This window comes from Rosa rugosa, chromosome 2 (genome assembly GCF_958449725.1).
Source record: "Rosa rugosa chromosome 2, drRosRugo1.1, whole genome shotgun sequence".
Classification (NCBI taxonomy): Eukaryota; Viridiplantae; Streptophyta; class Magnoliopsida; order Rosales; family Rosaceae; genus Rosa; species Rosa rugosa.
In genome coordinates this window covers 23,846,009-23,918,097 of record NC_084821.1, presented here as the reverse complement: position 1 = coordinate 23,918,097, position 72,089 = coordinate 23,846,009, and the positions used below count along the sequence as shown (strand labels likewise).

At 38.4% G+C, this 72,089-nt stretch overlaps 4 protein-coding genes across 4 annotated transcripts; 1 reads left to right on the top strand and 3 right to left on the bottom strand.

The window, feature by feature from the left end:
* Positions 1 to 3,096: 3,096 nt before the first annotated feature.
* LOC133730565 (uncharacterized) lies at positions 3,097 to 3,552 on the bottom strand. The gene has a single exon (XM_062158130.1). The coding sequence runs from the start codon at positions 3,550 to 3,552 to the stop codon at positions 3,097 to 3,099; it is 456 nt and encodes a 151-aa protein (XP_062014114.1).
* An 84-nt stretch (positions 3,553 to 3,636) lies between these two features.
* LOC133730564 (uncharacterized) lies at positions 3,637 to 5,383 on the bottom strand. Its single transcript, XM_062158129.1, has 3 exons — positions 4,520 to 5,383; positions 4,318 to 4,453; positions 3,637 to 4,082 (listed from the first exon to the last, which is right to left on the bottom strand). The coding sequence occupies exons 1-3, from the start codon at positions 5,381 to 5,383 to the stop codon at positions 3,637 to 3,639; spliced, it is 1,446 nt and encodes a 481-aa protein (XP_062014113.1).
* A 20,186-nt stretch (positions 5,384 to 25,569) lies between these two features.
* Positions 25,570 to 27,972, top strand: LOC133731849 (scarecrow-like protein 3). Its single transcript, XM_062159280.1, has 2 exons — positions 25,570 to 25,795; positions 26,326 to 27,972. Exon 2 carries the CDS (start codon positions 26,398 to 26,400, stop codon positions 27,748 to 27,750), a length of 1,353 nt encoding a protein of 450 aa, XP_062015264.1. The 5' UTR covers positions 25,570 to 25,795; positions 26,326 to 26,397; the 3' UTR covers positions 27,751 to 27,972.
* A 16,839-nt stretch (positions 27,973 to 44,811) lies between these two features.
* LOC133734187 (wax ester synthase/diacylglycerol acyltransferase 11-like) lies at positions 44,812 to 63,399 on the bottom strand. The gene is made up of 5 exons (XM_062161820.1): positions 63,150 to 63,399; positions 61,321 to 61,899; positions 60,740 to 61,087; positions 52,929 to 53,066; positions 44,812 to 45,093 (listed from the first exon to the last, which is right to left on the bottom strand). The coding sequence occupies exons 1-5, from the start codon at positions 63,336 to 63,338 to the stop codon at positions 44,941 to 44,943; spliced, it is 1,407 nt and encodes a 468-aa protein (XP_062017804.1). The 5' UTR covers positions 63,339 to 63,399; the 3' UTR covers positions 44,812 to 44,940.
* Between the last annotated feature and the right edge of the window lie 8,690 nt (positions 63,400 to 72,089).

Here is a 72,089-nt window from a genome sequence, read left to right as displayed (position 1 = left end):
GTAAAAAATAATCTCATCAGGGCTTTGTACATCAGGCTTGGAAGGGAAAAGGGAGAGGTTCCCCCACCACACAGACAGCTTCAGCTAGTTCCTTTTACGCCCAAAGTGCCCCCCCGCCCCATGATGAAGTTGAGCATGAAAATCTAAACTTTGGACCAAGCGTCGGAAAGGAAACACATTATGCAGCAAGTGCGGGACATTCGACAGAGACGGTGACGTCAACATTTCCTATCGTAATGGAACTACCTGAACAATAGGAAGAAAGCCGAGAACAACTAGAACAGCCAGAAGGTGGGAATCAAGAAGAGGAAGAACATCTGGATAACATAATAAGGATGATTGCTGAGAAAGAAGTGATGACAGAAGTTGGAAAGGAAAAAGAGAAAGAAGGGGCCAAAACCGAACAGCAGAAACAAAAGATAACTACCGAGATACATTCTATAGAGAAGAATGTGAAGACATACAGGAGGGGTGCCAAGAAGGCTAGAGAAGAGGAATGGGAGTACGACACTCCCGAAGAAGCAAAAATGAGGAAGAGGGCTGCACCTAAGAAAGCTAGAAACGTGTCGCAGACCCAGAAAAAAGTGGAGAACAAGATCAAGATCAAGGGTGTCAACTGCGAGAAACCAACTTGGAGGACACTGAACCCCACAATGGCAAGGCACTATCAAGACTTCTTCAACATTGCTGAGAAAGACACGTAAGTACACAGCCTGGCATGGTTTCATATTGTACAACAATTCAATTTCTGTATTTCATATGGTTTACAAACAAATTGAAATCAAATGTTTCTGTTTGAACAGAACCAAGTACTGGATCAGCATCGATCTTCTACGCCGAATCACTAAGCACGACCTCAGAGTAATCATCCAAGAGGGGGATGTCGAAACGGATGTAAGTCTTTCAAAGAAGGGGTCCATTTAATGTATTATTGGGGGGCAATAGACAGATTATTGCTCGCCAGTAATGTTTTTATTTAGGGAAATTTACTTTAATCTTGTTCACTTATACAGTTCTGATGGAAAATCAAATGATATTATTGCAGGTGATCAGCATTTATATTGACTTGTTGAAGTCTGATGCCGCAAAGCAAAATGCGCAAGTGGGGATTCTCACTGTAGACGCAACAGTAAGTAACCTAAACCAAGCACATTGAGTTTTGTGTTTATTAAAGAGCAGTAGTGTGTAATTGGGTGAAAATGGAGGGCTTTAGGTTGGTCTACTGGGGGTAATAGACAGATTATTGCTCCCAATAATGAATTGACTTTATGTTATTATTCGTTGAAATTATGTCTTTGATAGTTGTTCGGTTTGTTTGTGTTTATTAAGTGGAAATGAAGTGTTATATGTTGGTCTATTGGGGGGTAGTAGACATATTATTGCCCCCCCCCCCCAATAATGTGATTTTTTGGAGTCGGTAATGGCTTATTACCCCACAGTTTTCAGTTTCAACATGAATTAACTTGGTTATGTTGTCTATACAGTACTATGCTATAAAGTATGAACTGAACAAAGAAAAAGATGAGGATACTAGACCTTTTGAGTGTGGTGTCGAGACAATGTTGTATGAACCTCTGTGGTCAATCTTCCGTTTGAAAAAGGTGATAGTACCAATTCACCACAGTACAAGCATGCACTACACTTTGCTGGTAATCGACAATGAAAAAAGGAGCTTCCCTCATATGAATTCATTGAGGCCAGCAATCGATGAATTCACCAATGAGGAGAAGTACCACCTGAATGCAGCAAGAGTGGTATGTAATCAGTTCACAATGCTTGTTTATGTTTGTCATATTGTTTAGCTTGCTTTTGAAGAACTAAACTTTTATATCTGCCAAAAAACAGGTAAAGCACATCAGGAAGTTCATACATGCTGTGAACTTGACTAAGATGAGAATCCCGGGTGACAGCCAAGACCCAGAGGCCAGTTGAGAAAAATGCAAAGGCGAAGATGACAAATAAAACCTAATTATTGTTGAAGAAGAAATGACCGAGGAGGAAAAACAAACCAGGAACTGGATCTTGCAGAACAACATTGTGGAGACAGACTGTGAACTCTATGAAGACTTTGACTGCCCGCAACAGACCCCATCATCATAAGTACATTACACGACACTATTTGGCGTTATAGTTGTGAAACATGTTGTTGTTGACTACATTCCTAAATGATGCAAAACAATCTCTCTGATTATTACCCCCCAATAAGGTTAACATAAATTCATTTACTTCTTTGCAGTGGTGATTGCGGACCCTTTATGCTGCATTTCATGGAGAGCATAGTAAAAGGCGAAGAACCAACCAAGGAAGGCGGGCACAACATGAGGAAAAGAATGCTTGAGAGGATCATGCACCTTCAATTGGGGAGAAAGTGAAGATCGAAATTACGGATACCATATGTAGGAATTTAGATTTAGCATTCGAAAAGTAGGGATTGTAAAGTTCTCGTACTAAACTTATTTTCAAATTATGGTGAAATGAAATGCAGTATTGGATGATACAATATACTTTTGCTGACTTCAATTTATAACAGCTTCCTTACACAAATTATGGTGAACTTACATGCAGTATTCGATTCATGCTACAAAATAGTCAAGTTTATTGCCCCCCAATAATCTTCTTAATGTTGTACAGAAGAGTATAAAGGCCCCAATAATGTTTTAAGAAGATGGCCAGAAGTATCTCAGTTGTTATATATTTAAATTTGTTGGCAACAGTTCAATTGGGTTTCAAATTCACATGAAGGTCTAATGTCCTTGAATAGTCAGACATTATTAGGGGGCAATAATATTTCTATTGCCCCCCAAGAAACCACCTGTAAGTAATCATTGGAACTCAAACCTGTTCAAAATTTAACTTCATTTATCTAAAAGCAATTGAAACCAAACCAGAAGTGAAAATCTGTCATCTTGTAAAGAATAATGGTTGTTTGAGCATGAATATAAACAATTATTGCCCCCCAATAAACCTATTACTGCCCCCCAATAGAAAATCTAAACATATCAATCCTTTACAGAAATATATACTACTGCTGAACAAGAGGTTCTGTGCAGGTCAACTTGTTATGAGTGCCCATTTTGCCGCAACGGCCACAACGAATCAGCTTCTTTTCAACCTTCCAACCGACTTGAACTGCTTCACCCTAGGCCTCCCCGGTGGCCTCTTCGTAAGGGGAGGTAATATACAGTCAGTAGCAGATTCAGAAGAAGACATATCAACATTGGTTATCGGCCGAATAGGAAAACTGTAGCTCTTCTTGAACATATCAACACGAAAGTACTTATCAATATAATCATAGACATTTTCAGAGGCAGCTTGTATTGTAGCAAGGCCGTGAGGACAAGGAAAACAATTGATCTGCCATTTCACACATGAACATGAATGGTCGGAGATGTTAACTACATAAGAAAAGTCAGATCGAACCTCGTAAACACTAGGGCTAGAATAATGGACACTGAAACGATGAGATTTCTCCATCTGCACCTTCAACCTTTCCTCCATTTTGGGAGTTAGTTCTGTGGTCCAACGTTGTACCTCATCCCTCCTCTCACCCATCTGCTCTATTTGTTTTATTCTAGTCTGATCCAACATACAATAGAACGACATCAAACGCTCAATTGCAATCCAAGAGTTAAATGATTAAGCAATCCCATTAGCCATAATTCCATATCGGCAGCTAGTATAAAATGCACGGCACCAATTTTCCACAGGGATTTCAGCAAGAAAAGGGTCAATAATCTCGGCACCACCAACTTCTCTAAGTTTATGCAAATTGAAACGGTATTCCTTCTCAGTAGAGGAATATGCAACCTTAAAAAACTTCTGCTTAACATCTTCTATCAAGACAGAATTACCTTTACCCCTATATTTACCGGCAAGGTTAGCCACCAAATGCTTGTAACAAAACAGGTGAGGATGACCAGCAAATACCTTATCGAAAGCACTCAACAGTCCAGTATCCCGATCACTAATAAATGTGATGACTCTTCCTTGAGGTTCAAGCAAACTCTTCAAATGCTTAAAAAAGAATGTCCAATTTGTATATGTTTCAGAATCGCAAAAACATATGGCTAGAGGGTAGAAACCTGCATAAACCATAACACACAAAAAATCAGTCTACTGGGGGCCAATAATGTTTTTATTGCATGGCAGTAACCTATTGCAGCGTGCCGCTGCACCTTAAAAACGATATCAATAACAATAAAAGAAACTATCACAAGAAATATAAAACACATAATTGAAGAAACTAAAACAAATATTACTGGGGGCCAATAATAACATTATTGGGGGGGGGGGGGGGGCAATAAAGTATACAGCTACCTTGATTCCCATTCCTTCCAGTTGCAGAAAGAATATGACCCTTGTAAATGCTTTTACCAAACGTTCCATCAACATACAACACAGACAAACACAGTTGGAAGCCTTCAACACAACCTCCGTAAGCTACGAAAAGCCTCTGAAAACGATTAGTAGATGGGTCAACTTCCAACACAAAAGAAGAGCCCGGGTTACTCTACAAAACAGCTTCCTTATACCAAGATAACTTGCTAAACGAATCTGCATCGGAACCATAAATCGCTTCCTTAGCCCTATGCTTTGCTTTCAAGGCAACCTTGTAGGAAATATCAAACCCATATGTTGATTTGAACTTACTCATAATCTCCCTTGGCTTCAATGAAAGATTATAGCTAACATCGGCAGCAATGCAAGTCTTGACAACCTTGGATCCCAACAGCTTGTGCTTTTGAGTCCTAACTACACCCTTGCAAGTGTGAATATAATTCAACTCTGTTATATAAAGGCAACCATTGGCAGATGATGAAAGAGCGCGAAGATGCCAATCACAACCTTCGGTTCCAACATTTGTACAGACTGCATGAATACGGTCCAAATCATTTCTCAAAAATACAAACTCGAAACCAACTGCAATTGCATACTTCCTGAGCTTCTCACGGAGGTCAGCTGCACCATGAAACTTCTCCCCGACGTGATGAATATAAGAACTCCAATCATCAGACAAATACGTCTTGTGAACTTCAGTCCTAAATGCCTCCCCCAAATAATCGTCTTCATCAATAACTGCCGAACGACTATCCAGTGAACAAGTTCTGCTGCAACTTCCACCAATGTTTAAAACGAAAATCTCAACACAATCTAACTTATGTATTCTAGCAGCGCAGAATATCATCTGGAAATCACGATCGTTACGAAGAAAACAAACTTCACAACCAGGAACTGAATACTGAAGCTCAATAACATCACTTGGCAAAAACTGGAATGTACGGAAAATGTCTTCATACAAGTCAGAATAGCTCATACATTGATTCAAAGGAATCATATAACCTTTGCCAGAGTAAAGGCACCTAGCAACCAGAGGATCAGCCATAATCCTGGGAAAAAAAAAAGAGAACGAATCTATTATTGACCCCAAATACTCATATTATTGACCCCCAATAAACAGATTATTGCCCTCCAATGATTTCATCAAAACTACCAAAACACATCAGAAGCAGTACCAAATTACTTTTAAAATCACGAAAAGGATAACTAGACAACAATTACAGCGACTTAATAACACCTAATAAACATTACTGCCCCCCAATACACAGATTATTGGGCCCCAATAATATAGTCAAAACTACAACAACACTTCGGAAAATGCATTAAATTGCTATTCACACAAATAAAAAGATCATTAACCAACAATTATAGAGTCGAAATAACAATTAAAACACATTATTGGCCCCCAATAGAAAGATTATTGCCTCCCAATAATATAATCAGAACTACAAAAACACTTCAGAACCAGCTCAAAACCAACACGAAGCATGAATTCACCAAAAACAGCACGAAGTTAACACAAAAATTCAAAACTAACACAATTCACTCAAAAAGACCTGGAAATTCAAATCAGAACTGCAAAAACAATTCAAAACCAGATCAAACATAACACGAAGCTCTGATTAAGCAAAATCAGTTCGAAGTTAACACAACAATTCGTGCACAAAAAAACCTAAACTCAAACAGATTAAATCGAGCTAAAGTCAAAGAGATTAAATCGAGCTAAAGAAACGAAGCAAACCGCAATGGAGGAACACAAAGAGGATCTCCATCTCGCTTCATGTGAAAATCGTAGCAGATCTTCTCTCTCTAGGAGTCGCAGATCTTCTATCACTAGCTCTAACTACAAATCGCAGAGCTTCACACACTGAAATCGCCGCAGAGCTTCACACACAGAAATCGCACGGCTCCTCTCTCCTATCTCTAGAAATCACACAGCTCCTCTCTCTCTCTCTAAAATGGCAAAGCTCCACTCTCAAAAACCAGGGAGCTTCTCTCTCTACAAATCCAGCCGATCCTCTCTCTCTCTAAAATCGGAGAGCTTCTCTCCCTAAATCTTGTTTCTGTTACAATTTGAAAGCGTTTCTGTTATAGAAGGGCAAAACGGTCAGAAAATTTGGATAAAACAGGAACGTTTTGAAACTGTTGGGTAATTAGGGTTTAAAAATGAAAACTGTTGTTTAATTGGGCAAACTCATAGAGTGTTTGGGTGAGTGGGGTTAATTAATCCCAAAAAATGGGTAAATGATCATTTTTCCTTAATTTAATGCAAAAATATTGATGTATTTATCATAGTGATACTTACGTTTTTTATTAGAAAAGGGTTTGTGTTTAAGGAAATTGAATGCAAGAGAAGATTGTAGAGAGAATTGTTGTTCTCTATTCATTGATAATAGGAGCCCTATATATAGGGATTACAAAGTATAATTTATTGGAGTACAAAGATTCCTATTCTAACTTGAATTGAGAATTCTCTCCTATTACAACTATAGAACTAATCCTAGTTTGACAAGGCACACTAAAAGTCAATATTCTTCAACACTCCCCCTTATGCGGCTCAAACTTGATGATGACGCTTCAATCGTTGCCTCGTTAAAAACCTTGCTCAAGTAATAAAAACCCTGTGGTACAAAAACAACCTCGAGGAGGAGAAAAAGAGTACAACACGTCCTTCACTCTTCGAGAACTAACATGTAGACATCATACCTCCCCCTGATGTCGACATCTCCCCCCGATTGCTATATTAATCATGGGAGTTCGGATAACTTTCTCAATCTGATGCTCTTCACATGTTTCTCGAAGGTGGATTTAGGTAACGACTTAGTGAATAAGTCTGCTACATTATCCTCTGATCGGATTTGATTCACTTCAATCTTTAGAAGTGCTTGTTGTTGCTGATTATAAAAGAACTTAGGCGATATATGCTTGGTGTTGTCGCTCTTGATGAATCCTAACTTCATTTGCTCAATACAAGCTGCATTATCTTCATCAATGCATATAGGTTCATCTGTGGTAGACTCCAAACCACAAGTTCCTCGAATATGTCTAATTACGGACCTTAGCCATATGCATTCACGCACAGCTACATGTAGAGCAATAATCTCTGCATGATTCAAGGAAGTAACAACAAGGGTCTTTTTTGTAGACCTCCAAGATATCGCAGCGCTTCCCATGGTCAAGACATAACCGGTTTGAGAGCGACCTTTGCGAGAGTCAGAGAGGTACCCTGCATCAGCAAAACTCATCAAAACATCACCATCGTTTTGATGGAGGGAGGGAGGACGCCGGCAACCTATACGGCGGTGGCGGTAGTGACGATGGCTTTTGGGCCAATGGAGTCTGATTCCATTCTTTTCTCTCTGTAAGGATAGAACATGCCTATATCTATCATACCTTTTAAGTATCGAAAGATTGTCTTTACACCAATCCAATGGCGGCTTGTTGGCGCAGAGCTATGTCTAGCTAATAAGTTTACAACAAATGAGGTGTTCGGTCTTGTATTGTGTAAAGTACAATACTGCGCTTATTGTACTTGGGTCGGGTACTTCTACAACTAAAGCGTCTTCATCATCATCCCTAGGATGAAGCGGATCCCTCTTAGAGTCAAGACTACGGACGACCATGAGAGTGCTTACAGGCTTGACTTTATCAAAATGCCTAACCATTCATTGAAACGGTATACAAGTCTAAACCTAGACAAACCCGTGTTCTCCCATGGTCCTTCATCTCAAACTCGGATTTCAGGTGTTTAGCGGTTTCCCTTCACTCATCAAGGGTTCCAATTATGTTCATCAACATAAACCGCGACAATTGCAAATCCAGAACTTGTCATTGACATGAGTGGGTATAGTTCATCATAGCCCTTCCCAATCAAGTAGTCACTTTAGTGAGCGTTGCATCCTTATTGCAAAAGCGCTCCGTGGTCTATAGCCACTTGATTTGGGTAAATGAAGTCCATCAGGGACCTTCATATATATTCCGTATCTAGATTCCCATGAGGATACGTATTGACCACATTCATAAGCTGCAAGTTCAGTTATTTGGAAAATACCAAACTGAAAAAGTAGTGGAGTGCAATAACATCCATTACGGAAGGATATTCTCCTCGTAGTGGATTCCAGGGCGTTATGAGAAGCCTTGCGCCATAAGGCGAGTCTATAATCTCTTTTTCTCATCACCCTTTCTAATGAAGACCTATTTATGTTAACAGGTTTTATGTTAGGAAATGTCGGCATCTCAGGCCCGAAATCCTTCATCTTCGTTAGTGAATCTAATTCAACCTGCATCGCATCTTTCCATTTAGGCCAATCCGCTCTTCGTTGATATTCTTCAACAGAGCAAGGTTCGATATCACTTGTCTCAATAATCCCACGTCCTCATGTACACTAGTGTAGTTTATAGAGATCTCTATATTCTTAGGAATTGGTCTTAACATTGGGGCGTCTCCCAATTTGTCTCTTGGATATAACCACAATTCAGAATATTCTCATGGGACGGATTTTGAGTATCAATGATCAATGGATCAAGTTGTGCCAAACTTGCTCTCTTCCTAGGGCGAGAATCCATCGAACCTATGGGTCTCTTATGCTCTCTAGCGAAACCCACGGCCTGTGACGCCATTATGGCACTTTGTGGCGTCAATATGTCACCATCCATGGTGGTGGTGCCGTGCCCATCTCCTCTGCATGGCGCCATGTCCTCTTGTGGGGACATCAATCCTTGCAGGCATGTTTGCAGCAGGTAATGTGATCTCGTCACTTTTAGGGGATCGAGATGAGACATAGTGGGGACAGATCCCGACAATTCATGTCGTTCATGCTGAACATTGACGTTCTAATCTCCCCCTAACGACTAGAAAACTGTCTCATCAAAGTGACAATCCGCAAATCTAGCGGAAAAGGGATCGCCTGTCAAGGGTTCTACATAGTGGACTTATAGTTGGAGATTTATATGCAACACAAATATGTATGCATTCGTTGCTAATGACCCATTTTGATGCGATGTGGCGGCACGATTGGCACTTAAACCGTACACTCAAATATGCGTAAGTACGAGATATTAGACTTATACCCAATCACTAGCTGTAACTCAAAAGGTTGAGTGGCGATGGGTCGTAGACGAATTAGCATAGCTGCATGCGATATTGCATAACCCCAAGCGGAAATATTGGTGCACATTACCAATGTCCGGACTACCATCATAGTCATTTAATGGTGTCTTTTCTGTAAAACCATTGGGGTGTGTACATGGGAATATGATGCCTAATATCAATCCCCAATGATATGCAATAGTCATCGAAAATTTTCGATGTAAACTCTCTAGCATTATCAAGTCGAACTGACTGAATAGGATGATCCGAGTAGTGAGCCCGTAGCCATATGATCTAGGCTAGGAGTTTATCATTAGCAACATTACAAGTGGACGATAGCGTGACACGTGACCAGCGTGTCCGCACATCAACCAACACCATAAACATCTAAGCAGTCTGCAAGTTGGTTGAATCGATCCACAGAATCCTCTTGGATTCTATGTAAGAATTGAATTAGTTCCTTAGTGTCCTTTGCATAGGATGGTCTCGATCCTAAAGAGCAGACTTTACAGGGAAAGATAGGCTTTAGAAGCAACCAATGAGGATTTTGATTGAGCCATGAAGTCACAATTGACTTTAGAAGTAGAAAGAGGAGTTGAATTAGGGTTTTTGGTGTCAAAGCCAAGTGATGGCCGCAGGGGGTAGGCGGCGCTGGCCGGTCTAGTATGGTGGCTGCACCGTGAGGCGCAGGGGTGTGCCATGCTTCTCCTCAAATCAATTTTTGATTCTTACTTCTCTTCATTTTGAAGAATGGATGTCTGTGTGAACTCTTTAATATACGGATCATCATGTCATGACCTGGGTGTCCCAAACGGTCATGCCAAAACCTATATGTGTTAGAATCCCATAAGTCATCTCTCATGACATGGTTGGATTCAATAATTCGAATAGTGGTTGCATACAACCCACTAGAATGACACATAAGTTTCTCTAATACTCGTTTATGTCCGTAGTCATTAGAGGTGACGCAAAGGAACTCTTGTCCATTCTCACAATGTGTTTCCACATGAAAACCATTGGCTCTTATATCTTTAAAGCTCAAAGGGTTCTTTAGGCCCAAGGAGTGTAGAGAGTTTTAGTGACATGAATGATTGCGCCATTTGACAACAAGAATTGAGCTGGTCCTCGACCATGAATCAATTTAGATGACCCTGCCATCATAGTCATTGAAGATCGCGTAGGTGTCATCTCAAGAAATAACTGCCTATTTCGAAGTATAATTGTGCGTAGTAACACTATCCATGAGGCATTCTAGCTCTTTGGGAAACATACATGAATGCATAAAGTTCGAATCAAAATCGACACTTTATTTCAATGAAAGCCAATGATTACGTCAAAGTTTCTAAATCAAAATTCAATCCAAAAATGATAATCAAGCTTAGACAAGTAGTAGTTACTCAATCCTTTTGGTAACTCCAATTTGATTGTGACCAAGTAAGGTAATGCGAGATTTTGGTGGAGCTATGCTCACTTGTAAAAACGTTCTCTCAGTTCAAACCTTTCTTAGACATCACAATTAATTGGATGAGCCTAGTGAGAAAGAGTTATAACCACTGTCTTTGTTGATAATTTCCAAAATTTGGATTGAAAACAATGACGTTTGTATGATCAAATTTTGATGTTGACGAACGCTCTTAGTCCGTAATATTTTGAGGCTCACGAACGCTCTTAGTCTGTGGTTTACGAACGCTCTTAGTTCGTAATTAACGTGAACTCCCCACGGTTCTGCTTTTGTGAATCGAACCTACGTTACAAGAAAGGTGGGATGTAGGAGAAGGGATATTAGAAGTCCCCGAGTACAAGAAAACAAAATTTAAAAGAAGCAGGAACTTTTATAAAAACTTACTTGGTGTTTTCTTGTTACCTGATCTTGCTTAGCGAGGCTGACGCACCCGCGTGTTGATACAGGCGTGCGAGGCAGATCCGGTTTTGAGTACGTGTGCAGGTAGGCACGGGCGGCGGCGCAGGGAGGCGCACTAGGTAATCCTAGGGTAGGGTTCTAGGGTTTCACAGCTTAGAGAAGAAGAAAGAATGATTTTTGACTTTTGATTCAGGGTTAGGGCTCGTGATGATAACGTGTTTAAGGAAATTGGAATGTAGAGAGAATTGGGAGAATAGTTGTGTATATTCATTGATAATAGGAGCCCTATATATATAGGGATTACAAAGTACATAATCTTGGAGTACAAGGATTCCTATTCTAACTCGGAGTAAGAAATCTCTCCTATTATAACTATAGAACTAATCCTAGTTTGACAATAGGAGCCCTATATATATAGGGATTACAAAGTACATAATCTTGGAGTACAAGGATTCCTATTCTAACTCGGAGTAAGAAATCTCTCCTATTATAACTATAGAACTAATCCTAGTTTGACAAGGCACACTAAATATCAACATTCTTCAACACTCTCCTATGGGTAAACTATTTATTCTACAACATGATGAAAACTCATCTCCACCACACCTTCCTCCCCGTGGGGAGTGCCCTCTATGCTTTGGACAAGACTCAATATAGGTTTTCTTCAAGTGCCCTTAGAACCTTCTTAAATTCCCCACATCCACTAAAAACCCTAAGTGATCCTTCAGATTATGGTTTGGAAGGTACAATCCTACGGGACCATGACTCGAGCAACTATCTGAAAGCTGCATATGAAGGGTGCATGTCCTTAGGTACACACAAAGAAGGTTCTGTAGATCCATAGTTTGTTCTCTGTGTTCAATGTACATCTCTTACCCCTTGGCCAACTCTGTATCTATGTTGCCATCGATCATTGACTAATATACACTGCATAAAATGTAAAATCTTCGGCACAACTAGCATAAGCCTCAAAGGCTACTACCCGAGTGTACAAGAATGAACAACTACTCGAACAATTTCTTAACGTAAAGATGTGTATATTCTTTCAGCTGATGATGTAATTTTGTTTGGATGATTCCAGGGCCAAGTTATAGCTCCCTATTGAACATAATATGGAATCATTCTCTTATCAATAACCAAGTGTAACTAAGCGATTCTCTTTTTCATCTTATTGTTTTTTATGTAGGGTTTAGGGTTTAAGCGGGGATCCGTCTGGACTCTGTTCGTTTGTTTCCACTGCAAATTTGTCTTTGTACTCTTTAAGAGTTTGTCCTTTGTCTTAGTCCTCTGTTCCTTTTGCTCTAAAACCCTAAATTTTGCAACACCTTGCCATTAGCCTCTCCTTTCTTAGCCGTGTCAAAGTTTGTGATTTGTGTTACTGTTTGAAGAAGAAGAATGGCAGATTTGCCCCTTAGTTCGCTGTTCAATGGAGGAAACGAGGGCTCTCCTTCCGCCCCTCATGATGTGGTGTTGTTCAAAACATCAACAATCAAAGGTATCAACCAAGTCAGAATTATAACAAGGGACTAGTTTCATTCAACAGTCAGGTGAATTGCGACTATTGTAAAACTATTGGCCACTAAAAGAGTCAATGCCCCAAGTTGCTAAGACTCAACTCTAATAACTCTGGTTGGAAAGGGAATACCATTAGTTAGAAAAGCAAGGCGGCAATCCAACTAGTGCAAGTACAAGCCTAATTTCTATGGCGTGGAGGGCCAAGATCAAACTATGGGTAATGTTTCCCTAGCTCAGAAAAATCTAGGTAAAATTGGTGTTGCTTTAAATGTTTCTGGCTTTATTGGTAGTAATACATGGATATTGATTCAAGTACGTCTGATCATATGACCTATGATAAGTCTTTCTTTGTTAAGTTGTCATCCCCATCCATAACACATGTCTCTAATGCCATGGTGAGTCTTTCCCGGTCTTAGGAATAGGGTTTGTCCAGGTTACACCTTCAATTACTCTTATTAATGTTCTCTTTGTACCATCTTTGTCTCATCATCTCTAATCTGTGTCTCAGTTGAATACACAAAATAAATGTTCTGTAACCTTTTATCCTATGTATGTCATCTTTCAGGATCTATGCACTCAGGTGATAATTGGCAAGGGAGACCTAAGGGAGAGACTGTTTCACTTGGATTGCATGTACACACAACAGACACAAGCACCGCCAAGTCTGCAAAACCCTGTTGCCCTGACATTGAGTTCTGATCGGTTGAATGAGTTGTGGTTGTGGCATCGCCGTTCGGGCCATCCATTCTTTGGAGTTATGAAGAAGTCCATGCCCTCTCTGTTTTTGGGAATAAAGGAGTCTAGCTTGCATTGTGAGACTTGTGCTATAGCTAAGAGTCATAGGTCTAGCTATCCTTCCAGTTTTCATTCTAGTACAATGCCATTTGAATTGATTCATTCGGATTTATGGGGACCTTCCAAACATTCAACCCTTTCTGGAATGCGTTATTTTATTTTATTCATTAATGATTTCACAAGATTGACTTGGGTTGTTTCACTTAATGCAGTCTTCTCTGCCTTTACAGCTTTTCATAATCTTGTTCGTACCCAATATGATGCTTGTATTAAGATATTTCGGTCTGATAATGGGGGAGGAGTTTGTTAATCATTCATTTTGTGATTACTTCCAATCTCATGGAATTGTTCACCAAACCACTTGCCCACAAACACCAGAACAGAATGGGGTCTCTAAGCGGAAGAATCGTCATTTGTTAGACATGGGTCGCGCCCTTCTCCTTAGTGATAATATGCCTAAATACCTTTGGGGAGAGGCAGTGTTGTGTGCCTCCCAAATTATTAATCGTCTCCCATCTTCCTCTCTTCAAGGTCGTATTCCATTTGAGGTATTGTCTAGTTATGTCTCTATCCATCTCTTAATACCCTTCCTGCTCGTGTCTTTGGTTGTGTAGCCTATGTCCATCTTTATAAGAACCAACGTTCCAAGTTAGATACAAGGGCTCTCAAGTGTGTCTTTGTCAGGTATGGGACTCAACATAAATGATACAAGTGTTATCATCATCCCTCTCAACGATTTTATGTCACCATGGATGTGACATTCAGTGAGGATACATGTTATTTTCCACCTTCTATGGCTCATAGTCAGGGGGAGCAGGGTGTTTTTTATGAAGGACAGTACCAAACAAGGCCAAAGATCGATCGCTTTATCTCAAACGATCGATCGTTTAGTGAAGAGGAAATGTCCAATGGCCCATAAACCAACGACACTCCTGCAGAAACAGAAAAGGCAATTACCTAACAGAGCATTGCGACAAGTTTAGTCCACTTTTGGTAGAAAATAAACCTTGCCCAAGGGCAGCCTTGGCGACAACTCAGGGCCCAAGGGAAAGTAGGGCACAATTTTTTTTATATCTAGTCTTTCTATGCTAAGGACCTTCTTAGATTTTAAAATCTAAGGATTTCCTTGAATAGACTCACTTTTCGATGACATATCCACATCTTAACCGTTCAGTTTTTAGGTATATATGAGTAGATCATCTCTACAAATTTTCAGCCAAATTGATAATCATTAAGGCATTCAAAATTGAGATTTACAATTATAAACACGAACAATTCATGTTAGACAGATTCGGTTCGTTCATTGATTTAATCTAGTTCGATACCTCAACGATCATCAATTTAGCTAAAAATTTACATAAGTGATCTATACATTAGGACCTAAAACTGAACAGTCAAGATGTGGATATGCGATCGAAAAGTGAGTATATTCAAGGAAATCCTTAGATATTAAAATCTAAGGAGTTCCTTAGCATAGAAAGATTGTGTCTATATATATATCAGATCCTATCCAGATCGAGGCCTCGCTCTAATATTAAAGTGCAAGGTTGGAGTTTAGGGTCACTTTTCGGTCGCTTATCCACATCTCGACCGTTCAGTTTTTAGGTACTAATGTATAGATCATCTCTGCAAAATTTCAACTAAATTGATAGTCGTTAAGGCATTGATAATTGCCTTAATGTTAGTACGGTTCAGGTTTGACAGATTTAGTTCGTTCATTGGTTTAAGCGAGTTAGATACCTTAAAGATCATCAATTTGGCTAAAATTTGGCAGAGATCATTTCTTCAAATATTCAGCCAAATCGGTGATCGTCATTTCTCCTCTCTATTATTTTGTTCTTCTATAGTGAGTAGACATATTTTTTTGACATTCTATGATGCAGGTTGAGGTATAGATCAAAATAGATATTAGGTGTTCTTTAATTTTGAAATTTTGGATATTAGAAGTTATGTTGCTTGTTTTTTGTGATTCTGTTGATTATTCTAAAAAATTGTTATTAATTCGTAATTTTTCAAATTCGAATTAATCTCATAATCGTCAACATAAAAATCTCAACACCAGTCCTGGGCACGAAAAAATTTTTTGCCCTGGGCATGAAGAACCTTAGGACCAGCCCTGGGCCTACACCACACTGCAGTGAAATAAACAATTGCTGGCAGAGACCCATCTATCATAAAATATAGAGAGAGATCAAAACTTTGAATCAAAGTTACGTGCTTTTGGAATTCAAAGGTATCAAAAGCAATATATACCTTCAACTTTGTTTAGTGCGGTCTTCAACTCATCTCTAACTTAATGAGTACAATGTTTGAGGGAGCACTTGAGGATGATGAGAGGGATCGAAAGGTTGAGAAATTGGAGAAGACAACAACCCAGAGTTTTTTTTTTTTTTTTGAGAAAATATAATTTCATTCATTTATCCATGGCCAGAAGGCATGTACATCAAATCTTTAATTGAGAATTAACCAAAGCTTGAGTGAAACAAAGCTTTAATTTTGGGTGGGCTTTAGCAACTAAATCATGTCGTTTCCTACATACTATATAAGGTAAATTTTTTTCTCTCAAAATTCTTGGGTGGGCATGCTTTGAAGCCACCCATGGTCTCAACCATTCTATAGCCCAGAGCTAATTTAGTAGCTATGTTTTTAGAGAGTGAAATTCACACTCCTAATTTTACAATTTACAGTTTATATTTATTTTTTCAGTAACTCAAACGTTGTATTTAGTATCGTAAATTTTATATATATATATATATATATATATATATATATATATATATATATTTACCTCGTGATGTTATAGTTATTGTAAAGATCCGTCTTTTTTTTTTGCACTTTTAGCATTAGGAAGGTATGTTTGGGTTAGTTAATCTGACTCTTAAGTTTTATGACTTCTGTTGATAATGTAATCCTACTTATAACACTTTCTAACATTGGAACGGATGATGGCTTACTGATAGAAAAATAAATAAATAAATAAAACGTTCCATAGGGATAAGATCTAAAAATCTCATGGTACCATGGAAGTCAATCACTACACCAATATCGTAATCAGACAACACATATCAGACGACAACAACAATTTTGACTGTCATCCCAAATCATCAGACGACAGCAAAATTTTTTCTGTCGTCTAAATTTTCAAATCAGACAACAGTTGTTACATTGCTGTTATGCGACTGTAATTCAGACAATGGTTATGTTTTTGATGTTGTCTGAATCAATCAATTCAGACAACAGTTATTACATTGATGTTGTCCAAAGTTGGTTAACACAATGGTTGACAAAAGATGTTGTCTAATTGTTTTTAATCACACAACAGTTATTTTTTCTCTGTTGTGCAATTTATATTAGGATTAAATTATGTTTAGTCCCTGTACTATGACCTTTTTTTCGTTTCAGTCCCTGACATTTTCAATTAATCTGAAAAGTCCCTAACGTCAAAATTTCCGTCTGATTGGTCCCTCCTGCGTCAAATTAGGAGTTAGCCTTAGGTGAAATGTCCAATATACCCCTCTGTTATTTCTTTTTCCTTTTTAATTTCTTTTTCTCTTTTTTTTTTATTCCTTTTTAATTTCTTTTGTTCTTTTTTATTATTCCTTTTTAATTTCTTTTTTCTTTTCCCTTTTTAATGACCATCGTATCCTGCTGCATCGATAGCGCCACGTCGGCGAACCAATCCAGATCGACTCGAAACCCCAATTCTTGTTCTCCACGCCGGCGACCCTTTTTTTTTTTTCTTTTTTTTTTCCTTTTTAATTTCTTTTTTCCTTTTCCTTTTTTTATTTTTCTTTTTTCCTTTTTAATTTCTTTTTTCCTTTTTCTTTTCTTTTTTCTTTTTTCTTTTTCCTTTTTCCTTTTTCCTTTTTAATGACCATCATATCCTGCTGCAACGGTAGCGCCACATCAGTGAACCAATCCAGATCGACCCGAAACCCCAATTATTGTTCTCCACGCCAGCGGCCATTTTTCTTTTCCATCACTGTTCTTCTTCTTCACTTCTGGTTTTGTTAAACTTGGCCATCAAAAACCATCATTTCAACCAGACCCAAAATCCAAATCACCATTTTGAGCAAGACCCAAAAACCTCAGGGTCTGAAAAAATGGTAGTTTTCAATGAAAAGTTTCCAAATTGAGGCTTGATGTGGAGAGAGAAAGTGAAATTTAAGTGGGAGAGAGAGAAGTAGGCTGTGAAAACAAGAGATGAGTGGTTTAGAGGCGAATTTCCGAGCTGATTGGGATCTGCTTGTGTTTGGGAGATGGCGTCGGCGACGATGGAGGCGAGGGCGGATCCCAACAGAGGGAGATGGCTTCAGAGAAGGTGAAGAAGTGATCGATCAGCTCCTAGCCTCTTGCTTTTGCTCGATGTCCATCTCTACACTGCCAAGCTAGGTCTTTGCTGGGTTTGGTTTCAATTTGGGGAGAGAAACAGATGGGTTGTGGAGTTTGATCGGAATGAGATTGGTGGGTTGAGGAAGGAGAAAGTAGGCAAAACGAAAAGGAAAAAAAGAAATTAAGAAGGAACAAGAAAAAAAGAAGAAAAATACAAAAAAGAAATTAAAAAGGAAAAAAAAATTTAAAAGGAACAAAAAAAAAAAAAGAAGAAAAGGCAAAAAAGAAATTAAAAAGGAAAAAGAAAAAAGAAAAAAAGAAATTAAAAAGGAGAAAAAGAAATTAAAAAGGAAAAAGAAATAACATAGGGGTATATTGGACATTTCACCTAAGGCCAACTCCTAATTTGACGCGGGAGGGACCAATCAGACGGAAATTTTGACGTTAGGGACTTTTCAGATTAATTGAGAATGTCAGGGACTGAAATGAAAAAAAAGTCATAGTACAGGGACTAAACATAATTCAATCATTTATATTAATACAATGGTCGAAAAAGATGTTGTCTGATTGTTTTGATTCACACAACAGTTTTTAGTTGTCTATTGTGCCACTCTCTTTCAGACAATATAGTTGAATTGATGTTGTCTGAGTTTAGGGTTCAATATGCTAGCGCCCTAGAATTGGCTTTAACACTTGGCCAAATTTTCAATTTTCACTTCCCTCCATTCGACCAAATTTTACATTTCACCTGAAGTAGTATATAAAGGAAAGGGAACCCTAGCCTTTCCTCTTTTTCCCCTTCTTCCTCAGTTCCTCTCTCGGGCCACACACGCCTCTCTCTCTCTCTCTCTCTCTCTCTCACTCTCTCTCTGTGTCACGTCGGAGAACTCGAGTTGCGCCAGTTGACTTTTGAACCCAGGATTTCGTACCATCGGACTACCCAGTCGCCAGAGCTCTCAGCTCTTCGCCATGAAAATTTCCAAATGGAATCCACCATTTCTTTATCGTTTTCCTCTCTGCTCCTACCTTCGCCTTCCCTTGCTCCAAATCCCAAGCTTCATTTTTGCTCCGGCACCTCCACCATCCGAGCCTCAAATCCTGAACCTTCCTCCTTCCTTCTCTTTCCTGCCAAAACCGGCCAATCCGATCTCAAAGCTCGAACCATCAGCCGCAGGACAACAGCTTCGTCCTCATAGACGTTCCTCACTTGACCGATTTCCTCCCAAACTTGCCGGTAATATTCAATTTTTCATAATTTTTGTACTAATTTATGAAGTTTAATTTTGAATGCTTTCTTCTTCTTCCTTTTCAGTCATATCTGAATCCATTGCAACAGAGCCAAGCTGTTTTCTCGAATTTCTTTGGACACCAAAACGCTCTGGTCCCACATATTGTGGGCTTCCAATCTATTTTGGATACCTCAATCGATTTTGGCACCAATTTGATTTGGGCACCCCTACATCATCAATGTCACCGACGTGCGCTGATAACCAACTCGAGAGGTCAGCAATAGCGATACCACCTTATTTTATATTTTATTCAAAGTGATGCGGGAGCCAAGTTCATATTTTATTCAAGAAGTTTTTCCAGTTACTAAACACTATATAATTAAGAGGTCTGTTCTTCAGGGTGTAAGAAATGCAATTCACATATACAGTTTCAGGTTATTGTCTTTTGAATCTCTTCATGCCATGATGTTTGATGTATTAACTGTCATAACTCGTGTCTTTTAGAATTCTTAGATGCATTAATTTGGTTCTTTGAATGATTCACGTATCAATGGCTCTATGAAAAGAGCCAAGTTGTTAGGTTTGAAAGATAAGTTGATTGTGAAATTTCTTGATGGTTTCTTCTCGTGTGTGAAGCATGGGTTGACTTGGAGTGATTCCAAGGCACCTTTCGTGTGTTGTGGAAAGTTTCTAATTTCTCACTGATTACTACCGCTATGAAGCTGGTAGTTACTATCCTTTCCTATGATTTATTCCTTTTTTACTACATCTTATCTGCGTACTTTGTTGATAGAGGGTCTAAGCCTATCCTTTAAGGCACAAGGCATTCAGTTCTTGAGTTGAGGCTAATTTGTCGTGCTTGATATATGCATTGATGACATTATGACAAATAACATTCATACTTCACATTAGTCTTTTGTTTTTTCCCCTAATGTCATCTTGTGTACAAGGCTATGTGGCTTCCTTGGTTCCCTCATGGTTCAAACTGGTGTAGCTGCAACATATCATAATTAATGTAAGTTTCTTCACTGGCCTATAGAACTATGGATTTGTTCTTTTCATTTTTTTATAAACTTGTACAAAATATTTTGTTTTATGTTGCCATTTCCTTCATATACTGGGAGCTTCAAACCAAAAGGGATTTTATATTGCTAGTTGGGCGGAATTTATGCAACTTTTGTTAATAAAATTGATAAAATGTAGTTTAGTTGATAAAATTGCCCACTATGATTGTAGTTATATAGTGAAAGGAGAATATCAACTGGCAAGCTTTGTGGTTCTTAAACATTTTGTCTATAGGTGGACTCGTAAGCTCCACTCTGTATTTGAATTGATGAAATGATCGACTGTAAATTAAATACATGATTAAGTATAGTACTAGTGGCTCTTCAAGCAGGTTGTTCATAGGGAATTGAGCAGGGCATGGTGACACCATCTCTTTTAGTCCAAGTGACGGAAATGAAAAGCGTGGACATGGGTTTGCAAAGAAATCTGGACCTCTGTTGTCTGGGACAGCATATTGCATTTCATCGTGCAACATGATATTGCTGAATAAAGTTGTTCTATCGAGTTACAACTTAAATGCAGGAGTTTCATTTATGTTTTATCAAGTATGTCACCTACTTTACCGCTCACTTAGTTCCTTTTCAACCACATTGAATCATGTGACATCTGTCTTATTATGAGTTTTACGATTAAAGTACCATCTTTGTTACGCGTCCTTCAGTTGTGTGTATTTTCTAGGTAGGCTGATAGTTTAGCGTTATCTCTTTTTTTATGATCATTATGCAAATCCACAAAGTTAGCCAACCATAATGGAATCAGATTCCGTATGATTTCTGCAGAATTTGGTAAGTAATGGAATTTTTGTATTCTTGGGCTTTTCTAGAGTTGTTACTGTGGAAAAACTCAATTGGAAACTGATTAAGGTCTGGATCCCTGTTAATGTAATCTTCATCGACATATGCTTGTATCAGGCATGTATAGGTAAGTGGTGTGCTTCATTGTTTGCATTTTAGGTTATTTTTTCATTTAGAGCTTATTATTTGTTCATGCCTGGAAATAAAAAGAAATAGAAGATGACAAATTCTGAAGAGAATATTGCTAATAAGATCCACAGTATATGTTCATTTGATTTGTGCATTAATATTCCTTATTTTGTGCATATTGCAGATCCTGATTTCCTATTTTATGAAGACATCGCATCATGAAGAGTATCTCTGTGTCAAGGTAAGGGCTTTTTGGTTCAGAAATACCAATGGAATGAAGGCCAATGGAATGAAGGCTTTAAATAACAAACAGCTAATGTCCAAGTGGGCTAATGAAATGTCTAGCTAGTTACCAAAACTTTATTTTCTAATATGCATGCTTCACCCTGATCTGATTTTGCATTAATCCCCAAAACGTTAGAACCCAGATGCATTTAGTTAATATGACCATATATACAAAGGTTGGTAGTGAGGCCAAGCATGATTGATCTACTTGCTGGTATAAGGTCACTTTGGTGATGTCTATACTTTATAGTTCTTATTGTAATTTATTTTCTTGCTGCAGATCTCATATCAAGGCATCGGAATTGGTAGACATTTGTGTTTTCAATTTTGCTTGGCAGAAAGTATAATTGGATTTAGGAAATGACTGTTGATATGCCTTTGTTTAGGTGTGATGTTGGGAGATACAACAGAGTGGAGGAAATGTTGAACACTGGAATAGTGCCAAAGTAACCCTATGCAATCATTGGGAGATCAAGCTTGGAACACCTAGCAAATTGTTTTCTTCTTTATCATCATGTAAAGCTTATGAAACTCGAAAGCTTGTTAAGCTAATGAAATAGATTAATGCTTTATGAAATTGTCTTTGTTGGATCTATTTGAGTTTATTTTATGTATCAAAGTTACTTTTAGTAAAATATCAGTCACTTTCATACCACTTTCAATTAAATAAAAACAATTGTCCAAGGGAGTTAAACACAACTAAATGGATAAAAACTGTTGTTGGAGCCATTTCAGCATAACAAGACTCTACATCAAAACCATTGTCCAATAAAAACTTAAACAATAGGTTTTTAAGAAACATGAAGTATCAAATACAAACAGATAATGCTTTCTTCAATTTTCTGTTGTCTTGTTTAAATCCAGGCAATAGAAAATAGCTAGTCATCTAATGTAGAAGCTTCATTCAGACAACAGTTTATTTACAAGCCAATGTTTTCTGATTGTTCTTCACAAGTTTCTCTCTTCTAGCATCTGTTGTCTGAAATTGATTTGCACAAGAGTTAAGATACTCATCGCTGTTGTTCTTTCTGGTGTTCAGACAATAGTCATGTAAGTCGTTGCTGTTGTGCAAAATTTCCTCAAACGACAGTTACCTCCTATTGTCTGATTCACCCATCAGACGACATTGAGATAGACAAGGTTCGAAAAATCGCTAGGCGCTAGTCGGGCGGTGGGCATGGGACTAGCGCCTAGACGCCTAGGCAGGCAGGTGCCTAGGCGGCGCCTAGGCGGTTTTGTATTTTTTAATTTTAAATTTATTTTGATAACATTTAATTATATAATTAAGAATATATAAAGAATTAAAAATTAATAAAATCGAGATTATCATTTTACAAAACAAACTATCTCGATAGTAGAAATGAAATTTTGACAAACCTTAAAGGAGTACTTTTGCATCCTTCAAAAAAAATAAAAAAGAGTACTTCTGCACATTGGAATTAAAGGGTTGGTGACCGACAGGAAAGAAACTGAGAAGCATCTTCTCATCCTTCATGTTCTTAGTTTTCTTTTTTATTATCATTACTCAATTCATCCCCATTTTCTTGTTCCTTCAGTGATTGAAAACCTTTGTAGAATTCCTTCCCATATATGATAATGATACAGTAAACTATAACTTAATTATTTAAAACCCCAAACAAAAAGTGACTGCAACTCTAGAAGAACAACTCCAGTTTATAGCAAAAATTCAATTCCCATTTAGTTTCCTGATAAATATAAAAAAACCAACCAAATCGAAAACAGCTCATCTTGCAGGAGCTATTCTTAGTACAGATCCATAATTGTGAAGCCTATACACTTCATCTGACAAAAAAAATCTGAAACACCTTAATGGATCGATAAACAAGAAAAGCAAACATAATTGAACTAACGCAGAGGTGATGGGACCAAAGAAGCCAATAACATACCCAGACCCTTTTCGGCAACCTCTGATCAGATCACCATCGATCAAAGCATCGACAAACCATACATCTACCATCAATCCAGAATTCACTGCATCATTTACCCATACTTTCAAACTGACCGCTGGCAACCGAGCCCGGATAGGCAACCTCGGCGAAGACCCAAATCGGATTGTCCCAGAACATAACAGGACACAGCCACCAAGACTGTTACCTCGACCCAGAATTGAAAAGAAAAGAAAAAACGTCCAAACCGCCTAGATTCACCGCCCAGCAAATTCCGCCCAGACGCCTAATCGCCGGCCTAGGCCTCCTAGGCGGCCGCCCGAAATCGAGCCACCCAACACCACCGATTAGCTATTAATCAAGTCGGAGACTCACCGCCCAGCTCCTAAGCGGCCTGGGCGGCCGAGTTTTAGAACACTAGAGATAGACAACAGCAACGTGCCTTATCAGACGACAGTGAAAAACTGTCGTCTGATTCATTTTTTGGTGTAGTGAATGGTAACTTAGGGCAATTTAAAGTTTTAAAGGCTGCATGCCTAATCAAATCCCTTATTTCGCCTACTTCGTAACAAACTACAAAATTGGCTGAGAAATCAAGCCCCTCTCCCTTGTAAGCACCTCCACTCTCCTCCTTTATACGGGGCTTGGATTTTCCTCTAAACTCTTGTCTTATGTCCCATTCTACTTTGTCATTGTCCCAAAGCCAAAAGAGAAAAATAAAAAAGAATGTTACTCATTAGATCGTTTTGACTAGTTATCTTGACATGGACTCGAAAGAGTTTTATGTATTATGAACTCTTAACTTTGTACTCACTCTTTCAAGTCCATGTTAATTTTTCTAGCTGAACGTTTGTTTGCTACCAAATATTAAGTTCTGGGTATTTCCACCAGAAAATGATTTGCAAAAATGACCATCCTCAACCATACATTTGAAAAAGAAAAGAAAAAATACGCCCCAAAACAACAGGTAAACATGACACTGGAAAGACTTTTGAATTGAACTAACCAAAACAGAAGAAAACTAAACCATCCAATGTTGTCCTTGGTACTACAACAAGTGAATATAACCTAGTTTTCATTTTCACCTGTTTGATTCACCAAACCATGACATCTCATCATCATTTTTGCCCTTGTACATAAAAGTCAAATAATATGATGAAAAGCTACCTAATCAGTGTCGGCATTTTGTACTTGCTATTACAACAATTGAATGTCACCTAATTTTCATTTTCACCAGTGTGATTCACCAAACCATGACATCTCATCATCATTTTTGTCCTTGTACATAAAAGTCATAAAATCTGATGAAAAGCTACTTAATCAGCGTCGGCATTTAGCAACATGGAATCATATACTTATTTGAGTATATGGCATAACCTTAACACTTTTGTTGTTTGTTTTTTTCAATGACAGAAACAAAAAATTAAAACACAAAATTTCTACAAACTCTCCCTCCTAGCTGATCTAAATGGAATACTAGGGACACAAATAGAGGTAAACAAAAGAACCAAGCAGCATTGTTCTGAGCTGTATGAGCTAGTGAAGCTAGATGATCTGCAATAAAATTAGCTTCTCAATAAATATGTCTAAAAATAATAGAATTGAACTGTCGAGCCAGAATATTGATATCTTGCTTGAAGATTCAAATTCTCCATGAAACTTCACATTTACCGATGAGAGAGTCAATCAGTAATTTAGAGTCACTTCAACTATTACATCTTGATACATATGTAGCCTTGCCATAAGTAAACTATCTCTTAACGCTTTTGTTGTTTGTTTTTGGGTGTGTGTATAATTAAGTTATTAAAGAGACTTTATATATCGCGAACTAATTAATAGTTTATTCTATAATTATTTTTAAAACATGAATTATATAACGAAACGGTTCTAAATTAACGAGTGAATCCAAAAACTGGAGAAAGTTAGATTGAGGAATATCATCTTCCGGGTCGTGGCCATTTGGAAAGAAGACGAAATTCCCACACTGAAACCCACTAGGAAACAAAACTTTAGAGCCTCGTTTTGGGCAGCAGCACTGATTGCTCATCCTCCTTAGGCCAAGACAAAAAGAAGCAAATAAAGACGAAGTTTCAGAGAGAGAGAGGGACAGGTACTAGAATCTAGATAGAGACAGAGAGAGAGAGAGAGAGTAAAAGTGAGAACCTGCAATTCAATGTTGTCAAGGACAACAAACTAATAAGGACAAAAACTTTGTCGACAACGTAGCATGAAGTCTTCCTCTGTCATCCAAAGCTCTCAGCTTTATTTAAACCCAACTGAACTGCCAATTGCTCTCTGATATAAACAGAGGAAACCCAGAAAAAAAAAAAAAAAAAAAAAAACCTGCACCAGCTCTGTGGAGATTGAACAAGACATCTGTGGAGTCGTAGTGGGTTGTAAGTGGGGTTTTGATCAATTTAAAACCCACTAAGGATTCGCTTTTCTTCATTCAATTGGTTAGTTCCGGTACTATTAATTTCTTAGGCTGGTTTTGTTATTGTTCTCTGTTCCTTTTTTTGGAGTTGATCAGAATTTTTAAGCTCATAAATTTTACAGACTTGATTGGAGAATTTTTAGCCTTGTAGTTGTAGCCTGTCTGTCTAGTGTAATCCAGATTAAATTTCTGATATTTTTTCTGAGTCTATGATATGGGATTAATCGGAGTTGCTGATAAAATCTAAATTTTGGCCTGTTGTTTGCATGTTTGACATGATCATGTAAATTCCTAGGCTTTCAGGTGTTACTCTTCAACCACTCTGCTTCTCAGTTACTTACTATTTCTTGTGAATGCTTTGTTTGAGGATTTTTGTTTTTTTTTTTTTTCCTCAAACTGGTAATTCATTAAAATTTGGTTGTTGCATGAGCAGTAAGATTTTTCAGTAGAAATCTGCAACTCATCCCCACTTGGGACTTGAATTGTTTTGTGAAGTGATTTTGATCCCACCTCTTTCTACCCCTGTAACCAAGTCATTCTTGATTGTTGTAGGGCATACATGTTCCACCATGAAGGCCTGAAGGGTCATCATCTGCAACTTAATCTCCTCTCCAATTCTTTACAATGACGTCACCTAGTTTAGGATCACCATACCCTTGGCAAAGAGAACTCAAATCCGAGGAGCGGGGTCTGTGTTTGATCCACTTGTTGCTCACTTGTGCAAATTATGTTGCTGCGGGAAACCTCGAAAATGCAAATATTGCCCTTGAGCAAATCTCCCTGCTTGCCTCTTCGGATGGTGATACCATGCAGCGGATTGCAGCCTACTTCACCGAGGCTCTTGCTGACCGAATCCTCAAAGCTTGGCCTGGTCTTTATAAGGCCCTATATTCCACTAGAATATCTTCAGTGTCTGAAGAATTTCTAGTTCGGAAAGTGTTCTTTGAGATGCTTCCATTCCTAAAGGTGGCTTATGTGCTCACAAACCAAGCTATTATTGAAGCCATGGAAGAAGAAAAGATGGTCCATATAATTGACCTTAATTCATCTGAACCTGCACAGTGGATAGCTCTTCTTCATGTTTTAAGTGCAAGGCCTGAGGGTCCACCTCATTTGAGAATTACTGGTGTCCATCAACAAAAAGAAGTACTAGATCAAATGGCTCATAGCTTGACTGAGGAAGCAGAAAAATTGGATACTCCATTTCAGTTCTATCCCGTAGTCAGCAAGTTGGAAACACTTGATTTTGAAAAGCTCCATGTTAAAACCGGTGAGGCTCTAGCTATCAGCTCAGTTCTCCAATTTCACTCCCTCTTGTCATCTGATGATGATTTCCATAGAAAGAAATTCTCATTGGAATCAAAGAATCCAAATAGAGTTCACTCACCTGGAGTGTTACAGATGGGCCAAGGCAGATTGGGTGAGTTGCTAGAGAAAGATATGGGCAAGGGATATAGCCCCAGTCCTGACTCGACCTCGTCATCCCCACTATCCCCAGTTGGTTCTGTGAAGATGGACAGCTTTCTTAATGCATTTTGGGGTTTGACACCGAAGCTCATGGTAGTTACCGAACAAGATTCCAACCATAATGGCTCCACTCTAATGGAGAGGCTATTCGAAGCTTTATACTCGTATGCTGCATTGTTTGATTGCTTGGAGTCTACGATGTCAAGAAATTCATTAGAAAGAATGAAGGTAGAGAAAATGCTATTTGGGGAGGAAATTAAAAACATTATAGCTTGTGAGGGATCTGAGAGGAAAGAAAGACATGAAAAACTTGAGAAGTGGATTCAAAGGCTCGATTTAGCTGGCTTTGGAAATGTACCTTTGAGCTATTATGGTATGCTTCAGGCAAGGAAGTTGTTGCAGGGTTATGGTTGTGATGGATATAGGATCAGGGAAGAGAATGGCTGTGTGTTGATGTCGTGGCAAGATCGACCCCTATTTTCTGTCTCAGCTTGGGGATGCAGGAAGTAGATATGGAGTATTTATACTGATATCTGTCATGCTATTTGATTACTTTAGATAGAATGATAGATCAACCTCTTGTTTGGCTATTTGCATTTCATTTGTTTATTTTATTTTTCACTTTTATATCTAATTGGTACTAATGCTGAGCATTGGTCTATTAAGTTTCTTGTTTCGATGTGTTCTCTCTGTATCTCATGCACTAATGATATTTGAGCTTTGTATATATTAGATCATGTTGTATCTGTAGGTATTCTGTAGGTATGTTTCTGCAATGGTGTCTGTAATTTCAAGTCCCGTGGTTTCCATATTTATTTTTCGAGAAGGGGTTTCTCCTACCACCCCACTTTTCAGCCTCCTCCTTGGAAAAAAAAAAAAAAAGGGGTTTCTGGTGATCAGAATTAGGAATAAAATCTTCATGGAGCAAATATACGACTACCTGAGTTCTATGTCAGTAGTGAATTGATTTTTAACTTAGTTGTGCTAAACTAATTATGGATCTAAATCGAAGAATAGAGAACAATGAGGCAGTTAGAATATGTTTATTTGTCTCATTAAGTCATTGTTAACTGTCTCATTGTTTTCACCGGCGACGTCAGTTTGTGGTGGCTCTGAGTCGGTGGTGTCAGCTTGAAAGGATCTGCAGGCATGCATGCAGGGTCTTCGGGTTTGGATTCTCTTTCCCATTCCGGCTAGGAGAAGCTTCCCTATGTATCCTAGGTTGAGACAGGGCTGTTTTGGTTGTTGCGACGTACACCATGAAGGTTGTAGGCGACAAAACGATCAAGGCAGAGTTTCAAAAAAGGCTACGTAGGGATAGAAATTTTATTTTCTTCATTTTCTTTCTTTGCATTTGCTTTTGGATATTAGTTTTTTTTTTTTTTTTTTCTGGGATTTCCTTTTGGTTTTTTAGTCATAATTAAGTGAGAATCGATTTGTATTATGAGGAGTCTTCAGACCTCTCATACTTGACTGAGTGAGGTCGTATGATTTTATATCAATTGATCAGTCTTTCGTTGCCCTCAAAAAACTGTCTCATTGTTTTCTACCCTTGAATTTTGATTCAAAAATACTTGAGCACAACTAAGTATGAATCAATTGACTACATGAACATGATTATTATAAAACAATCTCACATGCTCATACTGATGATAACTCGTCCTAAAATAATAGATATTAGTCATGGAACTATTAGTCTTCTAAAGGAAAAAAAAAATAAAAATAAATAAAAGCAGACACAATCTACCAAAAAAGGGTGGGGCGTTCTTAGTGATCACATATCAACATCTCGATCGTTGGACATAAACGGTTTAGATTCGACAGATTCGTTGGACTCACTTTTCGATCCCAAATTGATAGGTAATACAAGTATATGTATTAAGCACACCATCACTCTACAAAAAAAAGAAAAAAAATCACACAATCCACGAACCCACTATTCAATCCTTGGCCCAAAAAAAAAAAAAAAGGGAAAAAGAAGGGGATCCTAGTGATGAGAATAAAGAACGAAATCTTTATAAAGCCAATATTTAACTAGTAGATGACCATATATTTCTTGGAAGACAAAATTATATATAATGACTACCCGAAGTGGCAGGGGAAAAATCACTAGAGTTCTAGGTAGTTCAATAGTCAATTGATTATTTATTCAGTTGTGCACATCTAAACCCAAGGATAGAGAACACTGAGACACTTATATTAAATACATTGATGGATAACCAGAAGGCGTCTCCGAGCTTCTTGGATTGACCTTGGATTCAAAACCTAGGTTTTGACTGGCGGCAGCGCTCTTCCCTCAGGCAAGGCGGCATTCGTGGAGCGACGAGTTACGGCAGCAGCGCAGGGCAGGCGTCGATCGTGAGTTGCGGCGAGAGGTTTCTAGTTTGGAGGCCTCTCTGACCGTTTCTTTCTGGGTTTGATCCAATCTTTGATTGCTGGTTCTGATCGCGGTGTTTGACGACAGCGAGTCTTCGGTTGGAGTCGAGGTCGTGAGGCCGGTGGCAGGCTGGATTCGCCTGGTTTGGTGATCGTTGTCCTATTGAACGCCGGAGGACTTGCGCTGATCGTGATCGAAGAGAAATCGAGGTCAACAGGCAGCTCAAAGGATTTCCCACCCAGATTCGTCTGGGTTTGGTGGTCCGCTGATTAACGACAGATGGTGTGGTGGAAAGGCCGACCGCCAAAGTTGATGCCGGCAGCGGTGGCAACGATGGCTAGGCAAGGATTTGGGCTTCTGGTTCTGTAGCTTGGGTTTAGGCTTGGCATTTGGGCCTTCTAAGACCCCGGAAATTTGTTATTAATTCCTAAATATTTCCTGGGATTAATAAAGTGTTCGTTTGTATGAGTTCGTGGTTCGAGGGTGGAGCGGAAGTGTTTCGGACGAATAATTATTTAGGAAGCGTCATTTTAGGGGGAGGGGGGGGGTGCAAAGATTGACTTTTTATACGTTGGGTTTCTCTAAAAACATTTTTCATAAAAGTCATAGAGCGTGTCGATACGAGTTCATGGACATGTGGAACGCGGAAATCGGAGTTCGTATGAGAAAGTTATGAGCGATTGAATTTGGGGAAATTTCTATAAATAGGAGAAAATTCCAGATTTTTCATTAAATCCCAAAAGTTCCCTTTTGCTCATTTTCCTCCCCAGATTTTTCTCCGTTCTCTCTCCTCAGACCCGACGGGTTGCGCTCGACTCGACCAAGCTGGAAACCAGCCTTCCCGGCGGCCGACGATCGAGGACCCGGCCCTGATCGACGCGCCTTCTCTTCCACTGTCGACCCCCGGTGTCCGTTTCACTCTCCGCCGTCCCCAGACAGAGATCGAAGCCCCCAGACGCGAGATCGGGACTCGATCGGTTTTGCGTGCTCCGGCAACTTACCTGCGTATTTCTTCATGGTTTTGGGATCTTCTCTTCCTCCTGATCATCCCCATGTGGGCCTTGCATCACGATTTGGTGTGTGGAGCGAAGATCAAGCGTTGAAAATCAGCGGCTGTGGTTGAATATGGAAACGTGATCAGACGCTCGAAATCAATCCAACTTCCAAGCTTGATCTAAGAAGATCTAAACCGAATCTCGCTTAGCTCCAGGTATGAAGGTTGCTCATCGCTTCAATATGAACAAGTTTGTAGTTGACGACTTTTGTATCGAAGGTGGTTGATCCGGCGTTGACCGCCACCGTTGACCACATGCTGACCCGCCGCTTGTGGCGGCGCGTGGCTGAGCGTCTAGCGTCTTTTTTGTGTTCTGTTTTCAGTTTATTCATCTACGCATAGATACGGTCGTTTTGATATATTATAAGGTCATTTTGGAGAAAGTTGATGCATGCTAGGGTTTCGGTTTTACACATTTTCTTCGGTTTGCAATCCGCAAGGATCCCAACGTTGGATCTTTGTATGATTTTGATAGGATGATCCCAAGGGCGATCCGTGAGAATCTGACCGTTGGATCGTCATTTAAGTGTGTTTTATGAATTGTTTGCTAAGTTGCGATCATATTCGATTAGGTGATTGAAGAATTTGTATTGGACGAACGGTTGTGATTGTGATTTTGAGCTGTTAAGAAGACGTAGCTGGATTAGAGGTGAGTAAATCTCACGTGGTTCATTTACGAACCGAGTTATTTAATATTGGAATTGATTGATAATTGTAAAACGTTTTCGAAAATAAAGAATTGTTTGAAATAATATGAACTCGATCGACTACGGTTCATAGGGCTACGGCTCACAGGTAAAAAAATGAATTTAAGTATAAAATGAATTTCTTGATTTTTATACGTGTGAACTATAGTTGGTATTAGTGGTCGTTCCTGAGTGAATGATTACGTGTGTGTGTGTGTGTGTGTGTGTGTGTGTGTGTGTGTGTGTGTGTGTGTGTGTGTGTGTGTGTATATATTGGATGGTGTGACATTGGTGAAGTAATGATTGAGAGTTGATTGAATTGTTATTTCGAGCATTTCTCTTACGAGCATACAATTATCATGATGTGTTGATTTTTGTGTAAAAGTGTGTTTTGCTTGAGGAAAGTATTGAGTCAAGTGGACTTTCAAATGTTTGGTTGAGTATCGTTTATCACATTGGTGATCGAGGCAAGTATTATCGTAAGGCTGAACCTCGGCCGAGTTGACAGGTTACAATTCAGTTAGAGCTCTAGTCTATCTGCCAATGTACTTCTTGGGGAATAACTTTGAGTTATTGTGTGTCTTTGAGTACAATGTACTTCTTGGGGAATAACTTTGAGTTATTGTGTGCCCTTGAGTACAATATACTTCTTGGGGGATAATTTTGAGTTATCGTGTGCCCATGGGTATATTTGTTTTAAAAGAGAGTGTCGGTGTCCTTTATTTTGTCATTCATGTGGGACTTGATTTCGAATGAATTATGGAGGTGATTTTAAATGTAATCTCCTAAACTAAGTTATATGCAGGGATTACTAATTTTTACCGAGTGTGATTGTATGTTTGGTTGTGTTTTGTGGAGTTAAATGTTGTTGCTTTGATTTATCTCACGAGTTGAGAAATTGTAAGCATGCGTGACGTGAGTCATTTTAATTGAGTTTACTCATACGAGCTTAAAAAGCTTACCATGGTGTAGCGGTTATTCCTGCAGGTAAGGACCACCAGGGCTGAGCACAAGGGCGTGGTTACAGCAGTGTAGGTTCAGAACTTATTTTTGTTAGTGTACTGCTATTTTTGGTATGCTCCTAGTGAGTGTTTACATTTGTATATCAGTTCTCTCGAGTTTTGTAAACACTTGTTGATGTGATATTCGACTTAAGTGGTTGAGTCTTGAGAATGTTTCAATACTATTTTTGGGAAGTTGGTTAAGTTATCGCGTTTTGAGTTCGAATATCTTTATTCAAAATTCGGGGTGTGACAGGCCTAGGCTCAATTCGAGGCAACAGATTTTAAAGACAAGCAAGAAGACCAACCTATTACCGAGGTTGTTAGCTGCTATATTCTAGTTCTTTTGCTATTAGACATTTGGTTGCAAGTATTTTTTAGGTAGGGGTAATCTCTATGAGCTTTTCTAAGATGCTTCTAGTTGTTATTTGTACCACAATTGTGTGCCGGCAAATTAGACTAGATGAATGATTTTTCCTTACAAAGCGAGGTTGTTCTTCCTTAGCTAAGCTTGCTTCATGCGAGCGTCCCTTAGACTTTAATGAGTTTAGTTTGGCTTAGATAAGTTGTCGGTTTTTTTTGCCAGATTGCTTGTATAAGTGCTTGTTAGACTCTGGCCTATTTTATGGCTTGATTATCTAATGAAATCAACTCCTCTTCAAAAAAAAAAAAAAAAAACGAGAAACTTATATTGTGTTTGTTTGATTCAGACTTTCAAACTTATATTGTGTTGAATTGAAAGGAGGGAAGTTTCAGACTTCTAACTTCTAAGTAAACACAATCTCTTTGTAGCAACTAGTTTAAAATTCCTATTTTCCATTTACTAAAATAACTAATTAACCTTAAAACTGACTGTACAAAATAAACTAAAGTCTCATAAAAATATAATATGGTCCAACAACAAAATATTTTCATACTAAGCTTAAATTAAAATATAATAAATATATTTCACACTATTAAAACAATTAAAGTCCACAAACAACAAGGCCGCAAACAAAACAAATTAGGTAAATTGGTGGATATCACAATACTACTGAGACATGAAGATCGAGGCAATTGAAGATGATGAAAAAACTAAGTGTGGGGGTAAGACTTGTCCATGAAAAACAGTAAGTATACGACAATGAAAAAAAAAGTGCAAGTATTTATGGATTTTAGTCCCCTCATTGTGGATAAGGAGTTTGTTTTGAAGTAAAGGCCTAAGTACGATGAATTTGATCTTGTCCTATATCATAAGTGTTCAAAGGAAGGTTAGAATGAAGTATGGGCCCAACATAATGACATCTGGCCCTCAATAAAGACCCAGAAGAAGTTCAACGTTGCGAGAAGCCTTGGTGACTACATGAAGACGTCTCAACTACCATTCAAGCTCTGCTAGGTTTTTAGAATGCTTTGTGATTTTTCCTTACCATTTCATTTCTTTAAACCTCTAAAATTTGGCCCATTACAACCCTAATTAAGACTCTTTGATCTTTAACATGGGCCGCCTTTGATTTGTGGATATTGGTTACAAGAGTTAAGCATATGGTTCGGTCTTTTTTGGCAAGTAGTTGGTATATTTCATGAGATTGTAAAAATATATATATGCGTGTGTGTGTGTGTGTGTGTGAATTTCGACATAGCCTTTCTTTCTTTACATATGTGAGCTTTTTGTTTGTCAAAAATATTATCATCTCTTACATATATTTGAGTGAAAAAGCTTTTGAGCAATGCGTTGATTTGATAGAAGAAAGAGTTGTAAACCATGTGAGGTTTGAATCATACTTGTTGGATACATGCTAAGCTCCACTCATCACCATTGTCACCCATGTGTCTTACATGCTTATATGTGGAACATATGTTTCAATTAACTCTTAAATTACTATAGATTGACTCTTGGTTGTGTGCTAATCTTGATGCTACTAAAGTAAGGGATTTATGAGAAACAATGTTCAAGGCATAGTTTGTTTTGAATCTTTTGAGTTCTTATTATATTTTCTTTGTTTTGATTTTGCTAAGGGACTAGCAAAAGACAAGTGTGGGAGAATTTGATAGGAGCATAAAATGTGACAAATATAATAATTAATGTGCATTCCCTTATACTTTCCTTAGTTGTTTCCTTTAAAAAGTCTATTTAACTCTGTTTTCTTTTTACGTAGTTCGTGAAGCAATTCAAGAGAAATAGGAGCTTAAAGGGAACAAAGAAGCCATGAACCATGAAGTACTGATGCAAATGAAGGAAATAGTTGTGCATAATAGTTGTTGCAAAGCAGAAAATTGCAGTTTCAGAATTAGCTTTTCGGGAACAGTTTTGGAGAGTATTTCTTACTTTCTTCGAACTGCACCTTTTCAGAAAAGGCCAGGAATCCTTAAATATTTGATGTTTTACTTCAACATGAGCCAAAGAACTGGTCAGAAGCATCAATGAGGCAGCAGGAAATCAAGCTCAAAGTAGGCTTCCCGAGAAAGCAGAAACTGTCAGCTTTTCACAAAGCTTTTTGGAAGATCTTTTCCAATGACATACTTGGAGTTTTTCTAGAAGGTTAATGATCATTCTAAAAGACATGATGTCATAGAGCATGGATAAGTCAAGAACCTTCCAGAAGCACAGCAATATCAAGTCAATCCTTGTTCAAGAAGGAAGCTTCAGAGAAAGAAAACATATCTTAGTCAAAACAGGGCAGTTTGGCTGAGAATCTTCTTTGGACGAGTTGGCTGTGCGTTTTTGGTAGGTTATTGATGCTGCAATTATCAAGGAGAGTCCTAAAGGAATCCTACAAGATTATGGCAAGATTACAAAGGATTAAAAGTAATTAAATTTTGCACCAATCTAAGGAAACCTCAAGCAACTAGGGAAGAAAATTGCAAGCAGAATTGAAGAAGAGAACTAGGGCTATGTATTTCCTATATATAGAGCCTCTGCATCACAATTAGAGAGACCACACCTTTCACCTTCCCTTCTATCCCTTTTTCTTTTTCATCCGCCACCATCTTTTTCTTCTTTTTCTTTTTCTCAATTTTATTATTCTTAGTTTTTATTTTAGTTTTCAAACTATGTATAACTAATTTCTTTTTGTTAGGGGTGAGGTTTGAAGCCCCAATTATGTAGAAAAAATGTTTTGTTTAATTTAGTTTCTTGAACTTTGGTGTGAGATTGGTTGTTTATTTCTGCTTGATGGAAAACTTTTATGTCTTTATGTTCTTTGGGTTGACACTTAGGATATTGCATGCAATTGGAGTTAGGACTTAGAAATTGTGACGCACCTGATTTTTACACAAATAAAAATCGATATATAATCCCATAATTATACATGCGCGATCGTTCAGCCATCAATACAAAATACTTGGAACATCTTTGCCTTAAATCAAGTATATACTGATGCCCTGAACCCTCCAAGTCAATATACACTAGCTCCATAGAGTTATATATTACACAACTTACGAATTAAATTGCCATCAAAAAATAAAACGTAAATGCTCCTCAGAGCTCACTACATAGCGGAAGTCATACACTGGCAAAGCCAACAAAATTTGCTTCCTACCCGTACTGCTGCCAACAAGTTACCACAGCTTCAGCCATCTGGTAATTCCGTTCATAATGAACCTTGTGAGATTACTCACCTCGAAACTCCCGCTGCGTCTTCAACAAAGAACAAAGCAGCCAATCCGCCAAATAACCGTCCAAAATACTTCGTCAAGTACCTAATCACATACGGTTTCCACTTAGTAACGATTCATTTTTGATTTAAGTCCGAAACCCCTGTTTTGAACTAAAATCCCCAAAGTGGCGCCAATCGAGGCAAAACCACATCCAAGACCTCCCAAAGTCTCCGGAATACGTCCACGATCGATATGACCAAACCTCAAGTTGATCAGACGCTCGAATCCTCATAGATCGAATAAATCGATCGATATGAAACCATAAAAATCATAACAAATCCATTCGAACTCCAAAATCTGCATATTATATATCGAAACGCTCGTATCAACGAGTAGAACATATATAATACCAAAAATAGTTCCTTACATGGCCGGAACGCCGCCACAGGTGGTGGCGCACCTCCGCCGGCCAAAACTCAATATTTCACAATACTCCTAACATCAAAGCTGATCATCTAAGCATGCTTGTGAATTCTCATAACTAGCTCGAAGTCAGAAAACAAGCATAAAGGGTCGAAAACTACCTCACAAGCTTTGAATTTTTGCTCAATCTGAGTTGAACCGATTTCTACGTAAATCGATCCAAACAATCACCAAGGATCGATCAAGGAGACTCCCACGAACCCAAAGATGGAAGCTTGAAGTCGTGCCGTCGTCGGAGCTAGGATTTCCGGTCGGGTCCGAAAACACCAAACTGCTCCGCCTTTCTGCGCCGCACACGGTGGATATCGCAGCTAGAGAACACCACAGGGACGACCAGACGGAGGAGACGAACCAGCTGACCAAGTTTCACGGCCAGAGACCGCCGGAAACTGCCGGAAAAGTTGGGTCGGGTCGCCGGGTTTGGGTCGGGTCAGACGGAAAGCTTAGATACCGAAGGTATCAGTCGAGAGAGAAAAGAGAGAGGAAGAAGGTTTCCGGAAATGGAAAGTGGAAATTATGAAGATATTTTCTGATTTTCTCTATTTATACTAAAACGGAAACTTCTTCCGCTAGCCATAAATTTCTCATACGAACTCCGATTGATGCGTTCCGCATGTCCACGAACTCGTATCGACGCGCTCTACAACTTTCATGAAGGAAGTTTTCTGAGAATCCCAATGTACAAAAAGTCAAACTTCACACGACCCCCTAAACTGTGAAATTCGAATAATTACACGTATGAAAACCATTCAACTTCACAAACAACCTACGATTAAAGCACAATAACAATTATTCGTACAACTGGTCCATTATTAATTACCAAAATTAAATAACAGAAATCCAGGTCACCACAGTCTACCCTCCTTAAAGGAATTTCGTCCCGAAATTCACGCTTGCTCATCAACAAACAACTGTGGGTACTTCGCTCTCATATCCGACTCCAACTCCCAAAAAGCATCACCCTCGTCATGGTGACTCCACAATACCTTGACCAAGTCAACTTCCTTCCTTCGAAGTTGCTTTGTTGACCTATCCAGAATACGAACAGGTTCAACAACAAAGGTCGTATCCGCACGCACCGCAATCGTGCCATAATCGATCACATGTGAATCATCTTGGACATACTTCCTCAGCATAGACACATGGAACACATTATGCACGCCAAACATACTAGGAGGTAAGGCAAGCCTATAAGCCAAATCTCCTACCCTTTCCAGAATTTCAAAAGGTCCGACAAACCTCGGTGATAACTTCCCTTTCTTGCCAAATCTCACCACACCCTTCATGGGTGAGACCTTCAAGAACACATGATCACCCTCATTAAACTCAACCTGTCTCCTTTTCAAATCTGCATAACTCTTCTGTCTACTCTGTGCTGTTCGAATCCTGTCCCTGATAATCGAAATCTTGTCAGTGGTCTCCTACACAATCTCAGGACCCAATAACACCTTATCTCCCGCTTCTGCCCAGCAGATCGGAGATCTACATGGCCTACCATACAGGGCCTCATATGGTGCCATGCCAATACTGGAGTGATAACTGTTGTTGTAGGAGAATTCAATCAACGGCAGATGATCCTCCTAACTTCCCTTGAAGTCCAACACTCAGGCTCTCAACATATCCTCCAACACCTGATTCACTCGCTCAGTCTACCCATCAGTCTGAGGGTGAAATGCTGTACTCATATCTAAATCAGTTCCCATGGCCTTTTGGAAACCGCTCCAAAATTTTGAAGTAAACCAAGCATCACGATCAGAAACAATCGACACATGCACTCCATGAAGTTTCACAATCGCCTCGATGTAAAGCTCGCACAACATGTCAACCGAATACGTCATTGACACAGGAAGAAAGTGTGCCGACTTCGTCAAACGATCCACAATCACCCACACTGCATCATGACTTCGTTTGGACCTAGGCAGTCCAATAACAAAATCCATTAAGATCTGCTCCCACTTCCATACGGGAATAGGTAATGGCTTCAACATACCTGCAGGTCTCTGATGCTCAGCTTTCACACGTTGGCAAGTAAGACACTTGGAAACATACTCTGCCACATCCCTTTTCATTCTATTCCACCAGAATTGCCTTCGCAAATCCCGATACATCTTAGTGCTTCCAGGGTGCACAGTATACCGCGATCAATGTCCCTCACGAAGAATCTCTCCCTTGAGGTCAACATGATCCGGAACATACAACCTATGGTTCATCCGCAAACCACCATCCGTTCCCACCGACCACTCCGATGGAACGCCAATGGACGAATTCGCAGCTAACGCTGCCAACTTCGCACGTGAGAACTCATCCTCTATTTGACCCTGAATGATCCTGGAAATCAGGGTAGGCTGTACCGTGATACTTCCAAGGAAACTCCCATTCTCAACTCCTGTTTGTACAAGGTCAAACTCAGATGCAGTCTCTAACATAAGCCACTCCTGAACCATAACAGAAGCAACAATACCTCTGGGCTTCCTACTCAAAGCATCCGCCACCACATTGGCCTTCCCTGGATGATACTCCAAGGTGAAATCATAGCCCTTTATGAGCTCCATCCACCTTCTTTGTCTCATGTTCAAATCCTTCTGAGAGAACAGATACTTCAAACTCTTATGATCCGAAAAGAGTTCGAACCTCTCCCCATACAAGTAATGCCTCCAAATTTTCAAGGCAAACACAACTGCAGCCAACTCCAAATCATGAGTGGGGTAATTTCGCTCATGCACCTTCAATTGTCTAGAGCCATAAGCGACAACACCGCCATGCTGCATCAACACACACCCCAAACCTTGATGAGACGCATCGCTATAGATGACTAAATCACCACCGCTTGTGGGAATAGTCAACACTGGGGCTGTGGTCAATCTAGCCTTCAACTCATTGAATGCTCACTCACATTCCTCAGTCCACACAAACTGGACATCCTTCCTGGTCAACTTGGTCAGGGCCGAAGCAATACTAGCAAATCCTTCAATGAATCTCCGATAATAACCTGCCAAACCCAGAAAACTACGTACCTCAGTAATCGTAGTAGGTTGGCCCCAGTTCATCACTGCCTCAACCTTAGAAGGATCCATGGAGACTCCATCCTTCGAAACTACATAACCAAGGAACTTGACCTCCCTTTGCCAAAATTTGCACTTCTCGAATTTCGCAAACAACTTATTTTCTCTCAAAATCTGTAGCACAATTTGCAGTTGCTTATCATGATCCTCCAACGTCTCGGAATAAATCAAGATATCATCCACGAACACCATTTTGGCCAATTAGCTCTACGTTGGCATTCATCAACGGAGCGTGGTTTGATGTCATCAGTTTCAATAATCTCACGCGCTACTGAATACGCGAATACATCATTAATGATGATAGAGTTTCTTTCCCACGTCCCATGTACACTAGTGTAATTTACAGAGATCTCTACATTCTCAGGGAAAGGTTCTGACATTGAGGCGTCCCCCAATGATGTCTCTTGGACATAACCATAATCCGGAACATTCTCATGGGACGGATTTTGAGTATCGATGATCAAAGGATTTGTTTATGCCTTTTTCGTTCTCTTTCTAGGGCGAGTATCCTTCGAACCAATCTGTCTATCACGGTTCCTTGTGGGACTTGCGGCCATAGACGCCATATAACTGCCAATCTGGGCAGTGGCGCCATCTCCTGGTGTCACAGGAGTGGCGTTACGTCCAGTATTTGGGGCGTCAATCCTTGCAGGCACGTTTGCAGCAGGTATATGTGATATCGTCACTTTAGCAACATCAGAAAACGCATCAGGCAGAGTGTCTGCTACGTTCTGGAGCTCGATAATTTGTCGCACTTCAAGTTTGGACTGTGCGGTACGGGGATTGAGATGAGACATAGTGGGGACAGACCACGACAATTCCTGTCATTCCTGTTGAACATCTGTGTTCTTATCTCCCCCTAATGACGGGAAGACAGTCTCATCAAAGTGACAATCTTCAAATCTAGCGGTAAAGAGATCGCCTGTCAAGGGTTCAAGGTAGCGGATGATAGTTTGAGATTCATATCCAACATAGATGCCCATTCGTCTATGTGGACCCATCTTAGTACGTTGTGGCGGCGTAATAGGCACATAAATGACACACCCAAAAATGCTTAAGTGCGAGATATCAGGCTCGTACTCAGTCACTAGCTGTAACGCAAAATAAGGTTGGGTGGCAGTGGGTCATAGACGAATTAGCGTCGCTGCATGCAATATTGCATATCCCCAAGCGGAAACAGGGAGATTGGTGCGCATAACCAATGTCCGTGCTATCATTTGTAGTCTTTTAATAGTGGCTTCCGCAAGACCATTTTGGGTATGAACATAGGGAACTGGATGCTCTACATCAATCCCCAGTGACATGCAATAGTCATCGAATGTTTTCCATGTAAACTCCCGAGCATTATTAAGTCGAATTGACTTAATCGAGTGGTCTGGGTAGTGAGCCCATAGACGGATAATCTGGGCTAGGAGTTTAGCATAAGCAGCATTGCTAGTGGACAACATCGCGACATGTGACCAGCGTGTCGACGCATCAATCAATACCATAAAGTATTTAAAAGGTCCACATGATGGTTGAATTGGTCCACAGATATCCCCTTGGATTCTCTGTAAAAACGGAATGAGTATTTTGGGATCCTTTGCATAGGACGGTCTCGGTCCTAATTTCCTAAAGGAACAGGCTTTGCAAAATGAGCGAGGGGCCTTAGAAGCAACCAATGAGGATTTCGGTTGGGCCTGAGTGTTTGAAGCGCTATTAGAAGCAAAATTGGTGATTACATCACCCATCATGGCGTTGGAACCATGGGAAGTGGCACCCATAGCGCCATTGCCATGGGTGACGCCATTTTTGGCGTTGTCAAGGGGGACATGGGCTGCCCTAGGCCAGCGGTGGTGCCGGAGGCTGCTGTGGCGGCGGTCACACTAAGTCCTGGAATCAATCTTTGATTCTTACTTCTTTTCGCTCGAAAGAATGGATGTCTGTGTGAAGTTTTTAGTATACGGATCATCATATCACGACCAGGATGTCCTAGTCGGTCATGCCAAAGCCAAAATGTGTCAGAATCCAAGAGATCTTCTCTTATTACGTTATTGGATTCAATAGGTCGAATGGTAGTGACATAGAGTCCACTAGATTGACACATAAGCTTCTCTAAGATGCGCTTTCGTCCACAATCATTAGAGGTAATGCAAATGAAATTTTTTCCGTTCTCAGTATGCGTTTCTGCAAGGAATCTGTTGGCTCAGATATCTTTAAAGCTCAATAAGGTTCGATTTACCTTAGGAGCGTAGAGAGCTTTTGCGACATTAATCAAGGTGCCATTTGGCAAGAGGAATTAGGCCATTCCATGTCCTTGAACTAATCCTGATGGCCCAGCCACCCTAGTCACAGAGGAATATGTAGGCAACATCTCCAAGAATAATTGCCTATATCGGAGAATGGTGTGCGTAGTCGCACTATCCGGAAGACATTGCAGTTCTCCATATTCCATTCCAAAAAGAAAAAGCTCGTAATTAAAAAGGAGTCATAAAGAAAAGAACTCAATTTTTATTAATAAGCCAACGGAATTACATCATTGTCTCTTTCACTAGAGAGAATCTAATCCAAAACTAGCTAATGCAAAACAATGGTAGTCTTCTAACTTCTTTTGGTAACTCCAAAGCAAATGTGACTAGGTAGGTAGAGAGATGTCGGTGGAGCAAGGCTCGCTTAAGTACCGCTTATCTCAAAAACCTTCCTAGACATCACATTTACTTTGGGTGAGCCTAGTTTGAAGAAAGACTAAACCATTGGCATTTACTACAAAAATAATATGGCAATTGCCTACATCTCTTGGAAAATAAAAAGACTTAATCAAAATCGCCAGTCTCTGGATCTTGGCCTTTGAAGTCTTCCACCCTAAGATCAAGATCGCCATCTTGATCTTCTTGTTCCATGTAATGTGCTTCCCTTGGTTCATGATACATCTTGTATGCATTTGCAACATTCTGGGATGCTTTACACGCCCTTGGGCAATGTCTGAGTAGTCCACACCTAAGACAAGCATCTTTATGGTCAGGTTCCCTTAATCGAGGCATTTTAGGAGCACTTTGGGGAAGGCTTCTCTCTTTGGTGGCGTCACCACCATAGCCGGAGGCTTAGCCTCTCTCTCTCTCTTCACACGTTTACCTCCACAGTTCTGTGCACGCCTATCTTGGCGGTTTCCTTCCTCTTAAGGGCGAGAATATGGGCCAGAACGTCCATAATTATCATTTTCCTTAGGGTTTCGCTCCTTGCGCCCTCCTTTAGGGGCGCGACTATAATTAGACTCCGGAATTGGCTTGGTTCCCACGAGTCTAGAGTTATAGTTCTTCACAAGTATGTTGTCGTGCTTTTCAACCACGTTCATGGCACCAATAAGCTCATGAAATCTTGTGATGCGTCCGGCATTGACATTAATTCGATAGTTCTTGGCTATCATCAATGCAGAGACGGGGAAGGTAGAGAGAGTCTTCTCGATCAACATCGTATAAGTGATTTTCTACCCACAGAATTCCATCAAAGACTTGATACGAAGTGCTACCGAATTGTAGTCAAGTACAGACTTGAAATCACAGAAGCGGAGGCTATGCCATCTCACTTCTAAGTCAGGAAGCAGGGAGTCACGAATGTTGCCAAAACGCTGCTCGAGTTCTACCCACAGTTTTCTTGGGTCTTCCTCATTGAGGTGCCCATTCTGGAGCGCGTCATTCATGTGCCTTGTCATGAGAATTATGGCTTTAGCTTCATTCACCTCTCACGTAGCTCTATTCGCTTCAAAAGCGGTAGCTTGTTGAGGAGTAAGCACGTTCTGACTTGGCTCTTGGATCGTACTTAGGATCCCATCAGCTTTGAGATGCTGACGCACATCACTGACCCACTTGTGGTATCCTGGGCCTGTTGTCTCTAGTGGAGCGAAGCTTAACTTGTTCAAGTTACTCATCCTGAAAAACAACAACAAAATAGGATTAGTTTCGGAACGAAAAATGGCTACCACGAAAACAATAAAAATTTCTGAGCGCAGTCGCTTTTAGGAAATTAGGAATTTCTGAGCGTAGTCGCTTCCAAGAAATTCGATTCCAAGAGGGGTTGGATTAGATCGAAACAATGATGTACGTGGTCGATCGTTTCTTCTCAACAAACTCTAAGTTTGGAGGACTCTACAAGCTCCAAGCTTGGAGTGAGCACGAACCCCCACAGTTCGGGTTTTGGTCTCCTCTATGAAGATGAAAGGGGGGTAGAAGAAGGGAGGTTGCAAGTCCCTGAGAAAAAGAAAAGAACTTGAAATTACGAAAGCAAAAGGAATTGGATAAAAGAAAAAAAAATACCTTTTTTTTTCTTTGACTTTGACTGAATGTGGGCCTCCTTTTTTTTTTTTTTTCTCTTTTCTTCTTCTCCAGCAGTGGGCCACAGGCTTTTTTTCTTTTTCTTTCTCTTCTTCCAGGCCGCCTTCTTATTTTCTTTCTTTTTCTTCTTTCTTGTCCCGCCTCTCCCTTTCCTTCTTACTGGGCTGCGCCTCCTTTTTTTTTCTTTTCCTTTTTTTTTTTTTCGCTTGGGCCGGACTGATGCTGCTGGGTTGGAGCTGAGGTCTGGGCTGGAAAGAAGGCAGTGGTCTGGGAGTCCTCGCGGTTCAGGTACGTGCGGAACTTCTACAGGCCGGTCCGGAAACTTTCCGGCTAGTTATGGTAATCTCTTTTCCAGTGACGGATTCTGGAGTCAGGGAACCGGTGGTGGCAAAATATAATGGTGGAAGGAGGTCTAGAAGGATACGAACCGGGCAGGGGTTGTTTTTATCTTCTGGAGGTCAGTTCGGTACTTTTCCAGCAGGTTCCGGTGACGCCGCAGGACGTTCTGGGCTCTTGGGATTCAGGGCTTCAATATATGTGGCGGTGGTTGCTAGGGTTTGAAGGCTACGTATTTAGGGTTTCAGGGTTAGGGCTTAGTGCTGATAACGTGTTTTAGGGAAACGATATTTGAGAGAGAATTGATGTGTATTCTCATTGATAATGGGGGCCTCTTTATATAGAGGATAACAATGCATAGAATCTGAATTTTACAAGGAAATGTAATCATACATTGAATGGATATCTCTAAGATTCTCCGAGATTATCTCTAATTATTCATTTATGTTGATTTTTATTCACACCTCCGATTTTGGGAAAATGTTGAAAGTCTCTAACCTGGGTCCAAGGCATGACATATACACTCCAACATAAAGAAGAATAGGATACTAGAAACTTCTCATAACAAAAGTGAAAAGAAAAGATAATTGAGGAAAAAGTAAAAATTAAACAACGAAAAACTTTGAGGTAACATCAAAATAAATATTCTAACGGAACCTCATTAAGAAAATTATTGTTTCGCAAACCAAAGTATATGAATGCTTATGAAAAATTACGCTAGAATGACTTATTAATGTTAACTTTCAGGAAACTCCAATATTTGTTCTCAAAATTACTTTACAAATTTTCTATAAATGACAATCACTATATTGTCTTTATTTGATAGGAAATTCATTCACAGCTTCACATATCAGCCGAAATGCATCTTTCATGCATGCTTGCAATACGTTGGTATCTATGAAGTCTTTTTCAGCTACCAAAGCAATCCTTAGCTTTCCCATATAACTCATTGCTGTTACAGAAAGACACTACAAGACCAGAGATCGATGTAAGGAAGAAAATATAAGATATTATGATTATAATTCGATGAGAAAAACCTAGAAAAAAATCTTAGATTGACCATTAGGTTGAACCTACTTGTTCAGCCCATTTGTGCTTAATGAATTTTCATGCTATAATTTTAAAATGAAAATTGAATATATTATCACTTTGCAATTAATTGTATCGAATAAATTAATAGTTTTGACAATAACTAAAATGATCATGATGTACCGTCCAGGTATAGACATGGAAGATTTAAAAATCTCAATTTTGATCGGCTTTTGTACAAGATAATACTCTCATATTAACTAATTTAGATGAGCTCATCCAAATTAATCTTATTTAAACTTCTTTTGTGCTTTTTTTTTTCTGACAAATCTTTTTTTTTCTTTTTTTTTTTTTGTAGAGATCATATAGTTGTAAATGAGATACCTAAGACAATATGTGAGGATTTGAAGATCCGCACTTTGTGAGTTGAAAAATACTCATTCAAGAGGGAGTCATTGAGACAACAATTTATAGAAGTGGAAACAGACGTGAAGAGGTGCTACGTACATAGACATCATTTAGAAAGGTCTTTATGTGGATCTATTCACAAGTTTAAGAGATATTAGGTGTAGTATGGATTTTCTATCAAGAATATGGATTGTGAGGAGAGAGATTATTCTTGAGTGGAAAAAGCTAAAACGTTCTTTAATTATAATCTTCATCTTGTTTAATGAAGTGGTTATCACCATTTCCAGGGACATAGCTAGGTTGATATAGATTGAACCACATCTATCATCAATTCTTGTGTGGTTCTTCACTCATATTATTTTTTCGGGGTAAGAAATTTATAAAGTAAACCGATCGAGTTTCCTAACAAATACTAATTTAAACTATGTTTGACGTACTGGTTTTTATCAACTAGATAGTCTTTTCCCTTGAAAACAAAAAAGAAGAGAAGTCCTTCTTATAAAATAAAATATAAGTGGGTACCCTTAATCATCAAGAAATGGATAAATATCTCGTGCAAATTTGTGCAATTAGTGTAATACCCCAAAAATTATTTATTAATTTTTGTGTGATTCTGAAGATTATTAAGTTAGTTGTATATGCGATTAGTTGTTTTATGAGTGAAGCGAAAGTGTTTCAGACGTATAATTACTCGAAATGTTTTATTATCAAGGGGTCAAGAGTTGACGTTTTACTTGTTAGGTTTCTCCAAAAAATTTCTTCACAAAAGTCGTAGAGCGCATCAATACAAGTTCGTAGACATATGGCATGCAAAGGCCAGAGATCATATGAAAAAGTTATGGTCAGCGGAAGATTTTCTATTTTCAGAAATTTTTCTATAAATAGAAAGTTTCCCAGATTTTTTCATAAATTCCAAAACCATCCAAATTTAGAAATTATCTCTGTTCTCTATCCTCTTCAGAAACCCTAGACCCGGCCGTTTTACTTCGGAACCGACCCGATTCCAATTCCTTTTTCCGGCAACGCCGCTGGTGCAGAACTGATCGCCGCCATCTTGCCAACCTACCCCAATCATTGGTTGTCACCGACAGCCGCCGTGCGCGGCGAATCGAAGCTAAGAACTTTGGCGGTAGCAGACCCGAGTTCATCTCCGTTTTTCGGCGACTTCACAGCTTAAAACTGGTTAGGTTTTAAAGCTCTCTCCCTCCTGATCAGGTCCATACAAGCCTTAAAGCTCGAATCGGAGTATGGTGGCCGGAATCACAATTTGAAGATCAACAACCGAGATCTTTCGAGCTTGATCTAGCTCCAACTATGCCGAATCGGCCTTAGTCCCAGGTATAAAAGTTGCTCCCCTTGATGTGCTCTACATGTTGGTAAGAGCTTATTCTCCATTTTGTGGTGTCGGTCGGGCGGTGCGTGGGGTCCACGAGCAGCTGCTTGTGACGGTGTGTCCGACTACTTTTTGGACTTCTGTTTTCCCAATTGTCTTCTACTTGTTGATATGAACATGTTGATATATTATAAGGTCATGTTGTGATCATTTGAAGCATATTAGGTTTAACGTCGTTTCGGTTCACTCGGTTTACGTTCCATGAGGATCCAACTATTGGATCGTCGTATAATTTTGAGCAATTAATCCTAGAAGTGTTCCAAAGACCTCCCAAGGTCGCCAGAGGAAGTTCTGTGTCGATTAACGAAATCTTCGATTTTTTGTTCAAATGCTCGGTTCGAACCGTAACTGCTTTCATTTTTGGTTGTGTACTAAGTTGAGGCTTGAATTTACTTAGGTGCTTGACGGAGTGTGTTCTGTATGTATCTCGTCTGTGAAAGAAGACACAACGGAATTTAGAGGTGAGTAAATCTCAAGAGGTTAAATTGTAATTATTTGCTAAATTGTGAAATCGTTTTCATAAATAAATAGTTGGTTTCAATTATATGAACTTGATTGTCCACGGTTCATAGGTAAGTTAAAATGAGGTTTTGTTATAAAAATAATTTTTCTCGAGTTTTGCGATTGTGAACTATAGTTGGTATTAGTGGCATTTCTGAGTGGATAACTACGTACATATATACTTACGTGAAATATATATCTTGATGGCGTGGTATTGTAGTGAGTACAATAATTGTGATTTTATTCATGTTATTGTTTTGAGAATTTACACTTTTCGAGAAAGCAATATATTATGTGAAGATTGATTTATGTTGTTTTAAAAAAGTTACTTTGGGTGTGGTGGAACATTTTTGGGTCATGTGCAACCTCTTTAAATCTTTTGTTCTGAGAGTCAAAAGGTCTGAGCTCCGGAGGTTACAGTGATAACCTCAGGGCAAGTAAATCGAGAATCATGCCTTTGGCCGGGTTAGTGGTTACGATCAGCTAGAACTCTAGTTTGTTTGCCAAGGTACTATCATAGGAGTAACTTTGTGTTATTGCGACTCATGAGTACACATTTTTAAAAGAGAGTTTCAGTAGTGTTCTTTCTTTTAATTGTTCAATGAGGGACTTGAATTCATATTTAAATTGTAAGTTACAATAATATGGTTTTGTCACTTTAGTGACGTATGTTATTCTTAAGAGGTAAGGATGTCGAGTTTTGGAAACGAATCATTATTTTGTGATTGTTTTACTGGAGTTGAAAGGGTGATTTCTTGGGTTTAACGTGAGTTGTTTGATTGTCTTATAGATTTCTTATTTTATTTGAATTTTTTGGTTTTAATGTAATCACCTTAACTAAACTATATGTGGAGGTTACTATGATTTGAATTGTGTAATTTTATGTAACCTCTTGAACTAAACTATATACAGGGATTACTGATTTTTACCTTGTGTAAATTGTAAGTTCGGTTGTATTTTGTGAAGTTAAATGCTATTGCTTTAATTTATTCATAAGTTGAGGAAATTATAAGCATGAGTTGTTTTGAGTCATTTCAGTTGAGTTTTACTCATACGAGCTTAAATAGCTTACCGGGATTTGTTGTTGCAACCCGATGCACTATTCCATGGTGTAGGAGTTATTCTTGCATGTCAGAGCAACCAAGGTTGAGACCACGACTTGTTGTTGCAGCAATGTTAGGTTTAGAACATATTTTGTTATTTATTGTTGTTTGTAGTATGTTCCATGTCAGAGCATTTATATTTATTTTGATGCTTTCAAGTTTATGTAAACACTTGGTAATGTAATATGTGACTTTAGAGAACGAGTCGGTATTGACATTTGTGCACTCGCTTTGTTTTGTTGCTTAGATTAAATGAAAGAAAAATTTCTAAGCATTTGAGTGATTTGTTGAGTTATCGTGTTTCGGATTTGAATTTTCCTTATTCAAAATTCAGGGCGTGACAATTTTGTATTAGAGTGTAAGGTGCATACTTGGTGGTAATCAGTACTATTCGAGTGATGGCCCGTCTGTAATGGATCCCCTTCATATACTCTTCAGTATTGATATGGTCATTGGTTATGTTTAACTAGGCCTAGCTAAGGTGGCCGATGGAGATTGACTTCAATATTAGCTAGGCCTAGTCATTGGTTGCGTGTTATTCAACCATGCTTATATAGTACAATAAATATGTCGACACTCTATAATTGAACTACATAGTTATCACATGTACAACTACATGATAGTTAGGAGTGTAACTGCATGACAAATAGTGTGACGTGAATGACATGTTAAATGTTTTTGTCATATATTTGTATAAATATGCTAGAAATTAATGAAATTATAATTTAAGTAAAAAAATATTTAAAAAAATAACCTTGTAGTCACTTTGTAGGGTTTAAGAACAAAGCCACAAGTCTTTTGAAGTCAGTACTTTTCCTTTGCTACTAGCTAATCGAAACTGTTGTAGATCTCAGCCTTCTTATGACATTCCTCTTTACCCTATATCAATTGTTGTATAGGGCAATGGATTTTGGTGGTGAGGTATGCCAAAGAGATTTGGTTTTTGGATATGCAACTTTTGGCAGAGGCAGAGTAGTCGAATGTTGGAATCTATAACTGCAAGTGGTGAAGAGTTAGCTTTATGTTGCTAGTGACGATGAGGGATCACAATGCGCAGGGGTCGAATACACCACTAGAAGTGTAGGTTAACGTGCGTTGGTCGACGATTCATATGTTGAGGCAATGGCTGACATATTTGTAGCTGTCAAAGCTTATACCATGAATATATGGCGGGATTGTCATGGTCGATGGCTTGGTGGTCGACGGCTGGACATGGGTTGCTCTAGCTAATATTCTTACTCTTCGGGTGGGTTTAGCTTGAGATGGGTTAGGATGCACACATACATCTCGTTCAACCTTTTTTTTTATTGTTCAATCACACGGTGTCCTCAAAGGCTTCCTAGGCCTAGAGACTAATCCGTGCTCGGGGGATCTTGTCAAAATGCTTCCTCCCCCCTGGCCACCAAACATCTCGTTCAACCTTAAACATGTTTATTTCGCTTTTCAATTTTCTCTAATTAAGCTAACACCAAAAACTATGTATTAAAGTCTCCAGAGTTTAGAGCCCTCAATTTCCCTATAGCAACTAACTTAATTTTTAGAGAGAGAATTTTTTTCTTCTTAAAATAAAAGTCTCCAGAGTTTAGAGTCCTCAATTTCCCTATAGCAACTAACTTAATTTTTAGAGAGAGAATTTTTTTCTTCTTAAAATAAAATAACTCTTATAGCATCTTTAGACTTTAGAGCATCTTTAGTAAACTTTCTATTTTGGCTTCTTAGCTATTTTGGAGAGCATGTTTAGTTTTTTGCATATTTTAGCAGCTGCACCAGACTCCTTAGCGGCTCTCCATTATAACTTTTAGCTATCTCGCTCCTGAATATAGAGAGCGAGATGAGACTCTCTATAATTTATGTTAATTTAAAACATTTCTTTTGAGTTATTTTATATAATATATAAATATATTTAAACTATCTAATCTTCGTTAGAAAAATAATATAAATTCAAAACTAGCTAAAATAGAAAGAACTGATACCAATGTATTTTAAAAGTGGCTAGCACACACTAAAAGTTTAACTTAATACAAACTGAACTGTGTCAAGAGCTTAAGAATTAAGCTTATGGCTAGCTTGTTTTTCAAGCTGTACAATAATGGCATGATTTATTTATTTTTTTTTTTTTCAAGAGATGGAGTCCTCTTTGTATTAAAAACAGAGGACCAAACAATCTCCAATTGGGCTGCTTTTTATAAGGACAATTGTTTATCCAAATTTGACAAAAGTTGTATTATTGATTTTAGAAAACATAAAAATCCAGTAGCTACCTTTAAAAAGCTGAAGTGAAAATTGTAGAAGTAGTCACTAGCTACTAGATCTGTGGGGTTGCTTTGTTTTATTTTTTAATTTATTCTTCGTTGAACAAATTAAAGTAAAAATAAAACCCTTCAGTTTTGTTGTCATGCATTTTTTTTTTTGGACAAATGTTGTTATGCATTTACTGTTTTGGCCTTCTAAACAATTTTATTTAGGGCTGGGAATCTGTGACCGATAAACCGATGCCGAAACCGACCGAACCGGTACCGATATCGATCGGCTCGGTTTCATTTCTGTTTTTTGGAGTACCGAACCGAAACCGTACCGATGTTATTAGGCTCGGGTCGGGATCGGATTGGGCCTTTTTAATACCGTTAGGTTAGCGACCCGGCCCGTTAATCTACTCCAAATCGATGCAGCTGCGGCTCGAGTCATTTGACATTTCAACATGAAAAACGCGGCCTCCTTCACTCTCAAACCAATCAAGTGAGTCAAATCTCCTTTACAGCAACACGAATCCATATTTGATTCCATTCAAATCGATGAACTGAAGAAATAAGAAGTTGATTTCATTCCTTGGCTCTGGTCTGCTGCAGTCTGCACTCTGCAGTTTTCACTAGGTTTTGAATTTTGATTATCAATGGGAAAGTTGGGTGTAAGTCTGACTGTCTATCAATGGGTTTTGATTCAGTTTATCAGATTGTCAATTTTACATTTCGATTGAATATGAATATATGATTATCAGTTCATTTCATTTTTACTTTAGTTCTTTAGCATTATGATTATGATAGTAAGCCTTTGCTAGTTTGCTGCAATACTTACTTACTGTCATGCCTTGATTAGTTGATTGCCTTCATTGTAATAGTAAGCCTTTGTTGCGATATTTATAAATTTATCAGTTTATGTTTGTCAGTTTAGCAGGTTTGTTTTCAGTTTATGACTTCAGGAAGTTTTGTATGCTTTGTGATGAGTTTAGTCGTTTAGCAACCTTTGTTTTCACTTTTCAGTTTATGGGTTATGTCTTTATGCCTTTGTGTGCTTTGTGATGAGTTTAGCAGCCCTTGTTTGATTCAGTTTATGACTTTATGCTTTGGCCAGTTGTACTTGAACTAGTTATGCAGGAAAAATCAGCAGCAAGGCTTGGATTGCCTCCAAACAACACAGATTTTTGAAAACGGAACTGGTATACCGAACAATACCGAACTAGTACCGAGCCGATCAATTTCGGGATGGTTTGGCTTTGATATGCAGTTTGAGGAGTACATAGCCGTACCGTATCGACTCAAACAATCGGTCTCGGCTTCGGTATGCCTTGTTTACCGAGCCGATCCCAGCCCTAATTTTATTGTTTAGGCATTTCAGTGTTTAAAGGATTTTTTTTGGGCTTTCAAAATTATCATCCCTAAAGATTGGTGTTTTAATTATATATATATATATATATATATATATATATATATATATCATCATTTATCTTAATTTTATATTTTTGGCCTCGTCTCTTTCCTAGTATGGATTAAATATATATCAATCTTATACGAGTTTTTCAAGCCCCCATGGATGAGCAAAAATAAGAATAGGGAACATGAGATGCATCATCCTATTTTAATGGGGTATTTGTTTTTCATGAACTATGATTCAAGTTTACTTGCAAAAAATATACTTAATTGAGTTGTGTCCACTTATGTTCTAAATGTTGTGGGAAACTTTGATATGTTGCTAGCTAGGTGTTGCTGAAAACTTGTGAAAGTCCATTGAAACAATCTAAGGTGATTCTATCATTAATATGATATGATCAATTTGCACATTAATTGACAAACATATATCATTTCCTTGCTAGCTTGTTTGCACTTGATGATGTTTGGTTAGAGGAGACTTCTGCTATTATTCAGGATGTTCTCTACGAGGATTATTGTAATTGTTCTAATGTAGCGTGGGGTTCAGGTTTTTTGCCCTCCCCCCCACGCAAAGTACTACTATTAATATAATAAATGGAACCGGGCGTGGGGTTGAGCTTCCCAGCTAGGCTGGGTTCCAAACCCCTTTAAAAAAAAAAAAAAAAAAAAACTTTCAGAAATAAAATAGTTGAATAATTATTTTAAAAGTATAGATCTATATATACCTGAGGTGAACCAGTCACTATGAAGTAAATTCCTTCAATGGGGTGATTGACGAGACTCATTTGTTCCAATGGCCCAATCATATTTGTGATTGTTATGCTTGTGTTTTTCAGTGTATTATAGATATATTTAGATGCTGCCTACAAAACCAACATCAATAAATTAGAATTACATTGTGTCAAAAGCTTGAAGTATGTTGAAAAATTTATTCAGTTCTCTATTCTTTCAATAATTAAACAAAATGGTCATCATACCATATAGTTTTTGTTCTATGTCAAAATATACTACCAGATGTCTACACCATCCCACTCAACTTATCATCTTCTTTTCATGTTTGATATCCTCTCCATCTCCTGTTTTATACCTATCTTTTACATAAGTTGTTTCCACATATCTAACAACCAAATATAACACCTTCTCTCTATTTTTGAGAATACCATTCATTCGCACGAATTTACGTGCCTATTTACACCCCTAATCACTTGAAAATGTTAATCTCAATGCTAATATGCATTATTAAACCACATTTATGTATATTATAGGCTACAAAATCAAAGGAGCAAAACGAGGTGAAAATGGTGTATTTTGGACAAAATCAGGAGTTTGAGGGAAAACAACGAAAAGTCAACTAGTTTACCCAAAAGTCAAAACTGCTCAACCAAGAGCAAATGCGATTACACAATGGAGTGCAAATCCCCGAGGTGATAGCAAGAGGACTGGCACAAAAAGTGACAAGAAATGAAGGAAAATGAGAAGCTATAACACAAAAAGACAAAGTAGGGAAGTTCCTCGGATTCCGGCCGTTCAACACTCTCCACAGTGACCTGATGGTGGCTACCACATGTCTAGATCGTTCAAACCAAAGTGGTCTCGCTTTTCATTACATATTTTCTCACTTTTATTCATAATTCAATGATGATATCACACATTTGCATCTTATCATCAAAGAATAATTTTTTACCAATCACAGGAGTGCCAAGGACCAAACTCACCCTCCTATTCATTAATTGAGGTCTACTCTTAGTCCTTGATACGATCTAAGGGTTCATGTAGTTCCACCTCATTAAATAAAAGTTTGATGCTCCAATCTCCACCGTTTATCACCAAATTGCATCCAACTCCCATCTGGATGTCCCTACACCTTAATAACCCCCTCAAACTAGATTTTTCACCTTCTCACCGACCAAAAATGTCCATACACTCTCCACCCTTAGATCTTGTGATCCAAGGGCCATCATTCCTTCAGTCTTTTCACTTCTTCTTCCTTAGATTTAGCAAAAGATAAATTTAACCAAAGTGAAAATGGTCATTTTAGGAAGAAGATAAATTTTTTAAGGAAGAAGATAACCCTACTACTATCAAGAAAATGGTTAAATATTATTAGTGTGCTATTGTCACCCTACCATTTTCTTAGTTCACCCTACTAACATTTGAATTATTAAAAGACTATATTACTCAAGTGCAAAGTGACTAATAAGTACACTAATTTTCTAAAATTCAAAACTATAAGGAAAACTAAATACATAACTAATTAATTAAATAGGTATGGGATGCTTAATTTCTCATTGGATAACATTAATCTTCATCTTCTCCATCTAAATCTGAATTTGTTACTATTTTTTTTTGTTCCTTCCTCATCATTTATTCGTTATTCTATTCACAAAATCATTAGTGTTAACTCCATTAGTTTTTTTGTTTTTTTTGGGTATGTGAAAATTCATGAAAGCTTAAAAATATGGTCTCAGTAGTGCTCTACTAGGATTTACTTTCTAGGGTTCTAGGAAGCAAGTTTCGATCTGCCATTTTGTGATGGACATACTTAGTTGGAATTGTCGGAGGATCTGCAATGACAAGACAACGAGAGCATTGAAAGATTTGATTGCTCAAAACCATCCTCAAATAGTTTTCCTTTGTGAAACAAATATTAGCACCCACTCTGGGTTTCATGATCTACATCGTGCCCTATGGTTTCCTAACTCGAAGGAGGTGTTGAGTATAGGGCAGTCAGGTGGACTTGCAATGTTTTGGAACGATGATCACAGCGTGCAGGTTCGCACCTCTTCTGCCCATCATATTGACCTGGAAATTAGGGGAGGGCCGGGTGATCCGCGTTGGAGATTAACGGGGTTTTACGGCTACTCTTGCAAGGTAGAAAGAGATCAATCTTGGCAACTACTAAGGGAGTTGCGCGACTTGGATACGCTACCTTGGGTTATTATTGGGGATTTCAATGAAATCCTCAATAACAGCGAAAAGATTAATGGTCCTTTGTGAGCGGAGGAAAATCATGATACAAGGTTTGTATGATGACCAAGGCAAGTGGTGCGACGATGATGATGGTGTGGAGAAGGTTGTTACAGATTATTTCTCCAAGACGTTTCGGGCTTCAAACATTGATTTGGAAGCCGTGGAGGCCACTCCTAAGGCAATACAGCCCTGTGTCACACAGGGTATGAATGAGCAGCTTTGTTCAGCTTATACTTATGGTGAAGTAAGGGATGCTCTATTCCAAATGTATCCAACCAAGTCCCCAAGACCGGATGGAATGCCACCTCTTTTTTTCCAACATTATTGGGACAGAATTGGTACAAAAGTAATAGATGCAGTTCAAGGTTTCCCACAGTCAGGTCAACTTTTTCGCCACATTAATTTCACCCATATATGTTTGATACCCAAGGTGAGTAATCCGGAACATATGTCTAATTTGAAATTATTTGCTCTTTGCAATGTGATATACAAGATTTGTTCAAAAGTTATTGCAAACAAGTTGAAGGAGATTCTCCCTTTGTTAATCTCTTCATATTAGAGTGCGTTTGTATCAGGGAGATTGATTACGGACAACATCCTGGTAGCCAATGAGATTGTAATTATGTTCATAACAAGAGAGAGGGAAGTGACTACTATATGGCGTTGAATCTTGACTTAAGCAAGGCTTATGACCGGATGGAGTGGTCTTTTCTCAGGAAGGTTTTGGACCGATTTGGCTTTGCACATTCTTGGATTGAGATGGTAATGCAGTGTATTAGTTCTGTTAGATATTCTTTTCTTGTCCGAGGAAAACCCCGGTGTTATGTGATCCCCAGTAGAGGGAGAATTAAGGCAGGGGGATCCATTATCCCCTTATCTTTTCTTACTTTGCACTGAAGGTTTTTCTGCGCCGCTTAGACAGAAGCAGGATTTGGGTCTTCTCCAAGGTATTAAAGTATGTGTTGATGCTCCTATTGTGAACCATTTGTTATTTGGGGATGATAGTATGTTATATGCACAAGCTACTTTGAAAGATTGTTATCAGGTTAAGGATGTTCTCAAAATATATGGGCGAGCTTCTGGCCAACTTGTTAATTTCGAGAAGAGTTCAATTGTGTTCAGTAAAAATGTTTCAATTGTTATGCAAGATGAGGTTTCGAGTCTATTGGGGATGGAGGTGGTAGATTCTCATGAAAGGTACCTGGGGTTACCCACTTATGTGGGAAGGAAGAAGACATCCACCTTCCAGTATATTACAGAGAAGCTGGCCAATAAACTTTTTTGCTGGCAAGGGAAGTTGTTGAGCGGTGCCGGAAAAGATATTTTGATTCGTGTAGTAGCTCAAGCTTTGCCTACGTATGCCATGAGTGGCTTTCAATTGACAAAAATTTTTTGTGATGACCTTGAGCAGATGTGTGCCCTGTTTTGGTGGGGTACTACAAATGATAAGAAAAAAATTCATTGGAAAACTTGGAACGCGCTATGGAATCCAAAAGAAGAAGGAGGGCTTGGATTTTGAAGTTTGTCAAATTTTAATTCTGCTATGCTGGCTAAGCAAGCGTGGAGGGCAATCTCTACTCCTAGCTCTCTTATTGCTCATATCTACAAAGCAAGATATTTCCCTACTTATTCTTTTTGGATGGTAGAATCACATCCTTCTCTATCGTACTCTTCGAGAAGTATTTTCTCTACTAGAGAACTTCTTCAACAAAGCACATATTGGCAGATTGGGAATGGTTACAATGTCAATATATAGTCTGATTGTTGGATTCCTAATTTACATAATGGTAGGCCTACCATGAATACTACCGCTTTGGAGGAGGCTACTAGAGTATGCAATCTGTTTTCATGTGTTGGAAGATGGGATGCAGATTTGATTCATCGGATTTTCACTACTACTAAGGCTGAACCGGTCATGAGTATTCCTTTAAGTTCAAGAAATGTGGAAGATAGGTTGGTCTGGAGGCTGGAAAGGAATGGGAGGTTCCCTGTCAAATCTGCTTACCTTTTTTCTTTTTCTCATTTCAACGAACGAAGTCCTTTTGAACTTTCTGTTAATGTTGATCTCTGGAAGAAGATCTGGAAGGTAGTCATACCTAATTCAGCGAAGAATATTCATATATGGAGAGTAATGCACAATATTTTACCTTCCAGAGAGAGGTTAGTTTCTCGAAGACTGTAGTTGGAAACACAAGTGTGTGTACTTTGTACAAATGTAGTGGATACAACTCTGCATATATGTCAAGATTGCCCATTTACTAAGCAAATGTTGCAAAATAACGGAGTGTTGGTCCAAATTTGCCTTAGCCCGGATGCACTGACCTATGATTTGCCTAGTTGAGTGAGAATTGTTGTTCAAAATTTGTCTTTGAAGCATTTGGGAGAGCTACTGTACTTACTATGGGGTATTTGGAAAGAACAAAATAGCAAGGTTTGGAATGAGAAAAGTTGCCAGCCTTGGGATGTACTACTCATGAATACTGCAAGACTACAAGATTTCTGTTTTCACAACAAACCAAGTGTGAGACTTAATGCTAGAGATCGGGTAGTTCGATGGAAAGCTCCTGCTGTTGGGTTGTATAAGATTAATATGGATGGTAGCTTTAACCACATCACAAGGAAGGGTAGCTGTGGCTTTGTGGTAAGAGATAATACTGGTACTATGATTGCAGGAGGGAGAAAGCCTCTATTTGGTTTATTTTCGGTGGAACAGGCTGAAGCTCTAGCTTGTGAATTTTCTTTTGCTTTCGCATTAGATCAAAACTTGGTCCCAGCTATAGTAGAAATAGATTCTCAACTTGTGCAGCAACAGCTTTGTAGGCATAATGGAACCAACTGGTCGTTGCTTGGACGTCTTTATGAGGACTTGGGTGATATTTTGAGTTCTCATGCTAGTTTAAAGGTTAGTCATATTAGAAGAGGAGCAAACATAGTAGCACACATGATGGCTGCTTATGCTAGCTCACTATCTCAGGATTGTTTTTTCTTTTCTACCCCCCACCTTTTCTGATCGCTACAGTTGCAGCTGATCAAAGTCATATGTAATCTTCCTTTTTTTTTTTAATAAAATTTGACCTGCTTGATTCAAAAAAAATTCATTCTCTTCATTGCTCGCAGTTGTTAACTACTAATTTTTTTTTGAAATAGAAGTTGAATTCATTAGATCAACAGCAAAAAGGTTGTAGTCTACCAACACTTACATAAGAAATCTGGCAAGAAAATCCGGGATAACCTATCTAAGCTAAAGCAAACTATTAAGGATCACTGGGACGCTCACATTTAAGCGAGCCTATACAAGAATGAAAAAACCTCCTACGGAAAAGAAATCATTCAACTAGCGCTCACTTGCCAATCACGCAATTGTGGTACAAGTAAAAACTAGAAACATCATAGAAGACTTATAGAAGTTTATTCAACCTCACACAGGCTCAATACCCTAATAAAATTAGGGCTCAGACTGCCTTGACTTGAGACCAAGCCCAACTCAGATCTTGCCCCTGCCTCATCAGCCCACGAGTGAGCCCAGGCCCAAACCCGAGCAAACAAGGTAGGAGACGCCTTGCTCTGCTGCACCTTTGCCTCCGCCGCCGTCATGTTCTCCGGCGGCAGACCTTTCCACATCATCCGGTCAAGCAGCAGCCTAGTATGCTGCAACAATCCTCGACCATGCCTCGCCGGAGCACTAACGAAGCCCACCGACGTCAAAACCAGTTCAGCCTCCGAACTCCAACCCACCATGCAGTCGACAGAATGGACCGGTTCTGACAACGCCGCAACGTCCCGCATTCTGCCCAACCGACCGAGACCAAGGAGATCAAAGATCCTCCAGACCCTGCCGACAACATCCCCCGGAAAACAACCCCGGGATCCAAACCAAGATTCTCGCAACCATCGGCCACGAACGCACCAGAGGCCAGATCGACCTACTCTACCTGAGGGGAGGGGAGACTGCCGCCGCCCAAGACTGTCGCCATCGCTTTCTCGAGTACTAGGGTTCGCTCGCTTTCTTCCACGCATCGCGGAGCTAATTTTTTATTGTTAACTACTAGACCTGTAAATGGACCGGATTTGAATCGGATCGACTTAAATCCAAATCTGTTTACTTAAATAAAAAAATTCGATCCAAACCCGCTCCGTTAACTCGGCGGATCATTAATAGCTCGATCCAAATTCGTATCCGCTAGATAAACGGATACCCGATCCGCTAATCCGACCCGTTTATAATTTCAAATATTTTAAAATTTTAAATAATAATATTAAATTTATATCATGATACCTCATAAGATATTAATAAAATATTAAAACAACATGAAAAGTATCACTAAAAGTAGAATTACATTATCAAAATTCTTAATGCTTCTTGGAATCTTTGGTGATGGACTGTCCCTTAGATTTCTGTAAAAAAAAATGTATAGAAATTCTTCATATTTTATATTTTCCAAAAATAATAATATATTAATAAAAAATAATATTTTATTATTACAAAAACGGGTCGGATCATTAACGGATCAGATCGACCTAAATCCGTATTTGATACATTAAATAAATGGGTTAACGGATTCGGATCATTAACGGATTAACGGATCAAAATTTTCGATCCAAACCCGTCCAATAGCCACGGATCTGGAGCGGGTCCGGATCAAAATCCGGTCCATTTACAGGTCTATTAACTACTAATATTTTGACATGGATTGAAATAGACGAACCTTGAAAATGAAGAGAAAATAATAAAAAAATAGATTATGATATTGTTAGGAAACTTTAATATATTTTAAGTTTTTATTTGTACAAATTAAATGAGAGATTTTCATTAAAAAAAATTATTTTCAACTGGATATGTCATATACGGATATTTCTAGAAAAAGGAATGAGTTAGATAAATGTATGGTATAATGAGCAAATAGGGTGAACAAAGAAAATAATAGGGTGTCAATAGCCGCACCCCTAATAAAATAGCTATCGCTGTTGAAGATGATCTAAGATCATATTTAGAATACTCTCTATTTTACATTTTTAGCTATTTTAGATAGTATAAATAGCTTTTTATTCATCTTAGCAATTGCATCTGATTCCTAAGTGACTCTCTATTTTAGACATTAGCTATCTGGCTCCTAAATATATATAGTGAGATGAGGCTCTCTATTTTTTTTTTTTTTTTTAACGATCAAGTAAACTTTATTTAACCAACAATCGTGACCATTTATATCAATTGCAATGCAACAACCAGTCAACACGGGAAGTAGAAAAAAAACAAAAAACAAAAAAAAAACCAAAAACGTTAAGAGCAGAAGGCTTTTAATTAAAGTCCCCTAAGGTTAATTGGAACTTGTAGGAGTCAAACTCTTTTATTACTTAGAGTTTAATTGATGTTAGGAATAATGACCATGCTTGGATGTTTGGCAGAAATTTTGGCAGAAATTGATTGATGTTAGGAATAATGGCCATGCTTGGCTGTTTGGCAGAATTTAATTGATGTTAGGAATAATGACCCGTGGTTACTGAATGGAACATGGAGGAATTAATAAAGCGGTAAGAATTAATAATTATTTTATTGATAATTAGTTACCTCAGCGCCTCTAAATTTCTTCAAAATGTCCCAGAGCCTAGTGGTGAAATACCAAGCTGAAGATTTTCTCTGTCTCTTGATTATATTATGTGCTTCCCACACAAAATCCAGTGGCTTTGAAACTTCACTCGACTTGGGCACCGAGACTTGCAAGAACACAAATCGGTTTCCCCAAGACTTATTTGTTTCGATCAACATCTCCTGCACCGACTTGTAACCCGCAACAAGTCTAGTATTCAGCAACACCAGTGCTGTGCAATTTTGGCTACTTGATTTTTCACTATTCATCTCTTGAATGTACATTCGGATGCCCATAAAGATTGTTCCTGTAATCACATCATTTATCGTCTGCATGCAACCAATTGTACCTACGTTAATTAAAACGTGTTTCACTAACAATAATTTACATGTACATAAATTAGAAAGAATGTTAGCCTTTTTGGTCCTTTTGTCATTCCCAGTTACCCTAATGGAATACATCAATAGCAAATCAACACTGCTGCAACAAAAAATTAACAAAAAGATGTACATATATAGCTAATTAGTTATTTGGGTACGTAAGTAAAATCAAACAAGCTTACCACTCCAAGCTTGTTCTTGATAAGTTTAATTTCCTCAATAGGCAGCATCAAGGTTGACACCGACACAGGTCGAAACTCAACTCCTTCAACACCGGACCTTATTGGTGTTCGATCATCTTCAACCCAAGTGCCCTTCAAAATGCTCCAACTGAAATCCCATGCACCGTTGAAAACGGAAGAAAGTATCTTCGGCATAAACTCAAACGCACGAGATCGACTACTAGTTTCATTTTTTGCACTCTTTAATGTCGGAAATGTCAGAGGAATGGAAGGATTGTGAGCATTCTGGAGGCAAGAGAGAAGAGCGCCCATGAGAGAGTAGCCATCGCCAAGGGCATGGTGGATCTTGAATATCATTTGTCCAGCTGCATGACTTGTTGGGTACTTGAAAAGATGAAGTTCCCATAATGGCCTGCTTTGTGGGAATGTTTCTGATGCTATCTTCGTTATATACTCATCAAAGTAAATATCGTATGATGCAGGTGACATTCCAGAGGAGAAAATGGGGACATGGACGTGGTCTTCCACCTTCACTGTAACCTTCTTCCACTGCTTATTCTTTTTATCTGCACCTTCAACCTGCATGCATTATTATTATTATTTTCAAAGGGCATTGATAGGAGCAGGCCGGACTTCAAGATCTCAATATTAGGTGTCATGTCATGTAAGTAAATACAAATTTTATATTCAATTTCACATGATACATCTTTCCACATCATAATCGATCATGCAACAACAACTTTACCCTTTTATATTTGCTTATATTGTATGGGGCAGATCAATAACCTACTTCATTTAATTAGGTGACATAAAGAAAATATTATGATGGAAATCATTGATTATGTATTAATTTAAGGGATATGCCTGCACATTTTTTCAGTTATATTGTTCTTCATTTAATTAAGTTCTTTCGTGTAATTTTTTTTTCCAAATAGCATATTAATATATTTAATTAGGTGGCCGAAAGAAAATATTGTGTGATAAGAGAAGTCATTGATTATTATCTACAATCTAAACAAAACAAAACAGAAAAGAAAAAATAATAATAAACTCAAATCATACGTTAAACCCTAGGTACAGAAAGAGAAAAGAACAACAAACACAGGGCCGACCTTGCTCCATTATATGAACTTGCTCATTCTTACCAGTTGGGGACAACATGTATTTGTAAGAATATATTTCCTTAATTTGAACCGTTGATGTCATTCATTACACCTAAATTAGGGCAAAAATTAAATGAAAAAATTAAAAAAAATGAAGGAAAAAAAATTCTACAATATGCTGGAACCCAACAAACTTCAAATTCATATACATGTGTATAAGTGAGAGTTTTGATGTATACCCTAGATGCATGTTCAAATATATTGATCAAATTATGTGTATTGCTTTGCTTTTTTATTTGCACGTTGAACAATTTTTGAGAACTGGGATTCAACATGATCTGTTGTTCGGCAACAATCAATTGTAATCTAAGCATGAGAAGAATTTTTTTTCGTTCTTACTTTAAACAATTGTAAAGACATTGAAGAATTTTTTTTTTCTTTTCTTGATTCTTCATTTGTTGTTTTTATTTAAGCATGAGTGTAATGAAAAGAAGAAGAAAAAAAAAAGTAATATAATTTAGAGCCATCAGATTTTGGATAGATAAAATGGTCTTTTTAAATGGTATGACGTGATAAATAGGTGATACGCATGCTTGACATGGCATATGCCACATCAGATTGATGCCACAAAACAATCATTTTTATTTAGTAAGTAATTAACGTCATATGCAAAAAATTTAGGGAAATACTTAGTTCTTTAGCTAAGTCCAGAGAGAGAGAGAGTACCATGATGGAAGAGAAGCGTGGATTGATCGGGAGGAAAACATTTTTCAGAAGAAAAAACGTTTGAGAATCGTCGATTGGAACTTGTGATTCCAAAATGGCAAGAATTGCAAGAGATAAGACAGAGCTGTTGATGAACTGACCACCAGGGCTCACCGGCTCTTGTAGTAATCCTTCTTCGCCAAACTCCATTTTTGTTAATTCTAGCTTGGAGTTGTATATATCTTTGCGTGCGTGTGATACGTTGTGTGTGTGTCTATATAATACCATATAGTATATAAAGCTTGGGTTTGAACTAGTAGAGATCTCGTATTTACATTCATAGGTCGCTGAATGTGAACCCATCACTCTTTGTGATGTGCTAGCTAGCTAATTAATTAAGCAGACCTACAGGCCGGCTATTTAGGTAGAAGAATTGTTGGCGTTTGTACCCTATAAGTAATATTCTTGAGAGAGCAAGAAAGATAGACATTAATAGATTCAAAGAACTATTGCTAGATCTACAGGGTTAGGCAATGCTAGATCTACAAAAGTACCTATTTCACATGTTTAATTTTATAGAATGGATGTTGAAACAACTAGATTCTCTATCTTCCAATCTTTTTGCTCAGTTACTTGCCATTCTTTGGAACATTTGGAAGAAGAAGAATCAAATTACAAGTTGAGGATTAATGTGGAGAAACCTAGAAGAGTTCTTATTTTATTGTCTATGGCTACTGGCTAGGTATGAAGAGCTCAAAGCAAGTGACAGGGTTAGTTGGTACTTCTTTGGCTGCTGTGAAGATAGTGAGTAGTTGGAACCCCCTGTATCTGACTTTTTGAAGCTCAGTATTGATGGTTCTTTCATCAGTGCTGCTAACCATTGTATAAGGGAGAGTTTATTGCTGCCTTATCTTTTAGTAAACAGTTTATTACCTACCATCTATGCATCGAACACATCGCTTCTAAAGATGGGATTGAGTTACTTCAAGAAATTAATGAAGCTATTAAGAACACTTGTGCATAGCAGTCAAGCAATTACTACAGATGGAGAGGTTCTTTATTCTCAGTTGGGTAGTATAGTGGATGATATCAAGGCCGGCCTTACTCAGAAGTTACACTAATATGTCTCAACTTAACTCTAACAAGCTAATATCGAAAGTATTCCAAAGCTTTTATATCTCGTGCCATTAGCAGTAGTCTTTTAAGGTTTTTGTTATATATAGTTAATAGAGTCTACAATAATGTCAAACTGCATGTTACAATCCCTACAGAATGCAATTTAACGCTAGCACAATCTAATATATATAAGGAATTATAAAGTTGTACAACAACTTCTACACCCTTCAGGTAAGATAAAGTAATCTGGGGTTCACATGTAAGACCAATTGGCAATGGATGGAGTGGCCCAAACCCTTATAAACTCATAGGCAATGTCTCATTTTTCCCATGTGGGATGTATATAACACGCCCCCGCACGTGTGGCGAATTTTCAAGCCATACACGTGAACAACTTTTGGGTGACGTGGAGCCCGTGTGACCGTTAGGCATGCACACGTGGGTAACCTGGCTCTGATACCATGATAAAGTAATCTGGGGTTCAAATCTAAAATCAATTGGTAATGAATGGAGTGGCCCAAACCCTTATAAACTCATAGGCAAGGTCCCATTTTTCCCATTAGAGAAAATTCTATGCACCGACGGTGCAAATGACCCAACACTTATAAGATGATCTCAAACCTTGATATTTATAATTAATATTTTTATTAATAACCTAAAAGTGTATTTAATATAATCTAATCATCCATTTATGTCGGTGCAAGTGCACGTTGGTGCACTGAATCCTCTCCCTTAGTGTCAACTGTAAAACACTATATCATTCATTATATGTGTAAAATATTTGATTGTTCTAAACATTTTCTTTTAAAAGCCAAATGCCCCATTAAACCCCAGTAACGATACAATGAGTTAGTCATATCTGTTTCCCTACATGCGACATTCATTGTTGAGTTTCAAATTATTGTTTGTTTTGTTTTTATCCTACATATTATTTTTGCGCTAATTATTGCTAACAATACTTGCATTTCAGAGAGAAATACTAAGAATCATTTACTTTTTATTTGAGGTATGCACACACACACACAGTCCCTCTCTGCTAAGGAGGTCCTTAGATATTAATATCTAAGAACTTCTTAATATACCCACTTTTCGGTATCATATCCACATCTCAACCGTTCAGTTTTTAGGTATATATGAGTAGATCATCTCTGCAAATTTTCAACCAAATTGATAATCATTAAGGCAATCAAACTGCGATTTACAATTATGAACAAGAACGGTTCAGGTTGGACAGATTCAGTTTGTTCATTGATTTAATCTAGTTCGATACCTTAACAATTATCAATTTGGCCGAAAATATATAGAAGTGATCTATACATTAGGACCTAAAAACTGAACGGTCGAGATTTGGATATACGATCAAAAAGTGGGTCTATCAAGGAAATCCTTAATATCTAAGGACCTTCTTAGCAAAGAAAAGTTGTATACATATATATATAGACACATAATCGAAATATCAATAGTTTTAACTAGCTATCCCAACCATCCTACTATTATTTTTCCTAGTGAACAATACCCTAACTATTAACTTTCATAAATTTTGGCATTGGAAGTCAAATTGGTGGGCTGGGAAATTATATTCCAAGGCATGCTTCTAGCCTATATAATCATATTATCTATATCACATTTCTCTTAAGCTTCAAGATCAAATGAAAAACTGATCGGAAGCTTCCTTAGTTGAAAACAAAACTCAACTAAGTTCCTCACACAAAAAGTTCGTGCCCTTTGTTCTTGAGATGTTCTTTTCTTTCAAAGAAATATAAGCTTGAATCAAATAATAAATTCATCACTTCACTTCTAAAATTCCATTTTATCGTCTTTTGCCTAAAATTGTGATCAATTTGAAGAATCAAGAATAATATGGTGTAAAAACGTCACTACTACATAATCCCATTTTTCATGTACATAATTGTAATACCCCAGAAATTCGTTGTTATTTTCTGATGATTTTTCCGGAATTTATTCAGTGGTTGTTGGTACGAGTATGTAGTTTGAGGATGAGGTGGAAGTATTTCGGATGAATAATTACTCGAAACATTTATTTTCGAAGGGTCAAAAGGTTGATTTTTTATTCGTTGGGTTTCTCCAAAAATTTTATTCATGAAAGTTGTACAGGTCGTTAAACCGAGTTCATGGACACGTGGCACGTTAAAATCGGAGTTGTAACGAAAAAGTTATAAGGGTTTCAAATGAGTGGTAGTTTTGCAATTATGCTAAAATCGTGCTCTATAATTAACAAGTTGACTTTCCATTTCGGGAAAGTCTCCAAAATTTTCAGATTTTTCCTCTCTCGCCGGCGTAGCTTCCTGGTTTCACCGCCACTTCATTCGGCCACCTATGGCCATGAAATTGGTATCGATCTCTTCGTCTTGAAACAAGCTTTCCATCCATATATGTCTTGCAACCTCTTACTCACCGTACGTGACGAATTGAAGAGGAGAAGGCACAACCCCTTTTTCCAACTATTTTTCACATTCCTACTAACTCCGGCAAAATTGGACATTGAGATTAGCTGGGTTTTGTTGGTCTTGCCATGCTCTACAAACACACCAAGTTTCACGTCTCAATTCAACTCAAGGAAGGCGAATCGAAGCTTGGAAGATCCATGGCTGAACCATTTTCTTTCTCTGACAGGTTCTCCGTTTTCTGTCTACCTCCGGCCACGTCACCGGTCGATTCTTGAAGTTGACACCATCCTCTTCTTAACCATAGAATTCCATTCCACCAATTCAAAGCGAGGAGGCCGAATCGAAGATTTGGGATTTCTAGGGTTCTTCAGATTTCGAGGTAAATTCCGGCCTTTCTCCTTTGGAATCTGACTTTGTGGTAGTTGAAGATGTTGTTTGGGATGTTGCAAGGAACATTTTGATATATGATATGTAATTTTTGGAGATCGTATGAATATGTTAGAGTTTTTACCGGTTTCGATTATCTCGGTTTTCGATCCGTGAGGATCTGGCCATTCGAGTGACCTGTAGTTTTGATATATTGACCGTGGAACTGTTTCAGAGACTTTGGGTGGTTTCACATGAAGTTTCACCTCAATTGGCGTTACTTATGGGTTTTAGTTCAAATAAGGGTTTCGAACTTTAATCGCTTTGTGATTTGTGTACTAAGTTGAGACCTATTTTACTTAGATACTTGATAGAAAAGTGTTCTATACATTATCTCGGCTGTGAGAGAAGACGCAGCGGGATTTTGAGGTGAGTAAATCTCATGATATTTCGGTTGTTAAATTAGTTATGTTTTAATTTAGTAGATTTAATTGTTAGCATGCGAAATCATATTTATCAAAATAAATATTTATTTTGAAATATATGAACTTTACCGTCAACGGTTCATGGGTAAGTTAAAACAATGTTTTGTTATAAAATGATTTTCGAGTGGTATAATTTGTAAAACTACAGTTGGTCTTGTGTGTGTAGTTTACTATTGTTGTACAATGTGATGTTGAGGAAAATAAATGATCTTGGAAAGAAAAGTCGGTTTTGTCGGCTTTGAGTTTTGAAAGAAGTATGTATGAGTTTGGTGATGGTTTGAGTTGAGAAAACAATATTTGGGAAATGACTTTGTTATTGTTTTGAGGTTGTTGGAGATGAAGAAACAATTTTTAGAAAATGATTTCATTGTTGTTTTGAGGTTGTTGGAGATGAGGAAACAATATTTGGAAAATGATTTCATTATTGTTTTGAGGCTGTTGGAGATGAGGAAATAATATTATGTGACAACCAGTGTGGTGATTTGTGTGATGATTTTGTGTAAACGATGTGGGTTGTTGTTGAGTGACTGATGTTGAGATTGTTGATGTGGCGATTGGTGTGATGAGTAGATGAATGTGTATTGATTTCTACTTTATTTCGATTATTGAATTGTTTGTTTTAATGTAATTTCCTGAACTAAATTATATGCAGGGATTACTGTTTTCTGAATTGATTGGTTTTAATGTAATTTTCTGAACTAAACGATATGCAGGGATTACTATGAATTTTGATTTTAATGTAACCTCCTGAACTAAATTATACGTAGGGTTTACAGCTTTTTGAATTGTTTGTTTTAATGTAATTTCCTAAACTAAACTCTATGCAGGGATTACTATGATTTCTATTGATTGTTTTTAATGTGATCTCCTGAACTAAGTTTCTATGCAGGGATTACTGATTTTACTTAATTCAATTGTGAGTGCAGTTGTGGTTTGAGATTTGTAGTGAGTTGTGAAATAAGTTGTGAGGTCATAATTTTGACAAATGCTTTATGTTGAAAGGAAAGAAGTGTGATTTCATGGTTGTGTCATTGAGACTGAAAATGATTTGAAACGTTACTGAGGTGACAACTACTTTTGTTGAGTCAAATGAAGGTTGGTTTTGTAGATTGTTGTGTTTTAAAGTGTTTAAAATGTCATTTGAGTTTGATTGTTTAGTTGAAGTTGTGTGGAGTTGGATGCATGAGTCGAGAGTCAGAGCATGTGGATTTTAGATATGAGTTAACTTAAGTGAGCATGATATTGTAGGATGTGAACTTGATTTTCTTTGTCGTGATCGATAATTGCATATCGATTGTGTTAGATGAAATTGTTTAAGCATGTGTTTCTATTTTGTTGTTTTGAGTTTACTCACACGAGCTTGCAAAATCTTACCGATTTGTTGTTTCAACCGGTGCACTATTTTATGGTGTAGGGGTTTTGTAATGACCTGAATTTTTGTATTAGTTTCTCGTACTTTCCTTGAAATTAATAAATGTCCCAGTTAGTACAAATTATGGGTTCGATGTCTTGTTCTTATGATTAATCTATTATTCACTCGGAATGCTTCGATTCAAGAGTTGACTTTGGTACGTTGTGATTTTGTGAAAATTTCCTTCACAAAGTCGTAGACCGCGTCGATACAAGTTCGTGGATATGTGGAATGCAAAAATCAGAGTTCGTATGATGAAGTTATGACATTAGGAAAAACTTTCCATATTTGTATAAAGACAAAACTTTCAGGAAATTGCCAAAAAAACCCTAGGTTTCCTTTTTTGGAAACCCAACACACACACACACACACACACTCTCTCTCTCTCCAGATCGGAAATCGCCTCCATTTTTTTCGTCCGGCCATAACTTCACCCTGTTGGTCGCGCCACTGGTCCCATTCGCTTCGCCTCTTCCTCCTCCACTGTTGTGTGGTGGCTTTGCAGCCTATCTCGACGTGTACGCGGCGGAGCAAGGAAGGTCTGATCCTAAACCCAGTTTTAGGTCAACGCCAATATCTCTGCTGTCCGGCCATCCCAAGCTTCGCCACCGGTCATTTTGGAACCCTCTGAAGATGGTGATCATGCTCTCCAAGTGGCTTGAACTGAATTGAAGCGTGGAAGGAGATTCGAAGCAAATCGAAAAACTGGGCAAAACTTCGATCTACTTTCTGTTGAGGTATTTTCCGGCCATTTCTCTTTGATCTAGACTTTGTGCTAGATGTGAAAGTTCTTGTACATGTTGAGAGGAAGATTTTGGCATAGGTCTCGCCGCCCAATTCTGAGGTTGCCGGCGGTGGTTCCGGCCATGTCAAAGGCAGTTTCTGATTCTGTATACGATCTACTGGTCAATATGAGCATTTTGATATACAACACTTAATTTTTTGGAGATTGTATGATTATGTTAGGGTTTTTACAGTTTCGATTGTCTCAGTTTTTGATCCGTGAGGATTAGGCCGTCCGATCGACTTGTAGTTTTGTTGTATTAATCGTGGAAGAGTTCCAAAGACCTTGGGAAGTCTCGGAGGAAGTTTTGTCTCAATTGACGAAATCTTCGGTTTTGGGTTCAAATACTGGGTTTGAACCTTAACCGCTTTCGTTTTAATCGTGTACGAAATTAAGGCGTTATTTTGCTTAGATGATTGACGGAGAGTGTTATGTATTTTATCTCTTCTGTGAGAGAAAACGCAGCGGGATTTAGAGGAGAGTAAATCTCACGTGGTTCATTTACGAACCGAATTACATTATTGTACATTTTATAGCTGAATTGTGACATTATTTTTTGGAAATAAAGATTTGTTTTAAATTATATGAACTTATTCAACTACGGTTTATGGGTAAGTAAAATGAGATTAATTTTAAGTATAAAAATGATTTTCTCGAATTTTGCGATTGTGAACTATAGTTGGTATTAATGGCATTCCTGAGTGGATGACTACGTGTGTGCATATATATTTTCGTGAAATATATATCTGGATGGTGTGGTATTAGGTGAAGTAATAATTATGATTTTATGTGGGTTATTATTTCGAGCATTTACTTTTTGCGGGAATACAATATGTCATGTAATTGTTGATGTTATTGTGTGAAAGAGTATTTGAGTTTTGGGTAACATTTGGAGTCATGTGTGACTTCTAAATGTTTCGGTCTAGTGTCATAGTAGTGACAGAGACAAGTATATCGGATGCCATAACTCTGGTCGGGTGACAGGCTACGATTGAGATAAGTATATATATCGGATGCCATAACTCTGGTCGAGTGGTGGGCTACGATTGAGGCAAGTATATCGGATGCCATAACGTTGGCCGGGTGAAGGGTTACGATTCGTTCGAGCTCTAGTCTGTCTGCCGTTGTATTGAATGGGGGTAACACATGCAATTACTTGAGGCCCATGAGTATACGTTTTTAAAAGAGAGTTTCGGGTGGTTTCTTTCTTTTATTGTCCATTGAGGGACTTGGGTTCTTACTAAATTGTAGAGTTAATTTCGGATTCCTTTAATTTATTCTTGAGTTGAGAAATTGCCAAGCATGCGAGTTTAAGTCATTTTATTTGAGTTTACTTATACGAGCTTAAAAAGCTTACCAGGTTTGTTGTTTGCAACTCGATGCACTATTCCATGGTGTAGGGGTTATTCTTAAAGGTCAGGACCACCAGAGTTAAGATCGAGGCGAGTTGTGCAGCAGTGTTAGGTTCAGAACCTATTTTTGTCATCGCACTGCTGTTTTTGGTATGCTCCTAGTGAGCATTACATTTTATGTTGGTATATATACCGCCTAGGCACAAATATCGGAAGCACAAGGCTCACTAGCTACTTAAAATGATGCCGATAACTCCCAGACACGATGTCGATACCATACACTAGTGGTATCGGGTAGGCCACACCTAGTCCCATATTGGAAACAAAGGGGTGACAAGCCCATCCCCACACTATAAATACATGTCTCTCCACTCATTCAAGACAAGCCACCACTCTTCATTCACTCCTACCTAGTCTACATTCTTACATGTATCTGACTTAAGCATCAGAGGGTCTAAGGCCTGCTAGCCCGGTCTTCCCTCTGACCTCTGTTCATGGTTGACAGGTATCGGATCTCGGAGATGGAAGCTCTCACGACAACCCCGTTTCTACCACATAAACATTTGGCGCTAGAAGGAGCCCTCCGGTGGTTCCACGAGCTCACCACGGAGCAATTTCACAATCTAGCTGAAAAAAATTTCTTTCGGCCATCCAATGTCTTCTCTCCCCACACATCTTTATCCGCACGTATCTTTCTTCATCTTCATTTCCCTCACATCAAAATCAAGCTTTTAGCTTCTAGGTTTCTGTTCATATTGAGTTTTGAGGAGAGAGAAAGTGGATATGGAATTTTCTCTCTACTCCATGACTACTCTCTCACACCATCATGCAGCTCACCTCCTTCTACAATCTCAATCCAACGTAAAACGGTTCTGGGTTTTTGAAAAAAAATCAACTTTTTCAAGCTTATGAGCTTCAATGCACAGTGATTTTTTAGGAGAGAGAAAGTAGATCTGGAATTTTCTCTCTCCTCCTTGGCTGATCTCTGGCACCACAACGCAGCTCACCTCCACCTTTAGAGGACTCACCGTCCTCCAGC

Bases quoted from the DNA above. Each gene is read 5' to 3' on its own strand.
- LOC133730564 (XM_062158129.1), bottom strand. From the start codon at position 5,383: ATGGCTGATCCTCTGGTTGCTAGGTGCCTTTACTCTGGCAAAGGTTAT. The intron at 4,454-4,519 runs GTTTTGTAGAGT...AATCGTTTTCAG, and splicing joins TATCTTGGTATAAGGAAGCT to AGGCTTTTCGTAGCTTACGG. The intron at 4,083-4,317 runs GTAGCTGTATAC...TGGTTTATGCAG, and splicing joins TGGAAGGAATGGGAATCAAG to GTTTCTACCCTCTAGCCATA.
- LOC133730565 (XM_062158130.1), bottom strand. From the start codon at position 3,552: ATGGGTGAGAGGAGGGATGAGGTACAACGTTGGACCACAGAACTAACT.
- LOC133734187 (XM_062161820.1), bottom strand. From the start codon at position 63,338: ATGGAGTTTGGCGAAGAAGGATTACTACAAGAGCCGGTGAGCCCTGGT. The intron at 61,900-63,149 runs GTACTCTCTCTC...TAATGCATGCAG, and splicing joins CACGCTTCTCTTCCATCATG to GTTGAAGGTGCAGATAAAAA. The intron at 45,094-52,928 runs GTATATATAGAT...CTGGTCTTGTAG, and splicing joins TAGTGACTGGTTCACCTCAG to TGTCTTTCTGTAACAGCAAT.
- LOC133731849 (XM_062159280.1), top strand. From the start codon at position 26,398: ATGACGTCACCTAGTTTAGGATCACCATACCCTTGGCAAAGAGAACTC.